We start from the raw sequence: 69680 nt of genomic DNA on the forward strand, positions 1-69680 counted from the left end.
CCGCTGCGAGAGATTGGGGGAGGGGGGGCAGTGCAAGGAAGGCCTCTCCCTTGCTCCCCTGTTGGATCCTCACAACATATCTGGTGATCCCTAAGGGAATTTGTTGGGAGCTGTCAACGTGTGGTCAGCTCACATTCTGTGTTTTGTGGCTCTGCTTCACTTGTTGTTCTTGCGTGCAGCCCTGCTGGAAGGATAATGTATGGTTGCTGCTAAGTGGGGGCTTCCAAAAGCACTCGATGACTCCCAGTCTGCAGCACCCGCATGTATTTTAACCATTAACAGCCCAACATCCTTGTTTGCATTCCTGATTTCTCTCAGGAACAGTGTGTGTTATGTATCTAACATTGTGCTTGGAACACACCTGAGTAAGGATTAGGTTAGGATTTAGTTGCTGGGACCCATAAAGAATACAGACAGGGGCACTTCTGGGAAAGTGGGCTACTTTTATCTTTCTCCCTCTCTTACTTCCTGTTTCACATGTCTATGACACTCCCACTCCACCCCCACCTTACTTACAGTACCAATCACAATGAGTGCATTGATCCATAATGTCAAGATTAAAAATCCCCACTAAATCAACTACTACTGCATTCAGTGGCAATGATTACTCATGAAATCAATAAGGAATGAATATTAAGCAGAGTGTCTTTATTGGTAGATATAAGCAACTGCCGAAGATCTGAATCAAAGATATCAAAGTTAAAGTTCTTTGTCCCCTGGAGTGATGCGTCACACACAGTCATTTAATGGTGCTTGCCTTTAAAATGCAAAATGGACTTTTGAATGAAGTCTCATTTTAAATTCAGCCATTATTAACATGGAGTCTGTTACAATGTCCTCAATTTGTACACATTTTAAAATGAGATGGTCTGATTTTCCAAAACAAAATGTTTTTTTCCTTTCCCCGCATGACTTGGCAAGGGGGGTGAGGGGTCGGTTGTGGCGCATCCAGACAATGCTGATTCTCCCAGTCGTTTCTCCACAAACATCATCCTCATCCTGCCCAGAAATCTGTGTAACCTGTGTAATCTTTGCAAACAAAAAAATTAAATGAATATCTCTCTCTTTCTCTCTCTCTCTCACACACACACGCACGCACGCACGCGCACGCACGCACACACACACACACACACACGCACACGCACACACACACACAGAGTGGAGCGTCTGTGGATCTCATGAGGCGTCGTCTGTCTTTATATTAAATGTTTCTCCTCTTTGATTCCAGCCTGATGCATTACTGGGCTCCACAAATGAATAAGTTGTTCATTTTCTCCAAAGTACATAAAATGTGTTTTTTATCGAAACATCGAATTTAGCAGTAATAAGTATTTATGGTGTTATTGTAGTAGGGAGAGGTGCATGGAAACCCCCAGAAATCAGCTGAGGTACCCTTGAGCATAGTATCAACCCCCAAAATAGGGGGTGTGTTGTGGTTCTTGAACACAACTCATTTCTTCCCTCCTCCCTTCACCTGCAGGAGCGACTGCCAGGGGCGGGCCGATCCCTGTGGAGCGCTGAGCCGCTGACGCACCTGCAGCTCATTGCGTTAATTCGGCAGCTACTTAAACTCACCTCTCGTTGCCTCCTGTGCTGGATTGTTGTTTCGCCTCTGCATCTAGCTCCCATCCGTTGTGATTTCTAGTTTTCGCCTCCTGTTTTCCGTGGTTTCTTCTAGCCTGTGAGTTTGTTCCAGTGCCTCGTTACTGCGTTTTCATTTGTACCTTTTCTTGACGGGTTTTTCTTTATGGTGACGTTAGTTCGTAGATTTTCTGTTGTTACTTTGCTAGAATTGACTTTCGTTGCTATTTTGATTGACTCCTTGTTTTGCACCTTTTGTTATTAATAAAGAGCCATATCCTCTACTCTGCATCTGGGTCCAGGCCTCCTTGGCTTCCCATAACAGAACAATCCGGCCACTATGGACCCAGCACAGTCAGACCTGCTGAAGCAGACGCTTTCCGCGCAAGCAGCGCGGGTCCACCAGGTAGAGTCGGCTCTGCGCCAAATGTCAGAGCACATGCAACGCATCACGGCCGGTGTCTCTCAACTCAGCGGTCAGCTGGCGGCCTTGGACGAACGGCTTCCTCGCGCACAGCACACCGCAGCGTCGGTCCCGGTTGACAGCCCGCCGACCAACCCTGCTACACAACCACGTGAGCCCTATATCCCTATCCCAGGAAGATATTCAGGAGACTTGGGGACATGCTCGCAGTTTTTGCACCAGTGCCAGTTGGTTTTTACCCAGCAACCCCTCACCTATTCCACCCCGCAAGCCAAGACTGCCTTCATCATGAGTTTGCTCACCGGACAAGCCTGGTCCGTAGCTGTCGCCACACAGCGACCAGAGTTGATATATGATTACGCCGGGTTCATGGAGGAGATGAAGCGGGTGTTCGATCACCCGGTGACAGGAAGACAGGCGGTGAGCCAACTGCTGGACCTCCGACAGGGTAACTCCTCCGCTTCTGAGTACGCGGTAAACTTTAGCATCCTAGCGGCAGAGAGTGGGTGGGGGGATTCAGTCTTGCAAGCCATATTCCTCAAGGGGCTAGCAGGAGAGCTGAAGGACGAATTAGCTGTTCGTGATGAGTGCCACTCCCTTATTGATTTAACCATCCGCATTGACAATAGGATCAGGGAGAGAGCCAGGGAGCAGCAGGTGACGCAGAGGGGACGGTTCCGCACCTACTCTGTTTTACTCACCTGATTCCTTCCCAAGATCTCCTGCAGCCTCCCACTACGCCCAGGAGCAACCACCGCAGCCCGCAGAGGAGCCCATGCAGTTAGGAAGGACACGCCTCACGGCAACCGAGAGACAACGCCGCATGCAGCACCAGCTCTGCCTCTACTGCGCGCAGCAGGGACACTATATTTCCCGATGTCCTGAGGTGCCAAGGGGACGGGGTTCACCTAGAAGCCAAGGGACCGAGCTGAGTCGTATCTCTTCCTCCTCCTCGTCAAGGATCCAAATCCAAGGTACGATCCATCTCCCTGAACACTCCGTCCCTACTCAAGTGTTAGTGGATTCCGGTGCAGATGAAAGCTTCATTGACTTAGACTTTGTTAACACTCATGGCATCCCCACTTACGACTTGTCGGTCCCGAAAGAGGTGCACTCAGTAGATGGTAAACTTCTAACGTTAGTAACGCGCAAAACGCAACCTCTGAAATTGATTCTCTCCAGCAACCACCACGAGTTCATAGAGATGTTTGTTATCTGCACTCCTCTGAATTCCATCATCCTGGGCATCCCCTGGCTGAAGCTCCACAACCCCCACATTGATTGGTCTACTGCCACCATCCGCAACTGGAGTAACCATTGCCACGCCCACTGCCTTAAATCCGCTCTGCCAACCAGGCCCACGAACCCATCTCCAGCACCCGAGGAGATCAACTTAACCAATGTTCCTTCCGACTACCACGACCTGCAGCAGGTTTTCAGCACAGCATCTGCCTCCTCGTTACCCCCCCCATAGACCTTACGAATGCGCCATAGACTTGCTCCCCGGCGCCACTCTTCCCACCAAGAGACTTTTTCACCTTGCCAAGCCAGAGCGGGAGGCAATGGAGAAGTACATTACGGAGTCAGTGGCAGCCAGTCTCATTCGTCCCTCCTCGTCTCCCGTGGGGGTGGGGTTCTTCATAGAAAAGAAAGATAAATCCTTACGCCCCTGTATTGACTACACCGGACTAAATGACATCACTGTGAAGAACAAGTACCCTCGCCCTCTGATTGACTCAGCTTTCAGCCCCCTAAACAGCACTACGGTGTTTACTAAATTAGATTTGAGAAACGCTTATCACCTCATCAGAATCCGGGAGGGGGACGAGTGGAAAACGGCTTTCAACACCCCGCTAGGCCACTTCGAATACTTGGTGATGCCCTTTGGACTCACTAATGCCCCTGCCGTGTTCCAATGTCTAGTCAACGACGTGCTGCGGGATCTGCTGAATAAGTTGGTGTTCGTTTACCTGGATGACATACTGATCTTTTCCAGGTCATTGGAGGAGCATGTTGGGCACGTGCGGGAAGTGTTGAAGAGACTTTTGGAAAATAAGCTGTACACCAAAGCAGAAAAGTGAATTCCATACATCCTCTGTAAGTTTCCTAGGCTTTGTGATTGAGAAGGGACAGCTTCGCACAGATCCCTCCAAGGTGGCAGCAGTCAAGAACTGGCCCGTGCCCACTACCCGCAAGCAGCTTCAGCGTTTCTTAGGCTTTGCCATTTTCTATCGACATTTCATACGGAACTACAGCCGCCTGGCAGCACCACTCGCACGTCTCACGTCCCCCAAGCTCACTTTCGTCTGGTCTCTAGTTGAACAGCAGGCCTTCAAAAAACTAAAAAACATATTAATACCCCTGTCCTTACGCACCCAGATCTGGAGCGACAGTTCGTGGTTGAAGTTGATGCCTCGGACTCCGGGGTAGGGGCCGTCCTCTCTCAGCGCCAGGCCACAGATAATAAGCTTCACCCCTGCACCTTTTTCTCACGCCGTCTCTCCCCAGCAGAAGCCAATTATGATGTAGGTAACTGGGAACTCCTGGCAGTGGTCCTGGCTCTGCAGGAGTGGAGGCACTGGCTGGAGGGAGGGACACAGCCTTTCATCGTGTAGAGGGACCACAAAAATCTTGCCTACCTGCTCGCCGCCTGAACTCACGACAGGCCCGCTGGGCCTTATTCCTCGGCAGGTTCCGCTTCATGATCACGTATCGCCCTGGCTCGCGGAACACAAAGCCGGATGCACTCTCCCTTGTTTTCCTTGGAGGAGAGGGAGCCCTCCAGGGAGACCGTCCTGGACCCGGAGTATGTGCTGGGCGAGGTCCACTGGCCAGTCGAGGCGGAGGTGCGGGAAGCGCTCCAGGGACAGTTGGTCCCAGACGGATGCCCGCCAGACCGGCTGTTCGTCCCACCGTCTGCCCGGTCATCGGTACTCTCATGGGGACACACCTCCCGAATAGCCTGCCACCCAGGAGTTCATCGCACCTTAGCCCTCATCCGACAGCGCTTCTGGTGGCCATCCATGGAGGCGGATATCCGGACCTCTGTTGCTGCGTGCACTGTGTGTATGCGCAGCAAATCTTCACACAGGGCCCCCGCAGGGCTTCTGCAGCCGCTACCTATTCCCCCTCGTCCCTGGTCCCACATCACTGTGGACTTCGTTACCGGACTGCCCCCCCTCGGAAGGTAACACTACTATCTTAACAGTGGTCGATCGTTTCTCCAAGGCGGTACATTTTGTTCCCCTTCCTAAACTCCCCACCGCCTTGGAGACAGCAAACCTCCTGATTCAACATGTTTTTAGACTCCATGGAGTTCCGCAAGACATTGTTTCAGACCGTGGACCCCAATTCACCTCCCAGGTGTGGAAGGCGTTCTGCCGGGCCCTGGGAACCACCTCCACTTACCACCCCCAGTCCAACGGACAGACGGAACGAGCCAACCAGAGTTTGGAGGCATCCCTGCGTTGTGTGGTCTCCCGCCTCCCGTCCTCCTGGGCCTCACATCTACGCTGGGTGGAGTATGCCCAAAACTCTCTTGTCAGTGCAGCAACCACTCTGTCTCCCTTCATGGTCAACCACAGCTACCAACCTCCTCTGTTCCCCAGCCAAGAGTCTGGCGCGGCAGTACCCTCGGTCTGAGCCCAGTTCCACCGGATCAGACGGGTGTGGCGGGAGACTCAAGCCGCACTGGACAGGACAGCGGAGCGTAACATCTGTTGTGATTTTTAGTTTTCGCCTCCTGTTTTCCGTGGTTTCTTCTAGCCTGTGAGTTTGTTCCAGTGCCTCGTTACTGCGTTTTCATTTGTACCTTTTCGTGACGGGTTTTTCTTTATGGTGACGTTAGTTCGTAGATTTTCTGTTGTTACTTTGCTAGAATTGACTTTCGTTGCTACTTTGACTCCTTGTTTTGCACCTTTTTGTTATTAATAAAGAGCCATATCCTCTACTCTGCATCTGGGTCCAGGCCTCCTTGACTTCCCATAACAGGGTGACTTATATATGAATGTATGCTGCCTTCACCCATATGCAGTTGTGGTAGGCTCCTTCACCCCACATGACCCCAGGGGTAAAAAAAAAAAATAAGATTTTAATGTTCTAATTAAGAGTTGGATCGTTGTTGGCTTGTTAGGATTATATTGAAAAGTTGTATGAAAAAGAGCGATATCTACCAGATCGACAATGTGAAACCTGTGGCAGCACCAGGCCGGGCTTCATAATATGACAAATTAGCATAGCAGCACTAAGATGTTGTGAGTGTCAGGCTTCAGGTAAAGCCAAACGATTTCAAAAGATTATTATTCTTTGCTACTATAAATGAAATGTCCCTTTTTAAACAGTTGTTCAGGTTTTTTTTTTTGTTTTTTTTTTTTATTTTATTTTTTTTAGTCAGGATCATTCCTACATACCTGTTGGTAAACACACAGCTGAAGGCACAAAAAATTAATAGAAAATAAATGAATTTTTGTCATTTTTAAGCAAAAGTATGAAAATTAAATTAAAAAAAAAAAAAACTTCATATCTTGCACTTCTGCAATAAGCAGGATAAATAGAAATAGAAATAATAAAACTTTAAATCATTCTGCTGTCACTTTAAGGTGAAGCAGCGCTCTACTCTGGTGGCTTGCCTTTGTCTCAGTGTGCTGAGGCCTTAGTCAAGGCCGTTTAGTCCAAATAACTTCTGTCAGCCGGAGTCAGAGGTCAGTGTAAGGGGTCAGCGCTCTGCCCTGATGCGTTTTTTTTGTAAAAGCTGTTGGACAAAGGTGTTGACAGATGGAATCCTGAAACACCTGCGACAGACTGATGCACCTTATTAAGAACCGAGTTGGACTTTTTACATGTACAATAGAAATCTCCCTTTCTTTTTTTTAACTTTCTCATTGTTTCACTGGCCTAAAACCCATCCCAGAGTTTAGAGCGAGAACAGAGTGCAGATAAATTATCAACTTTAATGGATAGTTTCATAATGTAATGTTTTGGTCTGGTTTTACATACAAGAGGGTCCTGGCAGGCACATACACATCTATTGTATCTGTTCTTGTGAAAAAAAAACCTAGATATTCTGTGGATTTATTTGTCTCTGACAGGCCAAAAAGAACATTACTGGCGCCGTCCGATCCGTTCCACTTTACCAGACTATCAACAAACTCCAAGAGCATGGAAATAGAAACGTTCCTATGGAGTGAGCGTGTTCTGATGAAGCACTGCCGCATCAATGCAGGACAGACATCTGTGAAATATGAGATTCTCGTCTTCTGCACCATGGATTTTTTTTGTGTGTGTGAGGAATGAAGCACAATGTGCTGATGTGGGACAGCTGCTTAAAGATTCAAGATGAGATCAAGCAGGGAAGGAAGAAAACAATGGATGAGAACAGATGGGTTGATGAACAGCGTAATGGTTAACACACAAAAAGCATCTCATGTAGACTAAACATCTTTTATCTCTTGCATGCCTAAATTTCTTCTAATTTATACCATAAGAACAATCTCCCCCAATATTTTGAAATGCACATTAGCGATAGTTTACATAATAATGTGTTCTAAAATGTGGTCAGATGATTTTGGACACTAAATGCTGCATTTGCTGAAAATTCCACCATTTTATGAAATGATCTACCCACATTCAAAGGTTTGTTTTCAGCTTTGAAAAGATTACCTGAAGCTGAAAATTCAGAAATTCCACCTGGAACTTTTCCAGCCTTTCTTCTAAGCCCACATTCCTTTCATTTCTTTCCACTGTGCCTTCACAGCGACTGTTACATTCGTGTCCCCTTGTACACTTCAGTCAGTTAAAAACTTCCCCTTTTCAGCATCTTTTCCCACTCTCCGTCCCCTCACATCCTCCCTCACATCTCTGGGCTCCCGAGGGTTTTGAACTTAGGTAGGTGTGCTGCATTCCTGCACGTGACCTGCAGAAGGGAGGTCAGCAAAAGAAAGTAACGAAAAAAAGAATTGTTTCTATAGCAACACTGAGCTCTGGGCTTCCACTGTGGGGTCAATGTGACTGGGAAGCCCCGCAGTAAGTCCTGGTTGACTTCAAAGCTCTCTCTAAATTGGACTTGACACTAAATAATTTAATTGTGCCTCCACTCTCATGCAGATTTATGCAAGGAAGTGTTTGTACGTAAACTTGATATATCAGGCCTGAGGTGTTTGTCTGGGGCTCTGAAGTTGAGTTTAGTCTGCAAGTGGTGTTTTTTTTTTTGGTTTTTCAGCAGAAAAATAAATGAAAGAGCAGTGTTTCTTTATTGTCTTTGGTGGGCTTTAGGGCTGAACTTCACAAGCCCATCTGGGCATTATTTCAGAGGTTTCAATTCCCCATCACTTGTTGCAACTAAACAGCAGTCACCTTGACTCTGGAGAATTTGATTTGTTGGCCTACAAAAGAAATCTAAATGTTGGAAGTTATTCTTTCTGCTAAATACAAGGATCCATTTCTCTGCACGTTTCTATTCAAGCTCGGAGTGTGTTAATGCAACATCAAGATTTTACCAGTAGAGAACGCCGTTGTCACATTCTTACTCTTTCAGGAGTCTTGATAGAAGCTGAATGCAAACCCATTGAACACAAAGTACAGTACTTGAAAATTTTACTTAAACGTTCAAAATGTCAAACATTTTAGTGCACAGATAATGGCCAAACAATAGGGAACCTAAAGTATCAATACCCTAACCCTCCTGTGTATTATTAATTTCTAAAACAAGGCTTATTCATAAGTAATTATATGAAAATATGTGCATAGACTGACCCACAAGCCTGATGAATGTGCTATTTTCTTGAAGGACAACTCTAAATGAGGGAACATAATCTCTTAAAATTTCACCACAAACGTTTTTATTCAAACTGATTTTTCTTAATAACTCTTGCTCACTGATGTATACTTGTTAGCTGCTGATTGATATGGTAAACGCCCATTATTTTATTTATTTCAGCTCTATATCCAGCATAAAGCTCCTCGGCACGCTAAGCTACTTGACAATAAATGCATGTGCTGCTTCTAATCTAAAAAACCTGAACCAAATTTGCAAGAGCGATTGGTTTTCATTACACATTCAGTGTTTTTGCTGTATGCATAGGGCCTGTGGATGTAAAAGTGCAAAATCCCATTGATGATATCATTTTGGCTTCATTTAAAGATAGATTTTTATGAATGGAGGCAAAATACATCAGTGAGGACTGAAGATGTAAACCTGAGTCCTTCCATGAAGAAAACCGAATTAGCAAACTCAGGCGAATCCTCATAAACCCATCAACTCTGATCTTCGAAGAACTGACCATTACAGTAAAAAAGGTATAAATAACATAACAAAATAACAAAATCATCATATTAATACTCTATTCTGTAAGAGATAACAAGAGATTTGAGAACAAATTAATCAGGCATTTTCACAGATATTAGCCCTGTGACCGACTTGGAACACTTGATCTTTCATAAATGGCCATCCAGCAGATCTGAAGTAATGCCTTTTGTCCCTTACAGCCAAATCCATAGACCTGGTATACGCAGGCCTTACTCAGAGGCACTTTCTGGCATGCCTACATTCTGAATGCCAAAATCCCCACTATTAGTATTGCCTCCAGACAATTGGGCTGATGTTTTAGAGTTCTGCATGAAAACAGGCAATAACCTCAATAATGTTGTGAGGCTCAATTGTCTGATGATGTTTTTTTGGCTGCACGATAGAGAAATATTTCAGTTTGTCCTGCAGGTAGCCATGAATAATTTGACATCATTGAAATAAGAATGAAAGAAATAAAGTTCACAGTTTTCTGGATGTGATTGTGCTGCAGGAACAAGGTATGGGTTTATTCATAAGAACATTTTTGTATTACTAATTACTACACAGAAAGGATTTAAACTGCTCCAATGAAAGTACCGCTCATATAAAATCACACTGGTTGATAGACAGGTTGTTTAATAAAACAGAGTCACTCTCGTTTAATTCTATTAACACTCCACTGATATACAAAAAAACTGACCAATGCAAAGATCAGGGCATTTATTTTAACACAACACAGTGGGGGAAGGTTAAAAGTCAAATAAAAGAGTACATCTCTGTCAGGATGTGTGAAACCAACTGTCTGTTGTAATGAGCGTTTTCCGCCTTCAAAATCCATATTTACAAAACTTTCTGTTGTCACAACTTTATTGTCATGTGTTTTCACCTCAGTCAGCATCATGTAGAACACGCTGCATGTTGCGTGGATAAATGTCACCAGTCACAGAATGGATAGTCATCGGGGAGGAAATTTGATTTAGAGGAGAACGAAACAATCTTTGAAAAGAGATCAGCCATGAAATTAACACTATCATAAAATACTGTTAGAGAATCTTTACGTCGCTGCTCTGAATATAAAAAGCTAAGCTCCATCGGGATGGAGAAAAATTTATGATTAACTGAAGACCTGTGTTGCGTTGAAATCTCATCTCACTTGAAGAGCAAGACTGAAGCTGACAGTGTTCAATCACCTTCATTTCAGGACATTGAAGAATAGATCCTGGAAAATGAATGCCTTAACCTTGACTTGTCTAATTTTACATGTTTTTTTTCCTACACCCCAGTTTACATCTCAAACATTTTTCTTCTCTGTTTGATTTTGTCTTTCTGACAGTTCCCATAACTGTGGTTGACAGTTTACATTTTACACCTTTATATGAAAAGGAGGACCGCCAGCGCCCGTGAACGCCAACATCAGCTTCTGTAGCATGAGGCATGGGTCATTTCACGAGAATTAAGTTAAGGTAATGGTGTCAGCTATAGATCATCTGTTGAACATGTGTGGCAGACAATAAGTTTAATCATCACTGTGAACTTGTCTATAAAAGTTGCAATAAGAGCAGATTTGAGATGCATTCATTTATTTGATATGTCGCTGAGCAAACGTGGATTTATATGAGTTCCGAATGTGAAAATATACAAATTTAAATTCATGATGGATGCCTACTAATTCTGCTGTGTCTGTCCTCTTCAGTTGATCTCCAAGTTTTGTGTATGTCATTCAACATTTGGGTCTTCGAGCCAATACTTCATTAATCTGCCTTTGGCTGAGATCAGAGTTGTGACTATATACAATCAGGCTTATCACATTGGCACACTGCATTTTTGCTGCATTCTTCATTGGCAAACCCGACCAAGCACAACATTTATCTTGTTTGAGTGTTATTTTGTCCACATGCTTCAGGTCAGTGTCTTGCAGGAAAAATAGATTTTCACCCACATCATAGTTGTTTTGCATCATGAATAAATCATGTTGTCCTCCAGGATTTTTCTCTATTTTGTTACACTGGATTTACAGAATTCCCAGAGCCTGCTACAGAAAAATATCAACATGTTTGATGTCCGTTAAACATTCTGTCTATTCAGTGGCCCCCTTAAAACCTTCACGTGAACCTGTGGAGATTTACTTTTCTTCGTCTCTGTCCCACAAACACTGATAACTGTGATTAATCACTTTGATGGAGGACAATGTGAATATAATCACTAAATTATATTCTTAATGATTTAGTGAAGACTGGGCTGCTAAAAGAAAATTCGATTAATAATAATTCAATGTATAAAAGCAGGAAGTAACTTTTATTTATTTTCCTGACCTTTATAAATACCTACATTTGTAGTAACTTAAATAACTTAAGAATCCAAGAACCTAGCCTGGACAAAGTAGGTCAGTCAACCAAACACCCCAAATATTCAGTAGAACTCAAATCATTTTTTAATGTGGAACTCTGAGGCCTTGTTTCTAACCAGAACTCGGAGTTCTGCTGTGTTCCATCTCTTTTAAGGCAGCTATCTCATCAGTAACTTCCTCTCTGATAAGCAATCAAAATGTCTTTAGCTCTGATGTAAACTGTTTTTTGCAATCATTTTTCACCTGACCCACTCAACCTGCCTTTCTCGTGGCTCCAGGTGTCCTCAGCAACATCCCACACACAGAACAGAAGATATAGATTCTTAGGAAAAGTGCAGTTGTGCAGGTGCAGCTGTCACTTTCCAGCTGTAACATTGGTCTGAGTGTTACGGTACGTGGGTTTTAACAGAACCCAAGAGCAGTCCAGGACACAGTGGTAAGAGAGTCAAAAGGTTTTATTTACGGGTGGGGGGGGACAACACAAGGAAGACAAAGGCAGTCCCGGAAGACTGCAGAGAACTCAGGAACAGAGGCAGTCCTACAGGACTGCAGAGGGAACTCGATAACAGAGGCAGTCCTACAGGACTGCAGAGGGAACTCAGTAACAGAGGCAGTCCTACAGGACTGCAGAGGGAACTCGGGAACAGAGGCAGTCCTCCAGGACTGCAGAGGGAACTCGGGAACAGAGGCAGTCCTCCAGGACTGCAGCGAGAACTCGGGAACAGAGGCAGTCCTCCAGGACTGCAGAGCACTCGGGAACTAAAGCAGCCCTCCGGGACTGCAGAGCACACAAAACAAGAAGCAGTCCTCCAGGACTGCAGAGAATTCAAAGCCAGAGGCAAACCCACCACACTCTGGCAACGGAAACCAAACCAATACACAAACAGGCAAAACTGAACCACACCAACACCCTGGCACTGATGGGCAGAAGCACCTACCTTAAGTAGGCGGCAAGATGTAAATTGCCTACAAGTGCGCCTGCCTGCAGTGCCAGCTGCTGCCAATTGTGCTCAATACTGCCCTGCAGGACACTGAGAACAAAGGTGAAAATTAAATTCCAGCATGATCACCGGCTCCAGGTCATCTTATATCCAAGAGTTAATTTATTTATTATTAATGAATATATTTATTACAGCTGTGTTTATATATGATGACTTTTTTTGCTTTTAACTCTCCGCACTTTATGTCTGTAAAATACAAAACATGAATGCAAACATGAATGCTTGCATCTCAAATAATCCCCTTTAAAAATTGCTATTTTATTACATCTAGATAATTGCTTAGGAAGTCGGAAAGATAGAGCAACAGCATAATAGGTATGGTAATTAATCTGATCCGCCTGTTGATCTCCTGCTCCATTCTTCCCTCACTCGTGAAGAAGACCCCGAGGTACTTGAACTCCTTCACTTGGGGCAGGATCTCCTCCCTGACCCGAAGAAGGCACTCCACCTTTTTCCGGTTGAGAACCATGGCCTCGGATTTGGAGGTGCTGATTTTCATCCCAGCCGCTTCACATGCGGCGGCGAACCGATCCAGTGATAGTTGGAGGTCACGGGCCGATGACGCCAACAGGACCACATCATCTGTAAAAAGCAGAGACCCGATCCTGAGGTCACCAAACCGGACCCCCTCAACACCATGACTGCACCTAGAAATTCTGTCCATAAAATTATGAACAGAATCGGTGACAAAGGGCAGCCCTGGCGGACACCAACCCTCACCAGAAACGAGTTCGACTTGCGGATCAAACTCTGACACCGATCGTACAGGGAGCGGACGGCCCGTATCAGCAGGCCCGACACCCCATACTCTCGGAGGACCCCGTACAGGACCCCCTGAGGGACATGGTCGAATGCCTTCTCCAAGTCCACAAAACACATGTGGACTGGTTGGGCAAACTCCCATGCACCCTCGAGGACCCTCCTGAGGGTGTAGAGCTGGTCCACTGTTCCACGCCCAGGACGAAAACCACATTGCTCCTCCTGAATCCGAGGTTCGACTATCCGGCGGACCCTCCTCTCCAGTACCCCTGAATAGACCTTACCAGGGAGGCTGAGGAGTGTGATCCCCCTATAGTTGGAACACACCCTCTGGTCCCCTTCTTAAAAAGAGGGACTACCACCCCGGTCTGCCAATCCAGCGGCACTGCCCCCGATGTCCACGCGATGTTGCAGAGTCGAGTCAACCACGACAGCCCTACAACATCCAGAGCCTTAAGGAACTCTGGGCGGGCAATGTTTCTTTTACTATGTAAAGTTGCTTTAACACCCCAGCTGTTGAAGTCAAATCAACACCATTGTTGTGGTGACAGCTCTTCAGGCTTGGGCTGGTTTGATAACCAGACAGCTACTGCATGGCACATTTGTCACATCAACAAGGATTTGGACTTGTAATTAAAACAGCTAAAGATTCAACATGCCAGACAGACAATCTTGACAGAACACATGCTCCCAGTTAATGGAAAAAATACAAGGACAAGAGAGAACAAAGCAGAGTCTGGATTACAGTTTCTATAAAAACATGGTTTGAAGGCATTTTAAAGTTAAATCTGCCCAAAAAAGACCATGACAGAGCCAAAGTATCCAAAGGTTCGCTAAGTGACCTTGTGACTAGAAAGCTACCCTTTTCCCCCACTCACATCTCTACTACAGGCCTTTGAACAAGGCTATTTATTCCGCAATATCCCCAGAGACCCACTGCTTGTTAAAAATGGTTTAAATTCAGAGAACTATAGGTTTATATGCCAATAAAGAAAAGAGTAATTCTGGATGTACATCCCTTTTTTTTTTAGCTCCAAAGCAAACCATTTTGAAAACACAAGTCAACAGAATTTGGGTCTGTTAGGATCACAAAAAAAACAACACATTTTGTCTCTAGAAAATCTTTGTTAACCGTGGTAAACCCTTTTATTCAAGACATGTAGGACATGTGAAGTTTAGCAGTGTGTGTGTCTTTCTATCTCTCTCTGTAACCCCCCCCCCCCCCCCAACACACACACACACACACACACACACACACAATGGAAGGAATAAAAGGCATACCTCCAAAGATTCTGTGTAGTGACCATAAAAGCTGTATAATATCCTTACATAATGGCCGCCTACATGACAGACTGTTAGAGTGCAGACTGCTTAGATTGTATATCATATTTTTTGTGTGTGTTTCTGTGCTCTGTGCTCTGTGCCTCTCCCTCTCCTCTCCTCTCTCTCCTCTCCTCTCCTCTCTCTCCTCTCCTCTCCTCTCCCCCTCCTTCTCCTTTTCCTCTCCCTCTCCTCTCCCTTCCTCTCTTCTTTTCCCTCCTCCTCCTTCTCCTTCTCCTCTCCTCTACCTCCCCTTCACTCTACTTCTCCTCTCCTCTACCCCTCCCCTCTCCTCTCCTCTCCTCTCCTCTCCTACCTATCCTATCTTCTACCTGTCCTCCCCCTTCTCCTCTCTCTTTACCCAGCCGGCCATCAGCAGGAGGGTCCCCCTACATGAGCCTGGTCCTGCTCAAGGTTTCTTCCTGTTAAAGGGGAGTTTTTCCTTGCCACTGTTGCTTGTCTGGGGTCAGGCCCTGGGATTCTGGAAAGCGCCTTGAAACAATTTTGATTGTATAAGACGCTATATAAATAAAGATTGATTTGATTTGATTTGATTAGAGTTGTTAATGGAAGCTCTAATGCACATCGGTCATTGCGGTTGACCAAATGTAATTATCAGGAAACGTGGGTAGAGACTTTAAAGCCAAAACATTGGTAATAATCCAGGAGCATCCAGGAGTGTGAGACTGTCTTTGAGTCTTCCTTGCTGCGGTCAGCAGCTTCTCAGAGCAGCTGTCTGCTCTGCTGCTCTTTCCTTTTAATTAATTATTCATACTTGGATGAAAATATGACATCCATAATGTTACTTATTAAAGCTTGGGTCAGATGCCAGTTGTCTGTATCTGTTGTGCAGCAAAACCTGCAGCTAAGGAATGAGTAGTGTGTAGCGTTCACTTGTATCTCGTGGTTCTCTACAGCTGTTCATGTACTCAAATATCATAATTCACCATAATTGTTCATATCTGTTCCATTGCCATAGTCCTATTGAGCATTTTGCCATGTATGAGTTCCTCACTCGCTCGCACTATTTGCCGACAACTAAGTCGGGTAATTTGGCATGGTCCCTTTAACGGACCATGGGAGTTTAATGGCAGAGGGGTGTGGTTTTCCCGCTCTTACTTGTTTCTTTTTCTACCTGTTGTCGATATAATAAAAGGCACACACGATTGTGTGTCAACAGTAATTTAAGTTGTATTGCCTTTACTTTGCAAACGCAACAAGTGCATTAAAGATGATGTTTGCCACTGTGGTTTAAATATATTTAAAGCATTCTATTAGCTTTGAAGTTTGGGAACTCTGACTCTACGGAATGCCTTAAGACCTTTTAAACGTGCCTTTAGATGCTTTGTATATTTTGACATCTACTGAGCAGTGTTAATGCTTAGTTATTCACTCTTGCCTTATACATAAACCCTTCTGTCCCTGTTTACTTCACTGCTCTTTGAAATAGTTGGACACTGGATGGTGACTCACTGTACCCGCCATTAAGGCTATAAGGTCATTGCTATTGCACCACCAGCTTGTTAGTAAAAATTATCTTAAACTACAGCACGTGTGGATTACATAATATGGTAAGTTCCCATTTTTCTGGGGGGTTTTCTGAAAATTTGTTTGGGCGGGGGGTTCATTCATGGACAAAAAAATTTGCTTTTTGATGCTCTGAATGTTGAATTCTACATCCCTGACGGCTGCTCTAAAAACAATTAAAGATTTATAGGTATTGGTGATGAATTATAAATCTATGGTGGGGATGACTGAAAAGGGTAGTCTGGTGGTATAGATGGAGATGAGGGACTATTGAATAATGCAGATATGCTGGTGAGGGCTGATGCAGCGGGCAGCCACTAAGGTAAATGTTTCCAGAGGGCAATGCATTTCTCCTGTGTGATTTTATTTATTAGTCTGTCCTCTGTTCTGTATGGATTGTTCAGAAATTCTAAACGCAATGCTGCATGATAGTTAACAAATTACTCAGTCTTTTGTCCTTATTCATTTTTAAGGCTTAATTTGAGTTGGTTGGTTTGCTGCAGCTTTTGTGAAAAAATTCCAAGTTTGCAAAAAACATTGCTGATGAAACTCACTGTTTTGAAAAATCAGTCACACTCAGTAAGTTTGTGATGCAATCTCGCTGACATCTACATTTAAATATTTAACTGGTTGTGAGTTACTGGGCCAGTTTTGTGCATTATGATGTCATTATTTTAAGAAATTGTCACTTGTATGTCACTTGTTTAATTTGTTTTGGTGGAACAAGTGAAAATATTAGCGCAATAGCAATATAAGCAATATATTACATTACTGGAGTAAAAGGTGATGTTGCAAAACCAATAAATGTATCCTTTGATTTTACTACCAGAAGCAGGTCACTTTAATCTTGATTTATATAGCGTCTTTTACAATCAAAATTGTTTCAAGGCGCTTTCCAGAGTCCCAGGTCCTAACCCCAGACAAGCAACAGTGGCAAGGAAAAACTCCCCTTTAACAGGAAGAAACCTTGAGCAGGACCAGGCTCATGTAGGGGGACCCTCCTGCTGATGGCCGGCTGGGTAGAGAGAAAGAGGAGAGGAGAGGAGAGGAGAGGAGAGGAGAAGAGAAGAGAAGAGAAGAGAGAGAAGAGAAGAGAAGAAGAGAAGAGAAGAGAAGAGAAGAGAAGAGAAGAGAAGAGAGGAGAGGAGAGGAGAGGAGAGGAGAGGAGAGGAGAGGAGGAGAGGAGAGGAGGAGAGGAGAGGAGAGGAGAGGAGAGGAGAGGAGAGGAGAGGAGAGGAGAGGAGAGGAGAGGACCAACACAGAGCACAGAAACACATACAAAAATAAACTATTTATACAGCAGGTCAGCGGGGCCGGAGGTCATCATGCAGCTCCGAAGGCGGCGATACCTGTAAATGAATACGGGGGGGCAGAAAAACTACACAAGAATCAGCATAACTAGTCTGCTTGATGAGGAGGAGGAAAGGAGAGGAAAGGAAACCATGACCCAGTGGGGTGACAGAGGCCTGTCAGGTGATCATGTTTCCGGACCCCAGCAGCCTTGGCCTATAACAGCATAGCTAAGATGTTAACCTAATGATTAGACGACCCCCTAAGTATGATAATTTGTCTGTCTATAATAGTAACTGGAACTACAGAATTAGTAACATTAAGCTTTTTCAAAGAGGTAGGTTTTAAGCCTAATCTTAAAAGTAGCGATGGAGTCAGCCTCCCGTACCTGGACAGGGAGCTGGTTCCATAGCAGGGGGGCCTGGTAGCTAAATGCTCGGCCCCCCATTCTACTCCTAGATACTCTGGGAACCACAAGTAGACCAGCATTCTGAGAGCGGAGCGGTCTATTGGGCTGGTATGGTATCACTAGCTCCTCCAGGTAGAATGGAGCTAGGCCTCGCATGGACTAACTTTTCAGCATCATGCCGCGTCAGTAGCTTCCTTTGTGATGTTTCTCAAGTGAAAAAAGGCACTTCTAGAGACTGTTTTAATGTGTGAGTTGAAGGCGAGGTTTTGGTCAAAAGTTACTCCTAGATTCTTCACAGAGAGACTAGATGTTAATGAGACATCATCTAGAGCAGGGGTGGGCAAACATTTTGATTCGTGGGCCACAATGGGTTCTAACATTTGACAAAGGGGCCGGACCAGAAGCAGATGGATGGATGGAGTGCTTTGGTAACCTCACCTCATTGGAGAAAAAATACACATCTTGGGATATGGAGAAAACATGTGCTTTAATTTCAAATGAAAATGAAGAGAAGCATTACAACAAAATATCTGACTTTGGAATGAGTCTTAAAACACTTAAAATCAAATGAATAAAATGTGCCTTTTTAAAAAAAATTAATAACCATTTCTATTTTAAAGCACTGAAAGTTCTGTTATCCTTCAGGATATCACCATCACATGATCATGTGATCTAATTTATCCCTGAGAGGTTCAGGACCAAACACCATGACCTCAGTTTTTCATGAGTTAAGGAGGAGGAAATTTGAAGACATCCAGGACTTTATGTCTTTAAGACAGGTCTGAAGCTTCACTAACTTCTCTTTTTCCTCTGGTTTCATGGATAAATAGAGCTGAGTGTCATCAGCATAACAATGAAAATGTATCCCATCCTGCCGAATAATATTCCCTAAGGGAAGCATGTACAATGTGAAGAGGATTGGTCCAAGTACAGATCCTCACTAATAACTGATGCCATTAACCCAGTGAATGCATGGTCTCCATGATATGAAAACCTCTTCTTGATATAAATTGACATCCTTGTCAGTTTAATTTAACAGATGAGTTGTCATCAGAAGATCATCCTGTGCTCTCTCTGAGCTCCATTGTCAGATTACTACTCAAAGAAGATGCACAATTAGTGATTAAAGGACATCATTTTAGATGTAATTGAGGTAAGTGCTCATTTGTATGCAAGCTAACAAATGTAACACAATTCTAAAAAAAAAATGTAAATTGTAAAAAAAAAAAGTTGACATCATCATAAAGAGGGATGGAACAATTAGCAGTCATCAAGACGGGAGTCAGAGACCTCATAAAAGAGGTTAAAGAAGGATTCAGAATGGAGCAAAGAGGACTTAAAAAGTTGAAATTAAAACCAATATGTATTCATTCTTTGTAGCTAGTCAGCTGGAGCCCGGGCGGTCTGACATTTCTGTCCACAACAAGTCTGATTTATGAACAAAAACAGAGAAAAGTGAGACAGGTTCTCTGAATACTGATGATGTGTCATACTCTCAGATGCTAGCCGGCAGCGCGGGGTTTGTCACTTGATTGCGCAATGAGTCGCAGTCATTAAGAGCACTGTGGTGGTTAATCACACAAGTTAGACTGCATGCACCAACTGCCCAGTGTTCAATCTGGACTAAAACCCAGCTTTGTGATTAGTGGCAGTACAAACTACAAAATCACTATTTAATACTTCTCTGTAATCTGTGTCCAGTCTTGCCACACAGGAACACATACGTCAAATCACACATGCACAGTTAATATGCAGTTTAATCAAATTTTAATCAAGGCACAGGCATGGAAGAAAGAGGGTTTCCACTTCAGTTGGTTGAAGATTGCATCATTGCTGTTTGTGGATGATGTGGTCGTGTTAGCGTCATCAGTCTGTGGCCTTCAGCGCTCACTGTTTTGGTTGGAGGCTCCAGGATGAAGCTCAGCACCTTAAATGGTGCCTGGAGGACCTGGTTTCCAGTTTGTAAAACTATGGACTGTGAACATGGGACCGTTTCAGAACAAATACAAAGCTTTACTGTATTTCAACTAGGGGTGGAAGTTTATAGAACAGCTGCAGTAAGGAAAAGAAAACATGTGACACTTGAATTAAAGAAAATATTAGAAATACATATTGTTGTATCGGACTTTTGTCAAGATTACATGAAAATATATTGTTCTATCAGTCATTCACAATTATCCTTCCTTGTGCTCTTTTTTCCCCTCTTTCTTGTTTTCCTTGTATGAGAAAGAGCAAAGTGTGAAGAGTATTATTACTGGTTTTTAAGTCTCACCAACTGAAAGAAGATGCTTCTGGCTTCCTCTTCCCTCTTTAAATGTGTTCATTTTCCTACTACCAACTGATCAACTTTTATTTGCTCAAGTTGTTTGCATGTCCTCCTTTTTTTATTTATTTTTATTGTAAAAAACCCCCCAAAAGACCAAAAGAACAGAAACAGAAACTGTTGTAATGGACAAATGGAAAAAAATTCTCTGATACTCGACATGCTAGTAAATACAAGGCTGTATTTGGAGATGTGCCACAACTTTGTGTCATCTTTAGAGCTTAACTGGTGTCTGATGGGTTCACTAGGTCAACCAAGGATGTTGGTGTTGCACAGTTAGTTTCTGTCTTTAAAAAAGTGAAAGTAAGTTTGTTGTTAAAATATTGAGGTTGTTTAAAACTGGCCCTTCACTCCATCTAAAATAGGGCTTGGTCATTCAGCATTTAAGATTCAGCAACACTTAAAAAGCACATTACAGCATGCGTGCATGCCCCCACACACAGTTCATATCTTTGCATCTCCATAGCTTGGAGACATCCTTTTATCCACTTCTGCATCCTTGAAAAAAGTTTGCTGAGTGTGAATTATTTTGCTGGATAGAGTGTGAATAGCAGCAACAGAAAACGAGGGTCTTCCGGAGAATCCTGGCAACCATAACTGAATTTATGCAAATGCATTCAAACTCAGCCGACGCAGAGGAAATAATTTTGACTCTTTTTTTTACATAGGTAATGTTGCATCAGACTTCATAATCTTTCCCTCGAGCTGCTTTTGGTGGGGGTCATCCTTCTGGATGCTGTGTGAAAAATGAAGCAAAAAGTTTTCCCTTGAGGGCAACAGCTCTGCTCACTTGATGGGAACACACAGAAGCTAAATTATTTCCTTGCATTGCTCTCTCCCAGCCGCATCCTGTTCCCTGCTCTTCACCTCTGCCTCAGCGCTTTAGCCTGACTCTCTGTGGCACAGTCCCAGAAAGCACAGGTGTGTGTGGGGGCTTACCCAGATGGCGATGGTAATGCTGGGGGGACGAGATGGAGCCAACTTGAAGACAGCGGGCAAGTCATCCACAGGTCACACTAAAGCCTCTCTAATACTAGAACAGAAAGTTAATCAGCAATGCTTCCATGACTTTGTGGGAGCTGAAACAAAACATTGCTGCTGATTGGGAACATCGTGTCCTCAAGTCTGGAATTGATATAGACAGCAAAATAGCTACTAAAGTGCCATTCCAGCTGTTCACTTACACTTCAACTTTCTCCCTGCATACTAAAAAATATAACTGCAATCGGTGTTAGAAATTAGGGCAGTGATAACTCAGTCAGTTGGGAACTGGCATTATGGCTGCCTAACATGGGCCACAGCCACACTGGCCGATAAAAATAAGAAAATACCAAACCGCAGTGATCAAAATAGTCCTTTATTTCTCATTGGACAAAACCCTGGATTAGTTGTCACAACAGTTTAACAAAAAAGATCTGAAGGGCCAGTCAAAGAAGATAGATAAAGTAGAGGGAGGGTCACCGGGCCAACCGTGCTGTGGGCCGTCTGACCCAGAGAAACCCCACAAACCCGCAGAAGCTACCACAAGACCAGACGCCCTCAGATCAGCTCGTAGGAGTTTTAGAATCACCACAGCTGTTACCTCCATTGCTGTCATCTGGAGAAAAGAAAGACGCCAACCCTCCTCTCCCTTTATACTGCAGCTGCCACTCAGGTTGCACCTGAGCACCAAAGGAAATGGGAAGAAGGGTGTATGTAACAACTGGGCTGCGAAGCGGAGGGTTCTTGGTTCGACCCCAGTGCAGACAAAATATTGAAGGTGTTCTGACAGTAGGGGAAGGTGCCAGGACACCTTCAGAGCACTGCTGAGGTACCCTTGAGTAGGTACCAAACCCACAAATGCTCATATGGGGTGGACCCTGCTTTCGCCCATTGTGTACCCTCCCCACGACCCCAAAGGGGATAAAGTGATTAAGAAGATGAGACGACAGTGTTAGAAGTCCCACAGTATGATACCAGAGTGTTAACAGACAAGCGTTATCAGAACACATTTTAAACTTGCTTAATTCAAAGTTGAATCTTCAGTCATATTCAGCCAGTGTTTCTTAAGATGGGTGGGACATCCGTGTGTGTTTGGCAGCGTGCATCTTAAATCCGAGTGAACATATTCCAACTGACTGTGAAGCTTTTTTCACTTCATTATTTCTTTGTTCAGCCGCAGCTGTTATTTAGAAATAAGTGCATCAACCATTGCAAGAGAGCTCCAATTATACTGCAACGTAATAACCCATACCTTTATATATGCTTATCTATACAACAGTCTGTTGTGTGTAATTCCTTTGAATGACTATCTAATTCTTACTCATCATCTCCTTTAGTGTGACATGGAATTGAGCCTATGACAACATGCACATTAAAATCTTTGTCTGATACTTAAGGATTGACTGATACTGACACTTTCCTCCCATGTACAGGTTGTCCAGCAGAACCTGCTATCGGCAGTGCATTTTATAAAGGGTGAGCTCTCGGGTTGAACCTCTCGCAGCACATAAATCAGTGGATGTCTCCTGAGTGTAGAATATTCTTCTTTTAAACTTGTCTGTTGTGTGACGATCATTACAGCACCAGAGCAACCAGACAGCTCCTCCGCTCTTTGACTGTTATACATATGCATCCGCCAAGCATATTCACCATAGTCCTCCTCCACACTCTCCTGCAGCAGAGAAGTTTTACTTTCTTTTGCAGACAAATGTTGGAGTCATTGCATGACCTCACGGATTTCTCTGCTTGCTCCTCTTCTCCGTTCCACTGAGCTTCTGAAGACTTCATTTTCATTCCTTTTTATTTTCTAGCTCTCACTTTTTGGGCTTTCATCAAATATATATAAAATAGGTGGGCAGCAATTTTTATACATGAAGAGTTATTTTCTACATCTTAAAATAGATATTGTTTTTATCCAGTTGGGGAGTTAAACCCAGAACCTGCTTTCTGTGGGGGCGTTGTACTAAACAATTCATTAAATTGCCCCCACAAATGTGTTTTCTTCCTTGTGCTGCCTGGAAGGCATTTAATTAAACTGACACTCTTGTAATCAGCCCTATGTTTTGGGAAAAACTCCTGATAGATACAGCTCTCATCCCGGTGCTGCACCAGTCTGGTAATATTTGTAAATCCCACACGATTTTGCTCTTTTCTTTGAATCTCCATTCCTCTAAAGACAGCAAGACTCCTTGAAGACTCGTTCAGATGATTAAATTCCACATCTGCAGTCTGGGGCATGATTTTCCATTCAAGCTGGAGGGATGCACGCCATGTTGGTAATCGAATCTCCGATTTATCAAAACTCCTGTGTTGCTCAATCTCGCTGATTCAAACTGCAAGGAGCAGGAAGGTATCTCCCAGCTCTGACAGAAGTTTGAGAACACTTCAAATTACACAGAGAAAAGATTAACTACAGTAACATTTAAACCTTATGACAGTTTGATTTAGTAAACAATGAAACAACTGCAGCCTGCTTTTATTGCCCCTGCTGCTGATATTACAACACTCTCATAAATAGAAGTGAGTACAGCTAAAATTAAGTCCTAATATATTCCATTTCCTGATTTACATGTTTGTTGGGGTTTTCAGTTATAAATGAGCTCATTTCCTCTGTGTGATGTTTTTTGATTTAATTATGATACAGCAAGCAAAACAGCTAATGACAAAATATGGCTCGCTTTATGTACATTCCATGATAACATAGGCTCAATCATGAATGTAAGTGTAAAATGGCGCTATCTCAGGCGGCAGCCAGTAGTAGCAGCTCCCAAAACTTAATTGTTCTCTTTTAAATTTTCGTAGTGTTTTCTATACTTGTTTACATTCTTTCCTATTTGGATTTACTTTCTTTCTTTCCATTTTCAACTGGAGTATTCAGACACCATGTTCTGGAGGCTCGAATACTTTTTTCTCTGTTTTGCGGTGCTTGGGTTATTCGCGGCCCCCATCAGCTGTGCAGAGAAGCGGATCGGTATTGTCTACACGCGAGACCAGCTGATGGCTCTAAGACCACCATCTTTCGTGGTCGGAGAGAAGCCCCAAATCCCGAAGGAGCTGAGGAGGAAACGATGAGGGACTAAGGCTGGAGTTAAACAGAGGATGAAGAGGCGACGTTTTAAACCCTGCGCCCCCGCGGTCATAACTGAGGACCTTGTAGGTCAAAAGCAGGGTTTTAAAAATTATGGCTGCAGCATTTTGGATCAGCTGGAGGCTTCTTAAAGAGTTGTTTGGACACCCTGATAATAAATAATTACAATAGTCCAGCCTGGAAGTAACAAATGCATGGATTAACTTTTCAGCATCATGCCGCGTCAGTAGTTTCCTGATCTTTGCGATGTTTCTTAGGTGAAAAAAGGCACTTCTAGAGACTAATTTAATGTGTGAGTTGAAGGAGAGATTTTGGTCAAAGGTTATCGTATTTTCACGACTATAAGGTGCACCTAAAAGCCTAGAATTTTCTAAAAAATATACGGTGCGCCTTTTAACCCGGTGCGCCTTTTGTATGGATTACGGTAATATTGGTTAATCGCAGCTACCGTAGTCAGTAGGCGTGGCCGAAGTAACAGCAGTAAGAGCGATAAATAGGAATTCTAGTTCAGTCCCAAACCATTTCTGTCTGTAAAGACCCCAAAATGGCTCCTTGCAAGAGACACGCTTACGATGCAAAGTTCAAACTGAAGGCTATCAGTCGAACACGGAAATAGAGCAGCGGCAAGAGAATTTAATGTGAAAGAATCAATGGTGCGGAAGTGGAGGAAGCAACAAGACGACCTGCGCCAGTTAAAGAAGACTCAACGGAGCTTCCGAGGAAACAAAGCAAGAAGTGGATTAACAAAGGAACTCCAGGCGCTAGATATTAGTGTCAACAGGGCATTCAAAGCTAGACTGTGAACTGCGTGGGAGCGGTGGATGACGGAAGGCGAACACACGTTTACTAAGACGGGGAGACAGCGCCGAGCAGCATACGCCACTATCTGCCAGTGGATCGTAAATGCCTGGGCTGATATATCAGTCTTGACCGTGGTCTGAGCTTTCAGGAAGGCAGGGATTGTCACTGAAATGCCAGACAACACCAGCGACACTGACCCTGATGATGACTTTGACGAGACGGAGCCGGCCATGTTTGACGCCGTATTCGCACAACTGTTCAATTCGGACACCGAAGAAGAAGAATTCGAGGGATTCCTGGATGAGGAATGAACTGATAAAGTGAGCTTTACGTGTTTCTTTTGTGTGTTAACAACTTAACAAGGCTGGTCATACTGTGAATATGGACATTACCGTTTGAACAACGTTGTTATATTGCTATTGTTATATTGCTATTGCTATTGCTTTGCACTACTTCGAGAGTTCGAGTTACCGTATATTGTGTTTGCACTAACGTTTGATTTAGCGCAACGGTACTATGTGATAAAAATGTTGCACTAAATCGAAGATTTATTAAACTCCACTATCCACTTGTGATAAAAATGTTGCACTGCCTGTTATAACTCGCTGTTATTAAACGAACTGTGTTACGCGAAAACACTACGTCACTCGGGAAAAATAATAAAACAGCTGTTTATTCATTTTGGGAGTGAATGGAGTTGTGAGAACGCCGGTTTGTATAATTCTATTAATAAAGTTTGACTGACTTATCTGACTGTTTTATTGACATTTCTTTTAGCGCAGCTTGATCTAGTGAATGCGTCATGAAACCACAGGCACTACGCAGTTTCTATGCTATGCGCCTTATAACACGGTGCGCCCTGTATATGAAAATATTTCTAAAATAGGCCGTTAATTGAAGGTGCGCCCTATGATACGGTGCGCCTTATGGTTGTGAAAATACGGTACTCTTAGATTCCTCACAGAGAGACTAGATGCTAATGAGATAATATCTAGAGTGATCATGTGATCTAATTTATCTTTGAGAGGTTCAGGACCAAACACCATGACCTCAGTTTTTCCTGAGTCAAGGAGGAGGAAATTTAAAGACATCCAGGACTTTATGTCTTTAAGACAGGTCTGAAGCTTCACTAACTTCTCTGTCTCCTCTGGTTTCATGGCTAAATAAAGCTGGGTGTCATCGGCATAACAATGAAAATTTATCCCATGCTGCCAAACAATGTTCCCTAAGGGAAGCATGTACAAGGTGAAAAGGATTGGTCCAAATACAGACCCTTGAGGAACTCCATGGCTAACCCCAATGTATGAAGAGGGAACGCCGTGGACATGAGCAAACTGGTATCTATCAGATAAATATGATCTAAACCAGTCTCGTGCTGTCCCTTTAATCCCAATCACATGTTCCAGTCTCTGTAACAAGATGCTGTGATCAACTGTATCAAAAGCAGCACTGAGGTCCAGCAGAACCAGCATAGAGTCCATGATCTGAAGCTATAAGAAGATCATTAGTAACTTTAAGAAGTGCTGTTTCTGTGCTGTGATGAGCTCTAAAGCCTGACTGAAACATCTCAAACAGGCTGTTTCTCTGCAGGTGCTCCAGTAACTGAGTCACCACCACCTTCTCAAGAACTTTAGATATAAAATAAAGGTTGGATATCGGCCTGTAATTTGCTGACACATCAGGATCCAGTGATGGTTTTTTAAGCAACGGCTTAATCACTGCCACCTTGTAGGACCGGGGTACATAACCTGACACTAAAGAACCATTGATCTGGTCCAGGATAGAACCGCCTATCAATGGTAAAACATCCTTCAACAGGTGTGTTGGGATGGGATCTAAAAGACATGTGGTGGTCTTGGATTTCTGAATTAGCGATGACGCCTCAGAAAAATATATAGGGCTGAAGGAGTTTAAGGGCTCGTTAGAGAACCTGTATGTTCCCACAGTCAGCACATCTGGTGATGGTCCAGCTGTAGTGATGGCCTGGTTAGCTTTTTCTCTGATAGCTAGAACTTTATCAGTGAAGAAGCTCATGAAGTCTTCACCACTAAGGGAAGAAGGGATATGTGGATCTAAAACACTGTGACTCTTGGTTAATTTGGCCACAGTGCTGAAAAGAAACCTGGGGTTGTTCTTATTTTCTTCAATTAAAGAAGAAAAATAAGATGTTCTAGCCTTGCGGAGGGCCTTTTTGTAAACTAATAGACTGTCTTTCCAGGCTACATGATAGCTGTCTATTTTACAAGAATGCCACTTCCTTTCTAGTCTTTGCACTTTCTGCTTGAGGGTCCTGATGTGAATCATACTCAGGGGCACACCTCCTCTGATTTACTATTTTCTTTTTCAGGGGGGCAACAGAATCAAGCGTGATTCTCAGTGAGGTTGCTGCACCTTCAGCAATAGAGTCAACCTCAGCAGGGCTAAAATTATGATGATTGATCCCTGGGGAAACACACAGTGGTCCTGGGATTAGCACAGGGGTCGCTTCCTTAAACTTAGCTACAGCATTATCTGAAAGACATCTGTTATAGTAAGACTGTGCTCTGAGCATAGAAGAATCCTTAATCATAAATGTAAAAGTGATCAAAGAATGGTCTGACAGGAGTGGGTTCTGAGGGAACACTGACACATGTTCTACCTCAACACCATAAGTCAGAACTCGATCTAGGGTGTGGTTGAAGTTATGAGTTGGTTGGTTTATCTGCTGGAGGAAACCAACTGACTCAAGTAATGAAATGAAGCCATTTCTAAAGCTGTAATTTACAATGTCTACATGGATATTAAAGTCTCCAATGATAATGACTTTGTCCGTTCTAAGGACCAAGTCAGATAAGAAATCAGATAACTCAGAAAGGAACTCTGAATGTGGCCCAGGAGGGGGCTGATATACAACTACAAACAAAAGTGGCTTTTCTGTCTTCCAGCTCAGATGGGTGATGCCAAGAGTCAGGCTTTCAAATGACCCGGAACCATGTTTTGGTCTAGGATTAATTAATAACTTGGAGTGATAGATTGCTGCCACTCCCCCTCTTCGACCAGTAACACAAGGAATGTGATAATTAAGATGGGTAGGAGGAGTAGATTCATTTAAGCTAACATACTCCTCCTCCTGAAGCCAGGTCTCAGTAAGACAAAATAAATCAGTGATGATCCGCTATCAGGTCGTGCACTAAAGAAATCTAATATTTAACAGTCCAATTGTGATAAAAACAGTTTTAATTGTGATATTAGTTTCTCCAACTTGTGCTTTGGTATTAATTTTAATAAGATTATGGTGATTGACCACTCCCCTGCTCTGTGCTTGGTGAACTTTTAACCGTGGAACAGAGACTACCTCTATAGTGTTAAATATATTATTGTTGGTAGATGAGGGTTCTATGGAAGCAGCAGAGAGGTGTGTAAGACTACAACTTTGCATCCTGGTCTGGACCCTGGGTTGTCAGGTCACTTTGGGTCTAATAAAATTAGACAAGTTACTAGAAATGAGAGAGGCACCATGACAACCAGCAACGAAGCGACGACATGCGGCTAAACATTTCATCGCTGGGCAGATTGGGGAGGGGACCAGAGTCCCCTATGGAGTCCGACATCGTTTTTGCGCAGCTGCACACTGGCTAATTTTGGTGACCCCCGACTGACGTTGCCGGGTGTCGTTGGCTCCGACATGAATAATAACTTTACCAAATTTACGTTTACGTCTCACCAGCAGCTTTAAATTGGCTTCTATGTTGCCCGCTCTGGCCCCCGACATGCACTTGACTATGGTCGCTGGAGTCGGCTTTACGTAGTGCACAACAGAGTTGCCAATTACCAGGGTCGGTTTCTCAGCGGGTGTGTTGCCGAGTGGGGAAAAACGGTTAGCCACGGGAAGCGGTTGGTGGTGCATCGTGGGCCTTTGGTTTGGGCTACGCTTCCTGCGAACCGTCACCCAGCCGCCCTGGATAGCCGGTTGCTCGGCTGCTGCCGGGGGACCGCTAGCTGTAGCTACGCTAGGCGGATCCGCAGCAGCTAGGTTCTCCTGGCTACCTGACGCAGCTCCAGCTAACTCCAAGCTGCGGAACCTCGTCTCAGGCTCACTAATTTTCGCCTCCATAGCCGTAAATAAACTACATTTTCTGCACCTAGTCCCTTCACTAAAGGAGGCACAGGAGTAACTAAACATTTCACTCGCTGAACAGACAAAGACACCGGGTGAAACAGATGGTGAGGCCATGCTAACAATGATAATCGGCGAAGCCCTGTGTTTGTTTAATATGGGTGATTTCTCACTGTTATCAGGTGACTAGAATGCCCAAGTGTTCAATTTTAAGTAAAGTGAATACAACACACCAAGTGTTCAATTTTAAGTAAAGTGAATACAACACACCCTGCACAGTGCAACCAACGAACGATTGAGAAGACAGGAAGTGACGCAATACGGTACAGCACAGTTCCGGAGGAAAAAATGAAAATGAGACCACAAGTGTGTGTGTGATTTGTGATTTGGTCCAATATCCATTTGCAGACCTTTCCTTTGTAGACCCTATCTATTTCCAGACTTCTTGTTTCATTATTTTGCTACATGTTTGTTTTGATTACATTTTTACGATCTTTTTTTCCCTTTTACATTTTTAGGCCCAATCTAAACTAATCTTCATCTTCTTGGATATAATCTGGTCGTTGCAAATAAAATGGTCCGCCTTTTAGCAAAAACCTTGAAGTACACTGTAGTGTTCTTGGTGTGCTGAAATCTTATGATTCTTTTTCTTCAAGAACTGGGTTTTTCATCATACCTTTAGTTTTCCTCTCTGTTTTAGGACTTTATACATGGCTAACAATGTTCAGTCATTGCTTGCCCCCACTTTTACTTACCAACTGCAACAGCTACGCATTAGCATTACGTTCTATTTGTGCAGCCCTCAACTACAGTCTCAAAGCGCTTTACAACACCCACATTATGGGAACAATGAATACATGAAGCAACCCCTTCAACCTTTTCTCTCTCAATGAACAAGAAAAACTCCCACTAAAACCTTACTTTTTCTGCTGTAAGTAGGTGTGCAGTTTGTCTGCAGAAATGCTCTACAGATTTTAATTTTGTTGCCAAGGGGATGTTTAAGCAGATGTCTACATGAGTTATAGGCAATGTGGTGATTTTCTAAATAATGACTTATAGTTGAGAAAAATAAAGGATAAAGTAAGATACTTCATTTTTGCATAAAAAACTGGACATCAACAGAAGGCCAGTAGAATTCTCTTAAATCAAGATTCTCTTTGACCTGGATGAATGAGAGCATTCATTGACTACTTTGCTGTACCCGCAACCTTAAGCTTCCTTCCCAACCTCAGTATTGTGAATAAAACATAGACCTTCCCGGGTTGTTGATGCATCCTGCTCATTAACCCATCCCAGATCCTGCTAATCAAACAAACAGAACTCTCTCTCCAAGCACCTTCATTCTCTAACTGGATTATAGTCCATAATCTGCAGCCTCGACCAACAATCCTTCTGTTGAGGCTTATTCTCAAACAATATCAAACTTCTGAAATGCATCAAAGAAATGCCATTTGTAACAAAACTTGCTATTGCAAAAGCAAGCAAAACAAATATCAAGGAACCATATCCTGAGAGGACCTTCAGATTATATTATTATTAAATTAATAACCGCACTGAAATCTGACTGAGCAAGAGAGGTTAATGCATGCATCTTTGCAGGCTTCCTGGGTGCTTTCTAAATATAACTAGCCTTTTTTTTTTTTTTTTTTTTTTTTTTACTAACTAACTAAGACTTTTAAAGAGTGTATGTTTACCATTCTGGAGGAACTTGCCCCCATCAAATCCATGGACAGAATTATTGCAACTGACAAACAAATACAGTGGGACCTCTACTTACGAAATTAATTGGTTCCGGAAGTTGTTTCGTAACCTGAAAATTACACAAGTAGAGATGCGTTTTCCATGTAAATGCCCTAATCCGTTCCAAGCCCCCAAAAATTCGGACATAATTTTTTTTATAAATCATAAAAATGCATCAAAACATGTAACAAATACATGTTACAATTACCGCACAATAAATGTAGGAATTCAGTGCAAGGCTTCTCCAGGAACAAAATGAACTTTATTACAGGCTAATCTTACATTAGCCGTCATTACTAGCAACGAACGTTAACACTTGTGGTAACACCGCCATCTAATGGACAAACATACAAACACCCACAATAAATCCCGAAGACGACGAAGAAGACGCTGGGATACACACAAACTTGTACATATTGACGTCCCTCCTAGCCAATGGGATTACAGGAAGATGTTAAACTACGTGAGCTGTGAGTAGCAGCGGTATTTTAGCCTTTCGTATCTTGAAATGTCTTTCGTAACAAGAGGAAATATTTTCCTGTTGAGACGTTTCGTAACTTGAAAATTTCACATGTTCGTAAGTAGAGGGCCCACTGTACCTCTCTCTGCTTCAACTGCAGCATGTCTTGTCCAGCAACTTGTCACTGACGGGAAGCCTTTACATTTTGCTGGCTAATGATGAGACCATGGTCAACACTGATATTTCAGAGCTGTGAGCTTTTGTCAGATACTTTGATGACAAAGATTCCCAAGAGGAGCTGCTGATGTTGCTTCCACATGAAGGCAACTGAACCGCTGATATTATCTTTGGAACTGCAGGAAAAATCATAGATTGGCCTCAACCTGATAGTGACAGATGGTACATCTGTCATGAGTGGCAAAAACATGGGTCTGTTAATCAGAACAAGGAATGTTGCTTCTAAAACTAACACTTGACGGTATTATCCAACAAAGTGTGCTATACACAAAGTTCAGTGGGGAGCTCAAAGAGGTGATGGATAAAATTATTAAAAAAAATTCACCATATCAGAGTAAATTTAAGTATACAGCATCACCTGTTCTGCAACTTGATGCACAAATGCCAGGCTTCTCATAATGATCAGTAGTAACTGATCATTATGAGAAGCCTGGCAGGCTGAACACCTGAGCACCTTTATGAGTGACTTGTCCCAAGGACTATGGCACATTAAAGATGCTGGCTATATATCTGCTCGCCATGTTTGGTTTAACCTGCACCTGCGAGGCCGCGTTCTCCAAAATTAACTTGATAAAAATGCACAAAAGGAACCAAATTTTTCCTTGAAAGACTCTCTGACAGATGCCAAAAATTATGTCAAAAATTTGGTGTCAAAGAATGTAAGCAGTGTGAGTGGCCTATTTCTACCTTGTGAATTGAAATCACTATAGCTAACATCTTATTTTATCTTCTGAAGATTATTTTTGATCTGAGTTTTATTTTGATATCAGGTTGGTGTTTACCAAGTATTTTAAGCTGTTCCAGTTGGTTTTTCATCTTTATTGTACTGAGAATTTGAAATTAAAACCAAATGGTGAGCAAAGGCACAGGCAAAAGTTATGTAGAAAAAAGAGCAGTATGTTAAATAGTAGAGACAGATTTTTTAAGCAAGTTAATTTTGGTATGTAAATAGAGTAATAAGTGTAGGGACTTACTAATCATTATTTAAATCTCAGTTGTTTTTTCAAATGATTGAATACTATTTCTTTGATTTTCATGATATTGGCTTAAGGATGACAATTCAGCAGGCCGGATTTGGCCAGCGGGCTGCCAGGTAAAGACCACTGCTCTACAGAATATCTACAAACTTGGTTTAAGAAAAAAAGATGTAAAATTTACAGTTTTTCTGCAGAAGTACAATCAGTTTTAACTACATTTCTAGATTTTAAACTAAATTAGAAAGTGAACTATTTTTCTTTCCACGCAGCTATCTAAACATTTGCTTTCCACACAGCACAACACATTAACTGATTTAAGGAACCTACAAATTGCTGATACAATGGTTTCAAATGCCACCAGCTTTTTAACTATTGAGGAAGCATATAGATAATAACCCTAATCTGTGTAATCCATTTCATCTAATCATTCAACATTGATCCATCTTGCACAGATTTATATCCCCGAAGACATATGTTCCCACATATACATTGCTCTGATTACATATGGCCACTAGACACCAAACTACATAAACTGATAGGTCTTAAATAACTTTAGTTCTGAGATGGGAAGGAAATGCAAAAAAAGAAAAGAAAAACAGTAAAACAACTGGATAAAGTAGATTTTGCAATGTTTGCTTTTAATCCTAACTGTAATCTAGATTATATGCACATCTGGCAAATTCAAACATGCCTCTCAGTCCTCATTGAACCTCCTTGATGTGGCCTGACAACAAGGTGATGTAAGAATAGGGCTGCAATTGTTGTTTTCAGAAAATATCACATGTGTTTGTTTGTGGGTGTGCATGTGTGCGCATTTGGTTTGGACATCTGAGCGTCCAGGTCAAGGATTAGGAGATTAGAACATCAATAAGAAGAAAATAAAAATCCTCTACAGACCAGAAAATGGATTTCGCTCAGATTACAAGAGCTTTTTATTTGGAGCATCTCAAATACATGTCATGGTTGTTAGAGACTGTCCTCACTCACCCTATCCCCTAAACACAATAAATCCTCCTCTTCATTATTTAGTTTAAGCAATAGAATGTCTGTAACTCCACAGAGAAACCTTCACCTCATTGAGTCTAAGCATACAAGAGAGATGAATATATACTGCCCAAAGAGTTTCTTTATATTTTTATGCTTTTTTCTTAGAATATGGCTTCAAGCATTTAAGAAATAATTTCCCCATGAGCACTTTGAATTAATGACAAAAGGTTTGATTATACAATATAAGACAAATGTCAAATTATACTGTATAGGCAACAGATCTGTATGCCTAGTCCATGTGCACCTGGGTGAAAATATGCAAAAGGCAGCAAATATACTATTTACACCCAGTAACTTCAAACATGATATCACAGCACTCATTGATGAGGTGGCAGTATGACTTTTCCCTGGAGGATTTGGGCATGAAACCTGTGCAGAACAGATGATACATATATTTTTATTGCTTAAGGTCATGTATTTTGTGATGCAGTCAACTGAGTCCCCTGCAGTTGAGATTGTTATGCAGTTGCTTAAAGTAACCCATATGCTCTCAGTTTGCAGTTGCTGATTTGTTTGATTGAGCAAGCAAATCTGCTTTCCACACATGACTGAACTGTGTACATCCAGGCATTACACCGAACCTCAAAGTGTTTGCAATGGGCTAACGCTGGCTTCAGGACTGTGTGTGAGCTCTGTGCAGACTACTTTCCTGCAATTTAGGCTGCATCTCATGATATAAAACAAGGTACTGCAGATTTGCTCTGCAATACTCCCGCAGACCTGCACTAACCAAACAATACTTACAATACTTATAGTTTTTTTTTAGAAAGAGCTATTTTCTACTTATTCTAATTGGTCTATGGGTAGCAGGACAAAGGTATGGGAAGGTGCTTATGTACTTTAGAGTTACAAGATAGATTAAACTGGCTGGCAGCTTGCAGCCTTTTTCAAACATGCCTTTACCTAAAAGCTGGCTCTCCATCAGTATCAATGCTGTTTTGGATACCTCTGTGCTAAAACCTTCTGTCACATGTTTATGATAGCCTAAATGGTCATCCTGACTGCATGAAGCATAGCACTGTTTATGGATACCTGGGTGCAATTAGCATCTGCCTTAAAACAAGACAAAATAATAAAACAAAAAGTTGCAGCAGGGCTTCTAAATATTTTCACAGTGGGAGGAAAAGCAACTTTGGATTGAATATTGCATGGAAGCAGCCACTTAATAATATTGGCTTTGTGGTCAGATGAGCTTGACCATTTAATTTAAAGGGTTTTTCAGTCTGTCAGTTTTGCTGAAGTCCTCACATCTTTGCACAACTAACTGTAACAGCCGAGCAAAACTGTGATCAAAAGAGTTTGTGCATTCACACAAGGAATAAGCCCATCATCGGACATGGTCTTTGGAGTTTGTGATGGAGTCAGTCTATATGAACATTGCTCAGAATGCTGCTGCTGGCAGGTCATGGTTGTTATTTCCTACAGATTCACTGCTTTTTCCTAACAAGGCGAGAGACTCCAGAGAGTGCACACTACCCTTATCCAGATGAAACCCCAGCCCAGGATTGCTTGAATCCACGAGGAGTCCATCACTTCCCACCTCTTGTAGCTCCCCAGAGGCGGCAGCCGCCGCAGCCGCAGCACACTCTTCTTTGAACAATCGATCATGCTCCATCTTGAGCTCTTGGTAGGATCGGGAGAACATGTGGAAGATGGAGGTGGCAGGGAAGGCCATAATAAGAATTCCACTAAGGATGCTGCTTAGTGCTACAACCTGTCCCGGAATGGATCGTGGCACCATGTCACCATAGCCTACAGTTGTCATGGAAATGATGGCCCACCAGTAGGAGGCAGGGATGCTGCTGAAGTCGTGGGTCCCTGTGAGTTCACTTTCAGCCAAATGGACCAGGGGAGAGAAGAGAGTGACGGCCACACAGAGGAAGAGCAGAAGAAGGCCAAACTCCCGGGTGCTGCGGCGGACCGTCAGTCCCAGTGTCTGCAGGCCAAGAGAGTGGCGAGCCAGTCGCATCACGTACAGGATCCGCAGCGCCCGCATAATCCTTAACACCAGGCCAAGTTTGTCCAGGTAACCCTTGCTTCCTCCTGGCCGATCATGTTCCATTGATGGGTCCTCCTCTGTCACCACCAGAGAAACATAGTAGGGAAGGATTGCCAAGGCATCGATGATATTGAGTGGCCCGCGCAGGAAGTCCAGCTTGCTGCGGGCTTGAATGAAGCGCAGGAAGAACTCCAGGGAGAACCAGGCCACACATACTGTCTCTATGATGAACATGTTGTAGCACTTGGAGGAACACTCACCCTGTGACAGAAAGATAGAAGGTACATAGTGAGACAAATAATTAAAGAAATTGAGAAGAAATATGTCAAGATGGAGGGAATAGAGCAAAAAATACAAGACAGGGGAGACAGATACAGTAATACGCTCAGTAACTGTTGATCAAGCAGCAGCTATCATTCATGAACCCACATTACAATACATCATCAAAAAATCACTAAATATTTTAATATAAAAATGGTGAACTGCTGCTATATTAAAATGAAAACATTATGTTGATTCAGTGGTGATTTTTCATCCAATACATTGCCACAAAGAAAACCAGAATCTTTTAATTTGCCACTTTGAAGGATCAATGCATGAAGCAATCAGCTCTACTAATGAGAGAGATGTGCACGTGCTTGTTTGAGACTGTAATATTGCATATTTCCTCTTCTGGAAACATTTATGAGCAACACATGTCTCCAGAACAGGAATTATACATTCATACAATCGCAGTTCTAAAAAAGAAAGCTTGTGAGTTGAGCCGGGGACATAGGACTGGAAACAACATTGGGCCAGATTCATGAAACGTTCTTACGAACAAATTTGTTCTTAAGTCCCACTTACGAACATTTTACGAAGATTGTGGCATTCACCAATTTCTTCTTATCCTGGATTTATGCGTAGGTAAGAACAAATCCTACGAACACTCAGGAGTACTCTTGCGCACATTTCAGTGCCGACATGTTGGCATGGTTGTGTTTTCTTCTCTTGTGCAGTTCAATAAAATTCAATATTACAATGATAATTCTGTCATATTTATTTATTTATTTGTTTATTTCCTATTTTTGGTGATTTACGGAGAATTTTAAAATTACGTAAATGTGCCAATGACTTAACATTAATCAACCAAATTGGAAACCATGCCAAAACTGTCTTTTTATTTGATTTTATCTTGATTTATTTTATTAGGGGATCGAGGATATGCCCTGGTTGTTGACACCACTGACCAACCCTCAGACTCCACAGGAAATTTTATTCAATCAGATGCATGCACGCAGTCGCTCCACCATTGAACGCACCATCGGCATGTTAAAGGGGCACCGGATGTGTTTGGACACAGAGCCACAACCCTGTGAGGATGTGCGTCCTGACGCAATGATGGGGCCAGACTGCAGGCACGCGGTTCACGTTCGAGCGCGATTAATTGCCCGTTTGTGAATAAAATGCATTATTGTCACAATTTCAGTCTAACAGTCTTGATTCACTTCAAAAAGAAAAAATAAGAGAGACCGGTTTCAGAGCACAGCTTTTACACGTTTATTTTTTTTACATTCTCGTTGATTTCTTTAAGCGTGTTGGCTATAGTCATCAGGGTTGAGGCAATTTTATCAAGCGTGTTAGCCATCCTTTCTTGATTGTTCAACACGGCAGCAGAAATCAGGCGTGGAGAGGCATCGCTCTGTCTACAGGGTCCTGCTGCAGTTCCTTTTATGGGCATTAGTGGGTGGTTACTTATGCTAATCGTATGTTAATTAGACTCACCTGGCACGCGCTTTCAATTTACGAACAGATGGTATTCATCAATCTAAGAACACAGCTGCGAACAATTCTGGGGCTTACGAACGCGTTGATGAATCCGACGTAGGGTTTTCTTAAGAAACTTCTTAAGAACAACTTAAGAAAGGATCTAAGAAGATTCTTAAGAACATATTGGTGAATCTGGCCCATTGTCCCTGAGTGGACCAAAGATTTGTCTCATCCAAACAGCATGTCCACCTCCTCTTTGTAGCTTTTCATCATTGCACTACACTACACTACACTACACTACACTACTAGATAGATAGATAGATAGATAGATAGATAGATAGATAGATAGATAGATAGATATTTTCTCCTCTCTTTCTTTCGGCATAATGTCTCTGCTGCTGTTTCACCTCGGTCTCCCCCTCCTCTCATTCCTCTGCCTCTCTTCAACTCTCCTTCTCCTGCCCATCTTCACTTTCTCATTGCTCATTCTGTTTCGTCCTCCATCACACTCTCCCCTCCTTTTCCCCCTCTCATCCTTCATCCTCTGGTGGCCTCTGCACTCGTCTGTGTTCCTTCATTCATTCATTGTTCCTGGAAGTGAAACACAACTCCCTCCACTGTTTCTCCATGCATGGTGCATCATTCTCACACGTATGCCGTTCCTCCAGCTCTCATTCATCACTCCTGTCCTCTCTGCGTTTCTTGCTTACTCTCCTCCCACAGTGATACTCATGTTTTCACTGTATTTGAATCTATCTTGGTAATATGAGTGCTATCCGGTACATGAGGTGTTATTATTCAGTCAGAAATTTCATCTGGATCATTTCCCTTCAGGCATCTTGTATGGAATCTTTCTCTATTTTACACTGTATTGAGCAAAAGCTCTGGCCCTGACATTACATACAGTATAATCTGATACTTTTTTGATTATGTTGGCCATTTTTTATTGCTCAGGGACCAGCAGCTTACCACTTGGGGAGATATAAATGTCTTGATTTTTGATTTGATTACAGTCAAACACGGCCTCTGCACATGCCTGAGATCAACTGCAGCTAATTTCCCATTCCATATATATCATAAAACAGACATTATAAAATAAAAGAAAGAAAATAAAAAGGGCAAACAATATAAATTTATGACAGTCTCAATGTCTAAATATGATGAACTGCTCTGCTAGTTTTCAAAAGGGAATAGGTAGAGCTCCATAAATGCGTACATATAAGTGTAATTTCTTACCAGAATTTCTGAAAAGTCATTCAATATTTAAGATCACTTGATGGAGCACAATCACCACCCTGCCTGCTTAAAGAAAAACTTCCAGTTTGGGGAAAAACAAACCAGACACACCTATTAGGAAATTCCGCAAACATAACACAGTGAGCGTTAGCATTCTTGTGAGGTTTCCAGCCTGTTCCTGACAAGATAAGTCCAATATTTACAGCTTCTGTTCACTTGTTATTACAGGCCAGTAAATTTAGTTTATTAAGGCCTTTTTTCATGGAACATCTGTTGTTGAAGGTGTGGATGCTGCAGAGACATAAGCTGTCCTAGCATTCACCATTATGCTTGATAACTACTGGGTTTGAGGCTGAGACTGACACATTTGCTCAAATAAATGACTCTAGAATGTCAGCTCAGCTTGCACCCACATTAAAAAGTGCAAACTCAATTTATAGTTTCTGTAAATCTGCAGTAATCTCTGAATAGGTCCTATCTTTGCAGAGTTGATTCTACATTATGCTTAGCTGGTACCTGGTAACAACATGGGACTGTTGCTGTAGTGATAGTAACAAGTATAATGGTTTCTGTGGATATTGTAAGATTGTCACTTAATTAACACACACACACACACACACACACACACTGTGACGGCTCTGTCGTGCCTCACTGTTGTCGGGGCTGGCTGGAGGGGCAATTCCCTGGCTGACCTGCAGGGGGAGTGCCAAGCGTTTCCAGTCGACCCAGCATGTTCACCTGCTCACCTGTGGCCCATCTGCTGGGATTGGCTGCCTGACGGGTTCAGGTATAAAAACCTATCTGGAGAGCATCGAGGGGCCCTCTCATCCTATCTGGTGTGCTGGAGTGGAGTTCGTCAGCTGAGCCCTGAGCTTGTCACGTTCCGTAGCCTGACGGCCGCAGGAGTTTGGAGTTTCCCTCTTTGTGACTACTTGGACTTTTCTGTTTTATATTCCACTGGGTTCTTGAATAAATATTATGTTGGGTTGAAAATCCTCATCTTTGGTCTCCCCATTTTTATGTCATGGCTACCTTGAGCCAAGTATTCGTGACATATGGGGGCTCGTCTGAACCTGTGAAGTTGGATCGTAGATCGCGCATGTGGTGGGTACCCGTTAATTGAGTACGGGGTGCATAATACGTTTGGGTAGCTGATAAGTTATCAGCTGTTTTGTTTTGGGGAAGACCGATTTTGAGATTATTGGCAAAAGTCCTTGGTTGAGGGGGTATAAAAGCAAGTGAAAGCTCTTGATTTGAAAGCTGACTAGGTTGAGATTACGAGTTGTTTAAAAAGTAGCGATCTCACTGGAGAGTTCCCTGTGGTAGGCTGTAGTGCGCTTTTGCGCTGTTTGTTATTTTAGTTTGTTGTTTTTGCACTGTGGCCTGGGTGGAAGACACAATCGTGGTATAAGGTTTCCCGCAGTCTAGGAGGCCTGATTCCATTGGTGCGCGTGTTTAAAAATCTCTGCTCTGGGGCTGAGTGCAAAGACTAGGGTTGAGTTTAGAGGGGGACGTGTTAGATACGGGGATCTCTCCGTAGCGCATCTGTAATCTCTTATTGATAGCCTGTGGTTGAATTCTTTGTTTCAGTAGTTTTGTGAACGTATACATAGGCTAAACAATGAATGACTATGATACTTTTATTTCTGCTCCATCAGAAAGGTTATTGAGAGCGCTTACGAGAAACCAACTGTTTGACGTAGTAAACCATTATGGTATTGATTTGTCTATTCCCAAAAGTTCTAAGGAGGAGCTGTGTGAATTTATTTTACAAGCTTTAATGGAGAGACAAATTTTGCAGGAGACAACCCAACAGGAGGCTGTAGCTCCTAAGATGGGATGGGGGATGGCTCCCATTTAACATTTGAGCAACGCAAAGAGTTGTTGTTACTGCAGAGAGAGCAGATGGTTTTGGAACACAAACAGCAAATGCGAAAACAGAAATTGTACGACGAGTACGAACGTTTAAAATGTCAGGAAAGAAGCAGAGAACAGTATAGCCTGTTTCAGATGGTCAAGTTCCTTCCTAATTTCAACGAGCGTGACCCTGATGTGTTTTTTTCTCTTTTCGAACATGTTCTCGCTGATCGAGGCTGGACGGATGCTGATCAAGTGCTGCTGCTCCAAAAGGTTCTGGTAGGTAAAGGGCAGGAGGCATTCGTGGCGTTGTCTCCATCTGAGAAGCTGTCCTACCAGTGCGTAAAAGCAGCGGTACTAAAAGCGTATGAGCTGATACCAGAGCACTACCGTCAGAGATTTTGAACATGGAAAACGGAGAAACAAACGCATGTTGATGTGGCAAGAGAACTTATCAGTTTATGTAATCGATGGTGTACAGCTGTGGGCGTAAAAACATTCCAGGAGCTTTTTGATCTGGTCGTTCTGGAACAGTTTAAAAACATTGTGCCTGAGCGAATCGCAACGTACATAAATGAACATCAAATTAAAATTGCAGCGCAAGCGGCTGTATTAGCTGATGAGTTTATCTTGGCCCACAAGTCTTTTAGGGATACGTCACAGCGCGATTATGTGCGTCGAGAGCGCACTGAGAATGAGTTTGGTAGGTTTGATCGATCATCTCTGGTAAAATCCGACTTTAAAAATACATCACGGCAAGTGGCTGAAACAGACAATAAGTGTCGTTATTGCTATGAAGTCGGACATTGGAAAAGGGATTATCCTGTCCTTAACTCTCGCATTCGGAATTCCAATAGGCCTTGTTTTTCCTAAGCCTGTGGGGTGCACTGGTTCTCTCCAAAGCAAGCGCGCTGCCAAGGCAGTGTTGCCCTCTATTCTCCATTCAACACGCAAGGCATCGTGTCTTTAGTTGGCGATACCAAAAAAGTTAAGGTGAACATTTTGAGGGACACAGGCTCTGCAACAACCCTCATTCGGGAGGATGTGTTAAATTTTTCTGATGTGTCTGATACTTGTGCAAGAGTCTTAATTCGTGGCATTGACTTGCAACCATTTTCTGCTCCATTGCACAAAATAGAATTAACGTCGGGCTTGGTCAATGGAACGGTGGTGATGGCGGTGCATAAAGATCTGCCGGTGGAGGGGGTGGATATTTTGTTGGGGAATAATTTGGCAGGCAGAAGAGTTTGCCCTGAGTCTCCACCACCTCCCGTTGTTAATGTGACTCCGAGTTCTTCCCTTGAATTTGATGAGTGCGCGAAAGAATTTCCTTCAGTTTTTACGAGCTGTGCGCTGACGTGCGCAAAGGTTAAAATAGAAGCGGAGCGCAAACCGCCTCGAAAGGAGCCCATCGCTTTTGTGCCAGTCCTTCCGCCATCTCTACATCGTGATGACGTAGTTGCCGCGCAAAAAGAGGATGCTAGCCTCTCCGAATTGTGGGCGAGCGTTACAGGTGAAGGGAGCAGTGAGAGTGCTTAGAGTCCAGAATGGCCTATTGCTGCGTGAGTGGTCGCCACCTGCACACTGTGATCTGGCAGGTCCGGTAATGCAGGTGGTGGTTCCAAAAAAGCTACGTGATTTGGTCTTGAAAACAGCACATGGTGATGTGGCAGGTCACTTTGGCGTAAATAAAACATATTTGCGTATTCTGGAGCATTTTTACTGGCCAAAAATTAAGCGCGATGTGTCTGCATTTATTAAGTCCTGTCACATTTGTCAGATTGCAGGTAAACAAAATGAGAAAATTAAACCTGCACCCCTTCAGCCTATTCAACCGGTTGAGGCACCATTTCATTATTTAGTTATTGACTGTGTTGGCCCTTTGCCTCCGTCCAAATCAGGCAATGCCTATTTGTTCACTGTAATGTGCCAAACGACACGCTATCCTGCAGCATATCCAATGAGGTCTATCACTACAAAATCCATTTTTAAAGCTTTGTCTCATTTTATTTCATATTTTGGTATACCCAAAATAGTCCAGAGTGACAGAGGTTCCAATTTTATGTCGAAGGCCTTTTCTGAGGCATTGAAAAAGTTACAGGTTAAGCATAATATAAGCAGTGCTTATCACCCCCAAAGCCAAGGCGTATTGGAGTGCTGTCATGCGTCTCTCAAATCACTATTAAAAGCCTATAGCCTTGAGTTAAAGGGAGGTTGGGAAGAGGGACTCCCTTGGTTAATGCTGGCGGCGAGGGGAGTGGTCCAGGAAAGCACAGGGTTTAGTCCTAACGAACTTGTATTTGGACATAAAGTGCGTGACCAAATGTCAGTTTTGATGGGTGATTTGGATCCATCGGAACAACCAGGCGATGTGGCGGATTATGTTTCTGGGTTTCGGAGGAAATTGTTCCTAGCATGGAAGATGGCTATTAGTAATCTCACGGCAGCGCAAAAGAAAATGAAACACAGGTTTGACAGCAAGGCTGAGATGCGTGTGTTCAGTCCTGGGGATCGAGTGCTTGCTTTGCTGCCTATTCCTGGCGCACCGTTTGAGGCGCAATTTTCAGGCCCGAACACAATTAAGCGCAAAGCGTCTGACACGGATTACCTTTTGGCTACTCCGGACCGCAGGCGGTCCACGTAACTGTGTCACGTGAACCTTCTCAAGCCCTACTATGACAGAGGTTGTGAGAGGGCAGTGGCATTAGCTGCTAAAGGGGTCCCGTCTCTTCAGGTGGCAGATGAAGAGGACGTGGTTGCCCCAGATGAGGCTGTGTTATTGGGAAGGTTAGATAATTCAAGGCAACTCGCTGAATTAGACAAATCTTTGAGTCATTTGGGCAGTGAGCGTAGTGAGGAAATAAAATCTATAATTTTCTTCTTTATTCACTTACAAATTGTCCTGTACTGGTCTGTTGGAACACGACATTGACGTTGGAGACACACGCCCAATCCGACAGCGTTTCTATCGGGTTTCACCGGAGAAAAATAAAATACTAGAAGAAAGTCTACAGTATTTGCTCTCCAATGGCTTAGCCGAGCCTTCATTTTCCAGTTGGGCATCACCATGTCTACTTGTTCGAAAGCCCGATCTTTCTTATCGCTTCTGTACGGACTACAGAAAGGTAAATGCGGTCACTAAACCTGACTCGTTCCCCCTCCCGAGAATAGATGACTGTGTAGACCAGGTGGGGGCGGCCAGGTACGTGAGCAAATTTGATTTGATCAAGGGCTATTACCACGCGCCCAAGAAATTTCCGCATTCATAACGCCATCGGGATTATTCTCATATAAAGTAATGGCCTTCGGACTCCGTAATGGGCCTGCGACGTTCCAGAGGCTAATGAATCGTGTGGTGGCGGGGTTAAGTGGATGTGCGGTGTATCTCGACGACATAGTAGTCTTCAGCGATACGTGGGCTGAGCATCTGGTGCGCTTACGCGTGCTCTTTCAGAAGCTGGTAATGGCGAAGCTCACGATTAATTTAGCCAAGTGCGAATTCGCCCGAGCTACGGTGACATATCTTGGTAAAGTGGTGGGGCGGGGAAAGGTGCGTCCTGTTAGTGCCAAAGTCCAAGCCATCGACACTTTCCCCTCTCCAACCACCAAAAAAGAATTGATGCGTTTTTTGGGTATGGTGGAGTACTACAGGAATTTTTGCATCAATTTTTCCACTGTAGTCTCTCCTCTTACGGATTTGCTGAAAGGCAATAGTAAATTTCACTGGTCTGAGGGTTGCCAGCGTGCGTTCGACAACGCGAAACTGCTATTGAGCTCTGCACCTGTTCTGGCTGCGCCTAGACTTGGTGAGCCTTTCCAACTGCAGGTAGACGCGAGCCAGGTGCAGTGCTCATGCAAAAGGATGAGCAAACGATTGAACGTCCGGTTTGTTTCTTTTCGCGCAAATTCAACAAGCACCAGATCAATTATTCGGTTATCGAAAAAGAGGCTATTGCGCTCATTTGGGCTTTAAATCATTTCGACGTTTATGTGGGTGGGGGTGCTCTGGTAGTTGTTTATTCGGACCACAACCCCCTCACTTTTTTGAGCTCACTTCAGAATGCCAACCAATGCCTGATACGCATCAGGGCTCTGTTTTTGCGGCCGTATAATATTGAAATTAAGCACGTACGGGGTGTCCATAATGTTATGGCGGATGCCTTGTCCCGGGCTCCGTGTGACCCTTAATGTGATCTCTCCCCTCCCTGTCTATCAGTCTGTCTCTCCTTAAATTGCTTTCCAGGCGCCGGAATTGCTGGATGGCAGTCTGTGGTGACTTGGGTTAGGTCTGGTCTGTTCTGGGGTACAACATCTCCAGGGTCACGGTACTGTTTGACGCGTGCGTGCTACGTTTGAACGTATGAATGTTTTGATGTGTGCGTGTGTGATGGCTGTGCGGCCTTCATCTCTCTATTATGGATTTTTGGTCCTGTGCAGTCTACTGTTTTGAGTTTTCCTGTTTTCCAGAGTCCCATGGATGTGGGCCTCTGTCTTTTGGGGGGGAGGTGTGACGGCTCTGTCGTGCGTCACTGTTGTCGGGGCTGGCTGGAGGGGCAATTCCCTGGCTGACCTGCAGGGGGAGTGCCAAGCGTTTCCAGTCGACCCAGCATGTTCACCTGCTCACCTGTGGCCCATCTGCTGGGATTGGCTGCCTGACGGGTTCAGGTATAAAAACCTGTCTGGAGAGCGTCGAGGGGCCCTCTCGTCCTATCTGGTGTGCTGGAGTGGAGTTCGTCAGCTGAGCCCTGAGCTTGTCACGTTCCGTAGCCTGACGGCCGCAGGAGTTTGGAGTTTCCCTCTTTGTGACTACTTGGACTTTTCTGTTTTATATTCCATTGGGTTCTTTAATAAATATTATTCTTTAATAAATATTATGAAAATCCTCATCTTTGGTCTCCCCATTTTTATGTCATGGCTACCTTGAGCTAAGTATTCCACACACACACACACACACACACACAACACACACACACACACACACACACACACACACACACACACACACACACACACTTAAAAGCAAACTAAGCTCTTCCTTTCATAACATGTCAGAACTAATGCAACACTAGATTTAATAAAATTTTAATCACTTCTTGCTGTAAATAATCCATCACATATTTGTGTTTGAAGCAGCAGTTGTTCGTGTCAACACAGTGTGATTTTCTGTCTGTGTTTGTCCTTGAGGAGACCAAGCAGCAGATATTTGGCACATCGAGTTTATAACTTAAAAGGTCACATCCCGGGAACTGCCAGCTCTATAAATCTTTAATTAACCTTTACATTTCTTCTTAACATGGCTACATTACCATGTTTTCTCTATCTGATGCACAGTCCTGCTGGCTGCACTTCAGCACTTTCTCCACACAGCTCAGACAGTACATTGGATCTACCATGCCCACACCCCTCCTTTCATTTAGTCCCTTCTTTACTGCATCTTTTCTCTATCCTGCTGACATTAGGTCCACTAGGTCTTTGTGCCACCATTCTCACCCTCTGCATGATAACCCATTTGTTACAGCTAGAAGCTCTTCCTCATCTGTAATTTTCTGTCACAACTCCCTCTGCAGCTAATGTAAGTGACAGCTCATTCCAATGGTCACAAAGTTCACCCCAACAGCTGTCACACACAGTGTTTCTTATGCTTGTCCCTATTAAGGCATCTCAATGTTAAACAAAGACAAAAACCACAATGAGACTGGGTTGAACACAATAGGCACTTTGGGAAATCTCAGAGCTGCAACATCATTTTCCTTTTTACCCTCCAAATGTCTCCTACTAATATTATTGCCCTTCCAATGGAAGGACTGAGCCCCTACTACTGAAGCTCTTTAAATGGGGTAACAAAAAAGACCAGGAATGACAAAACTAAAAAGAACAACCTCAAACAACGATAACACGTAACAGTTTAAAGCGCACTTAAGAGTAAGAAGGAACAAACAATTGTAATATTCAATTACCAAAATCGACACAAAAATGGATGCAACTGGCTTAAGTACAAGTAGCCACCTGACAAAAAATATACCCAATGAGGATAAACCCTCAGCTCTTATATTAAGCGCATAATGCATAATGACAATCTGGAGTTTATAATAGCCTGCTAGCTCATTAGCATGCACAAATGTCAGCTGATACTTTTCATGGAGATAAAGGCACACATCTGTTCCTATAATAACTTCAACTGTGAGGAGTAGTTAAGCTCCAGGACAAATGAAATCAACTTTGCTGATTCAGTTCCACATGGAGAGAATGCAAAACAAACCACTGAAGGTCTAATGCAGGGAACACTAGAGCAAAATATACCTATTTAGAGGGTCTGATTGGTTGGAGGACACTGAGATGCCTGCATCCCTCTGTCTTCCATCTTTAGAATTGACCCTACACTAATGTTTCAACATGAAGCCACTCTGCGTACCTTGTCTCTTTCTTATTGGACAAGAGAAAGCTTCTCAAGCTGTGAATTATACATGTTTTTTAACTTAAAAGCCCTGTATTCCAGCTCAGTATTTATGACAACTGATCTTGCAGTATCCACAACTGTTTTTGTCGTGAATGTTGGAGCAATATGCTAATTTGTGTACTAAATATTAGGTTTATTGTCCTCATAGTTGTTTTTTTATCCAGCATTTGATTTAATTTTCCCTCGTCTTTATTGTTTTAAAATGACACTGTATCAGAATCATATATTTGAGCCAAAGTGAAAGGTAAAAAAGAGTTTTTGCCCTTCAGCAGGCTTCAATTTAACTTTGTGAGAGCTTAAATACACTTTGCACTGCTGAAATATTCTGTGTTTCAGTTATGGCTTACATTCACCGGTATAAAGCTTCTTGTTAAGTGCTAAAAGCAGAAAAATTGGCGCAGTAAGGCAGATTGGTCAACTGAATGTGACAATGTTGGCCTCAACCTGTTGTCCATCAAGCCATGAGTTCATCATCATGGGTTTTTACAGGGTCCGTATTGAGTGGCACCTGGATATATCACCAGGCTGCAAGTGCTCCACACACAGTAACACACTTAATGTCTCTTGTTTTTACTTCCATTAAAATGCAAGACCCCTTTATATGTATGAGGGGGAAAGATGAAATAAGAACCAACCAAGACCAATCCAAGACTCATCATGGAGACAGCCAAGTACATGCTGCTACACATCCAAGACCTATGGCTTATTCATCCGCAAACCTCTTAATGGATGAATATGAAAATGTTTGGAGGATAGGTAGATGAACAAAGGAAAACGTAGGTGCAGGGAGAATAGGTAAAAACGTGTAGTAGACAAATGCACATGCACCCAGAGACCGAGGTTGTTTGACTCTATTTTCATGAAAAGTTGACATCTACATTAAAGTATAGACTGATGAAAACTCGCAAAGCAGCATTGTCACATTAGTACAAACTGAATGAGGGCCTGCACTGAATTCAAGAGGTTGTAATCCCTTACAAATGTGACACACACGCACGCTTGTGCACACACTCACACATAGAGAAGGGGAGAGAGAGAGAGGGGCACACTTTCATTGCAACACCATGCAAGCAGTAAATTACATATTTTTATTTTGCACAAAACAACCCACCTTTACGCAGTAAGCATATGCGACACACATATCCACTCGCACGCACGCACGCACGCACACAGACACAGACACAGACACACACATCTCCTCCACATCAAGATGAGGCAGTTGGGGTGGTTCAGGCACTAAGATGCTTCTTGGGCATCTCTCTGGGAGGTGTCTTGAGTATGTGCATCCAAAAGGAGATCCTCAGGCAGACCCGGCACATGCTGGAGGCACAATAGCTCCTGTCTGGCCTTCTAATACCATGGAGCATGGTGTTCCCCAGAAGGAGCTGGAGGAAGTCGTTGAGGATGGTCTGGGTGTACCTCCTTAAATTGTTGCCCATTCATCAGAAATGAATGATTGCAGCAAAGTGGACAATGAGATAGAACTGCTCAGTCACTAGGGAAGCACAAAAATCCAATGAGTCATTAAACATGATGTCTCAGAGTTGCCTCGGGTAGAGTTTTGTTTTATGACTGTGGTGTGGTGCAGTAGCAAGGGAGGACAGAGAGACACAGGTGAACAGCAGATGTTCACTTTTTATTGCTGATAATGATCCCTCACTGGTGTCATAATTCAACACATATTTTAGACACTTCCACTGCAATACCACAGCAGGAAAACCTGGGTGGCAGAACCTTTCTGTAGCCTTTAATAAAAGGGCATTTTATATATTTTAGCCTTTATTCTCATATGATCCACTGGATCAGCACTTTAGTGTTCTGCTGTGTGATACGACTATTAATAGATATATGTTAGAACTAATCAGGACGGAGTTGTTTTATTTTTCTGAAATGTCTCTAGACCAAATTTAGTTTGATTTGTTGAGCTATTACTGCTAAACCCCTCTTGTTTTTTAGGTTTAGTCTTTAAATAAGCAAAATTTAATAATCTCAAATGTTGGTATTTTCTGTTTTAAAGGTTATATTTTAAAATAAATCCCAAATCCTCCTCCCTTGTGCAGCTATTTCCACTGAATTTAGGTGTTTTTTAGAAGTTAAAATCTGACTATTGACATTCATCTTGATTAAATGGCGATTACTTTAGATTGATTTTTGCTGTAATTTTGCAATAGGAGAAACTGCTTGTGAATGCTAGTTAATGCTGCATCTGAATTCAAAACACATCAATGTCATCAACTCACTGATTGCGGATTTGCATGGTGGACAGAAATAGCCCCTCACATTTATAAACCAGCTTTAACTGAGTGAACTTTGTGTGGCACACATTGACTTTTATATTATCTGTTCCAATGAGGTCATTCCTCTTCTTTCCTGCTTCATGCTTGGGTTTCCTTTTCTCTCCTCTCCCTTATGCACAGTTTGCACCCGGCAGCATTATTTTTTTTACTCTCCTCTGTGAATGCCAACCTCACTCTCTCTGCTGAGCCAGTTCAGATACACAGACCTCTGTTTGTGGCAGACATGCATTTATTCAATAGAGGTAAGTTAAGGGAAAAAAAAGATACAGCACTTTTAAAATGTGCCCATAATGAAACAAACTCAAATTAGGCTGCTAATTGATGATAGCTGAATACCAAATTAAACTCACATGGGGGCTGTAGTCAAACATAAAATATAGCTCTGCAAAGTTCTAAAGATGAAACCAGAGCATCTTTTATCACAGCTAAGCCTCTGAGCACATAAATTAAACTCAAAGCAGAGAAACATCTCTGGGAACATCAATAGGAAAGCAAGTTCTTGCTGGTTGTGTTTAGAAAATAACAAAATAGCAAAGGTACTTTCAATTTTCCTACATTTTTCTTAGCTTACTGTCTATTTTCTAGGCAAAGGTTTGGTTGATTTTTTTCTTGAAAGCAAAAAGGTTTTCAAATCTACAAGAAGTTATATTTGAAGTGTTGCAGTCCGCTCACCAATTACAAAATTCTTGCATAACCATTTGGTCTTGAATAGCTGGTGTTTGGAATTTGGACGGCTTCAAGGATCCAGGAATATTTCAAAATGGAATATTTTGGGGTATTGACTTTTGCATTAGGGAACTGACTGCTAAATTTTTCAAGACACAATTCTAATAATATTTTAATGTTTACTCTATAAATGTATTTCACAAACACCCTAATGAGATGAAATGGAACAGATAACCACTTATCAAGGTTTGGTAAGGTTTGGTTTGGTTATTAAGCTTTGGAGGTGCTGGCCACAGACCATTTCCCTATTCGCTTCTTTCAGGCTGATTCATAGCTAATTTTTCCATTTTTGCTGAGCCTTCATGATAAATGGTAGCATTTCAAAATGTTTGCAGCCTGTAAAACTGGCTCAGGGAGTGCAGCTTCTCCTGGATGGTATATCCGTTTGTGTCATTTCCAGACATTTGTGTCCCAGCAGTGTGGAATGTGTAGAAGATACTGTACCAGGAAACAGGCTGGTACAACAAAAGTGGTGATGGGGCTGTGCTGGAGCCCAACCAGAATTCTTTAGCAGCCCATACATGTGTATGTTTCTGCTCCTTGCAGGTGGTGTGAGGGCCCTCAAATGGTGAATGTTCTCACATCCCAGCACTGTGCAGCCCATCTTAAATTTGCCTAACATAGAACACAAGAATATGCAGATTCACCATTGATGTCAATTTATCTTGTGGTAGATGAGGAAAAAGTCTGGGGATGCTATGGAAAATGTCCTACTTCCTGGAACAACCCCCAGCAGTTGGATCAACCTGTGAACTTATTCATTCAGTTTGATTTATAGCGGGAGTCTTTGATTAGTAATTTGAGTTTTCTTTCATCCTTGAATTCGGTTCTCGGCACTTTGTCATTCTTTCAGAATTTTCAACTGGAAACAATTTTATTCGTTGAGATTTGTGTTGGGTGGTTTAAGTGTTTTTCTCCCATAAAAACAAATCTTGGCCAGTTTTAAGATAAGTGAATAAGCTGTCACTGTCAGCATACTTTGGACAAATATTATTAAGGTGGAAGGATTTTTAGTCTCTAGAAAGGTCTATGAATATTTCTACTGCATCCATTGTGAGTGTGTTTTGTTCAAGTGCAAATGGTGATGGTCCCATTCTACTGATTCTCCATTCTTTCCCTATCTTTCACACCATCTCCTGACACTAACTGTTCTGTTCATAAAAAGTTACTTATCTTCCTTTCTGGCATCACATTACCCACAATTCACTCTATCTCTGTCTTTCTCATGAGAGAAAATAAAATCATGTATGCCTCTGCCTTCACTCTAATTACCTATGCAGACAGATTTGAGGGTTCATTAAGATTATTGACACATCTCTACATACTCTTGTTGAGTGTAGTCAGTGTGTAATCATTCCCAAACTCACCTTCTGAAGTTTGGACAACTTGGATCTCAACTGTCTATCTTTGTCACACTCTTTCCAAAAACTTTAAATGAAAGCCCGGAGCTTCAATTATCTAACAGCCAATCCCACTTCAATATATTGCATTAAAGACATTAAACATACACTTCAATTAGGCTCGTGACAACTGAGAGAAAGGAGAGCAAAGTGAAGAGACCAAGCTGTCTGAAAATACTTCCTCACCTGGCAGCAACTTTGAGAGATGAATTTGAGCACCAGTTGTGCAATAGATTGAAGAGGGAAACAATTTTTAACACTGTTGAGCTCCTGCCAGGGAATAACTGTCAGAATTTTATGTAAAAACATCAACTAGGATTTGTTTTTGTTTTTTTAAAAATGATCACCTGCATGATCCCCTGTATGTATTAAAGCCAGAACTACATCAGCTGGATGAAAAACACTTGGACTATTTTTTAAATCAATATTTCATGCAGCCATTTGCATTTCTAAAACACAGCAGGGATGTTGCACTGCATGTCAGAATAGTGCAATGGTCCGCAATCTACAGAAACATGAGCCGTCCTAGAGAAGTTTTTAGATAAGCAGCAGAGCACTTATGTTAGAGAGATACAAGGACAGCAAGGTTGGAGGATTGGTGGAGTGCATATTATCGGTGAGACTGAAACTGAGCTATTTAATCGAAGCCCCTCTCAGATCACTCTGTTCCTCTTGATACACTGCTTGATAATAGAGTTTAACTGAGGACAGGCAGGAATATTGTTCAGATGGTAGAGGAAGAGAGACAAAGGGGAATAGGATGGGGAGGGGGGGAAATTAAGCACGGTTTATCTCTGGCTTTATTCCTGGTTGAATCTCATTTTTCTCCTTTTCCTTTTTAATTCCTTCTTCTGAAGTGTATTATTCTTTCCATTTTCCACTTTTTCAGAGCTACTTAAACCTTATTGTAAGTTAGGGTTTCTTTTAATAACCCTACAATGAACTCTGCAATGAATGTTCGTTGTTTCGGCTGTCATGTAGGACCTGTAGACAGGTTTTAGATTAATCTAATTTACATTATTTTCTGTATCGAGTGAACTGTTGTTTCAAATGCAGTTTGAGGAGTTTGGGAAGATGTCATCTGAGTAACCTATAGTGAAGGAAGTTCATTTCCTCGCAGGGCTCACCATTGTCTCTTCACCACTGCTCCTGAGATTAATAGAACTGCAACCATGACACATATAAAGAAAATACAATCTCCAGTGACATTTGACCTGTCCTTTGCATCTGCTAGAGTAAATGGGAGCTTGGGAATCTGGCCGCAGTCTGTCATCTAGAAACCTAACAATATACAGAAGCATTCAATTTCCCCAGTGGGTGAGTCTTTCAGATTTTTTATAGTCTTTAAAGGCTTCATATCAAAGATGTCATGCAGCAATCAAATCTCATCACTTTGCATAAAAAGTGCAAAGAAGTTCTTCAGTCTGGCTGACTGTGACCGACTACTGGACTTGGCTTGGCTTTAGGCTCATGTACAAATCACTACAGTGCTTTTGCTGCTGGTGAAAGGACTTTAACACAAACTGGGAACTGCGATTAACAATAAAATCTTTTCAAAACAAATTTTTACACTATGTTAAACCACAGCAGTTAAATGGAGCAGTGAAAGGCTCTGTACCGTAATTGTTCTGGTGGTCAAATATGCTGCTCTAAACGCCACCAACCAAACCGTGTAGAGCACCTTCAAGATTGTTGAAGTGTACATCAATTTTCAACTGCACTGTCGCATGTGCTCAGCAGACTCATAAAAATTGGATCTACTATCATTACAAGGTTATTCAATGCTAATATGCATATGCGTGTGTGTGTTTGCATGTCCAATGTGTTTTGACATGTACAGTGGTAATGTCCATCCATCCATCCATCCTCTACCGCTTATCCGGGGTCGGGTCGCGGGGGCAGCAGCCTAAGGAGAGAAGCCCAGACTTCCCTCTCCCCAGTTACCTCCTCCAGCTCATCCGGAGGAATCCCCAGGTGTTCCCAGGCCAGTCGAGAGACATAGTCTCTCCAACGTGTCCTGGGAAGCTCATTTTGGCCGCTTGTACCCGTGATCTTGTTCTTTCGGTCATGACCCAAAGCTCATGACCATAGGTGAGGGTAGGAACGAAGATCGACTGGTAAATCGCAAGCTTCGCCTTTCGGCTCAGGTCTCTCTTCACCACTACGGACCGGTGCAGAGTCTGCATTACTGCGGATGCCGCACCGATCCGCCTGTCGATCTCCCGCTCCATTCTTCCCTCACTCGTGAACAAGACCCCGAGGTACTTGAACTCCTCCACTTGGGGCAGGATCTCCTCCTTGACCCGGAGAAGACACTCCACCTTTTTACGGTTGAGAACCATGGCCTCGGATTTGGAGGTGCTGATTTTCATCCCAGCCGCTTCACATGCGGCGGCGAACCGATCCAGTGATAGTTGGAGGTCACGGGCCGATGACGCCAACAGGACCACATCATCCGCAAAAAGCAGAAACCCGATCCTGAGGTCACCAAACCGGATCCCCTCAACACCATGACTGCACCTAGAAATTCTGTCCATAAAAATTATGAACAGAATCGGTGACAAAGGGCAGCCCTGGCGGAGACCAACCCTCACCGGAAACGAGTTCGACTTACTGCCAGCAATTCGGACCAAACTCTGGCACCGATCGTACAGGGAGCGGACGGCCCGTATCAGCGGGCCCGACACCCCATACTCTCGGCGAACCCCCAACAGGACCCCCCGAGGGACACGGTCGAATGCCTTCTCCAAGTCCACAAAACACATGTGGACTGGTTGGGCAAACCCATGCACCCTCGAAGACCCTGCTGAGGGTGTAGAACTGGTCTACTGTTCCACGCCCAGGACAAAAACCACATTGCTCCTCCTGAATCCGAGGTTCGACTATCTGGCGGACCCTCCTCTCCAGTACCCCTGAATAGACCTTACCAGGGAGGCTGAGGAGTGTGATCCCCCTATAGTTGGAACACACCCTCCGGTCCCCCTTCTTAAAAAGAGGGACTACCACCCCGGTCTGCCAATCCAGCGGCACTGCCCCCGATGTCCACGCGATGTTGCAGAGTCGAGTCAACCACAACAGCCCTGCAACATCCAGAGCCTTAAGGAACTCTGGGCAGATCTCATCCAACCCCGGGGCCTTGCCACCGAGGAGTTTTTTGACTACCTAGGTTACTTCAGCCCCGGAGATATCTCCCCGGAGAGAGCCCATCTCCAGGTCCCCAGGCCCTACTTCCTCACTGGAAGGCGTGTTGGTGGGATTGAGGAGGTCCTCGAAGTATTCCTTCCACCGATCCACAACATCCCGAGTTGAGGTCAGCAGCACACCATCACCACTATACACAGTGTTGACAGTGCACTGCTTCCCCTTCCTCAGACACCGGATGGTGGTCCAGAACCTTTTCGAGGCCGTCCGAAAGTCGTTCTCCATGGCCTCACCGAACTCTTCCCATGCCCGGGTCTTTGCCTCGGCAACAAGCTCTCCCGGAGGCGTGAGTTGAAGCTCCTTCTGACAGGGGACTCTGCCAGGCCTTCCCAGCAGACTCTCACAACACCTTTGGGCCTGCCAGGTCTGTCCGGCATCCTTCCCCACCATCGGAGCCAACTCACCACCAGGTGGTGATCAGTTGACAGCTCCGCCCCTCTCTTCACCCGAGTGTCCAGAACATGCGGCCGCAAATCCGATGACACAACCACAAAGTCGATCATCGATCTGCGGCCTAAGGCGTCCTGGTGCCAAGTGCACATGTGGACGCCTTTATGTCTGAACAAGGTGTTCGTTATGGACAACCTGAGACGAGCACAGAAGTCCAAGAGAAGTCCAAGTCCGTGAGCATTGAAGTCACCCAGGAGGACGAGGGAGCCCCCAGAAGGAGCACTCTCCAGCACTCCCTCTAAGGACTCCAAAAAGGGTGGATACGCTGAACTGCTGTTTGGACAGTAGGCACAAACAAGTCAGGATCCATCCCCCCACCCGAAGGCGAAGGGAGGCTACCCTCTCATCCACCGGGGTAAACTCCAATATACAGGCACTGAGCTGGGGAGCAACCAGAATTGCCACCCCTGCTCGTCGCCTCTCACCATCGGCAACTCCAGAGTGGTAGAGAGTCCAACCCCTCTCGAGAAGACTGGTTCCAGAGCCCTTGCTGTGCGTCGAGGTGAGGCCAACTATATCTAGTCAGAACTTCTCAACCTCGTGCACCAACTCAGGCTCCTTTCACAGTGGTAATGTAAGCATTAATTAATTGGCACATTTTGTGTCCATTTCAGTTTTCTACACTGTTTACTCTGTCTCTCTCATATTCACATACTCACGCACACGGGACACACATCAACAAACACCACTACAGTCAAATGAGATAAACATGTAACACACAGGAGCATCCTCCTGGGAAATTTAAGATTAAATGCTGACACAATCGTACGTTCCCAAATCAAGTCAGGCTACAAAGCCTCAGTCATTCATACACTCTACACACACCTGTCTTGTGTCTAAGAATTTACAGAAATATGTAGAAGGCAGGCAGAATTCTAGCAGTTACAGAGAATAGTCAGCATCTATACTGACCCGTGAAGTTATATTTAATTGGCAACATTTTGCTGTCCTCGCTCATTTACCGTTTTCTCTGTTGCAGAAGAAAACCAGACATGTAAAGCCAGTGAGAGGATTAGACATGTTTTAATTTCTGGTGTAAGTTCACTCACCCTGTCTTCTTCCTCTCTGAGGTCCGGCATGGTGCTGATGCACAAGCTGACCACTGTGACTGCCACCATGATCACTGATAAACAGGCGAAGATCTTCCCCGGCAGACCGGAATGTGGATTTTCCACCATATCTCTCAGCCAGTTCATGACCTTACGGTACCTTGTCTCCTCCACTGGCACTCGCTGCATGGCGTTTCGCTGTCTCCGCTCTTCCTCACGCCTCTCCATATCATGCACCTCCTCAATGCGTGTGTACATTTTTCTCTTACAGCAGCGCTCCATATACGCCATCTCCACCCCCCAGTAATTTAACTCATCGTGCAGGGACAAGACACACATTTCGCGCAGCAAGCGCAGTTTTCCCGCAGCCAGAAAGTTGAGGATGACCCTGAAGGCAGATGGTGAACGGTCAAAGAAGAACTCCTTACGGGTTTCATCATAGTCGTCACATATGTTGGCTATGTCCTCGAGAGAGCGGCAGCCACACAGGCGACCCAGGCGGGTTAGGGGGAACTGCTCCAGCGTGCTCCAGGGGAAGGTGTAGCGGTTCCCCCCGACATTGATCACTGCTAGAAGGGCATGGTCAACAGACACAAGGTCCTCAGGTCGACGGATGAACTGAGCCCTCTGGTAGTGCACACCCTGGAAGGTAAACAGTGAAAGCCTTCAAAACACAACAGCCACACAATTTAAAGCTACTTGCAGTCATACCTTGATGGTCTCAGTCTCAGGGATCTCTGTGAAGATTCGATCAAGGCTACTGTCATCGCTGACTGACAGATTACTGAAGTCATGGTTGGCATTGCTGATGATAGGCATGGCAGCATCTGGAAATCACGCTGCTCCAGACTGGGCAGCTCAGACTAGGTAATCTAGACCAAAATAATGACCACAAAGAAAACCTGCTCTGTACACCACTGTCCAACATTTCATATAAATGCCTTCCTACTATAGCCTGGGTCTGCCGTGGTACAGAACAACTGTGAACAGTTCAACATTGTTGGGCTCGGAAATTCTTGTGTTTAAATAAAGAGAGGAAAAAACTACACAAGTTAGGTGAATGAGAAGTGTCTAAAGGCCTATGATGGCATTTGAAGGTTTGTTTTGCCAAGCTCTATAACAGATGGCAGATCAGGATTCAACATCTGATCAGCGGGTTATCCCGGTGTGAAGGGAACCCTGGCAAAGTAAAGCATAAACTGAGATAATGGTTAGAATTGATCGGTTTCTGACAGTCACAGAGTGTGGATGAGTCAAGGAGAAAAATATGCAGCAATGTGACGCCAAGGGATTGTGGAGGATCTCTGGTGTCGGTACAGCAGGATTATGGTGATCGTAGACATGCAGTGGCAAGCAAGCAGGTACTGGCAGAGTACCTGAGGGAGAGAAATGTCAGTGAAAGATAAAAAAGGATTAGGCCACCTGAAAGTACAAAGAACAGAAAGTGATGGTATGAAGAAAGAGCAGATGTGACTGAGGCTGTAGTGCAGCTAGGTTAGGGTTTGGGCTTGCTTGTTTTTACATGAAAACACACTTTTACTGTTTTTACGCCTAAACTCAAGTGTCAAAAAGTGTGAAATCTTTACTGGATGGACAGTGGACAAGGAATGTTCAGGTATACACTATTAGTCACACTCAGATTTAGTGATTGGCCAATGCAGATGGGCAGAAATCCCGGCAGCAGACACTCTAACACGGGCCCCAAATGTTTTTCTTACCAATAGTGAAACTTTTTTTTCGCACAGTTAGCTGTATCAAAGCCTTAAATAGTTATGGCTATTTTGTTTTATACTCCAGACGCCACAAGCAGCCTGCCAAAACCTTCCCCCAAAAAACAAATAAACAAAAACAAAAAACAAGGGAATGGGCTCTTGTTTACATGCCAGAGCAAGAAACTATCAGGTGCTTTAATGATTACACGCACGCACGTGCGCACGCACGCACACACGCACACACACACACACACACACACACACACACACACACACACACACCATTCATTAATAAGATTATCAAGATTGGGGATTCCAAAATGGGACTGACCAACTATTTGGGTAGCTGTTCTGCATTTCTCTCCAGCTAGCTTTGATGGATATTCTACATATCGCACAGCCATTGAGGAGGAACTACAGTAGAGTCTTGGGAGCATTACCAGACCTTTTCCAGTCATCTCTAAACACACCTGTGCACTCCAACAACACACAGCTCTCACCTCATGTTATACAGCAGCACTGTGAGTGTGTCAGAGGTACAGGATGCAGGCAGACAGTTTGAGGCACGGGGGACTGCTCTTACATGCGTGATTGATTCAGATTTAAAATCCTTTACAGAAAGAAGCAATAAATCACTTCTGCCATGACTCTGGTGTTTCATTTCCACAGTGAGAGCAGAGCACGATAAACTATTTATTAATCGATTTGGATTCCTCGCAGATGCGGCTGATTTGTCCTGTGGCAGACGGTTAATTGAAAGAGGTGCTTTTAACGCTATGCTGGCTTTATCTTTTTTGCTTGACCTCCTTTGGTTGTTCACTGGACAGTGAACACAGATGACAAGCTAGAGAGGAGAGATCCCTGAGGTCAACTTTTTTTCTCTCCGTTCGAGCATGCAATTACATGAATAGGTTGATGTAATTGCAATGAAACACTTTAAACAGACAGTCACCCTTTAAAATAACAGGCTAATTTTTCCACTTTTCAAACTTATTTTTGTTTGTAGCTCTTATGTGTGATGGTTGTAGGCTACTCTTTACATATACAGTCTCAGAGCTGAAATTACATTCATGGCCAAGTCAACAGTGACTGCATTTGCCAGGGGCAAAGTAGAGACCTTGTCTCATATGGATCTCGCTCTCTCTCTCTCTCTGGGATACTGGAACTATTCTGCACCCTTGCACAAAACTACAAAGACTATTAAATGCATGATTGAGTCAGATTTAAAAAAGCTAACAGAATGATTGAAACAAACAGGGTTGAAATAGAATGTTACAGGCTATAAATCAATTAGGCTAATAGGATTTTAAAATGGTTTTGGATGACTGCTATAGCCTACAGCAGTTCTGTCAGCGCTTTCTGAGTACATGCTGTAATGTCGACGGACATAATACGATTTTAAATGAGGACACATATTTTGAAAAATACTGATTTAACTTATGGAGTGCGGCTTACCACCCAGCGCCCTCGCGCTCATATCCAGACAGCTACACGGGCGCTGCGATCAAGCCTCTGTCGCTCGCAGTGCTCCCACGATTATTCAACACCAAATCAGGGTGTCAGCGACCATCTCCAGCCGCCGCAAGTCAGAACAAAGGTGCGTCCCTCTCTCCCCGTAAGCATCGCTCCAGCCGGCGGAAGACACGGACGGACTCCGGCTGCACATGTCAGTGGAGAAGGTCTGGTGCGCTCAAAGTGTCCCATTACAGCTCAGTTAGTGCTTGCTGCAGGAGGAGGAGGAGCAGGAGGGGAGGAGCGGGGGCTGGTGGGGTAGTGAGTCGTGGTGCGCAACAGAGACAAGTTCAAGTTCAAACGTTGAGGAGAAAAACGCTGTGGCGGGGGTGGGCGGTGTTGGTGCTCCTCCATTATGACAGCTGTTCTAAATAATGTGGCGATATTTCGCTTTTCCTTTGGACACTTAATGTGAATTTGAAGGACGACCGGGAGATGTCCCGTTTGCTTCGATGGTTCCGGGGGCCGCAGTACGCTCCCTCTTTGCTGACTGCACGGTGAAGTAGAAAAGAATATAAACGTGAGATCAATATAAAAGAAAAAAGAAAACCCAAAACAAAGTCAGAAATGTACATTGTTGCATCTAGTATGTAGAACATTGTGCCACCCGAGTTAACGTGATGGAAGCAGGGAACTGTATCTCCTGAGCTGTTTATGGAGGGTTGTATTCCAAAGATGTGAACAGGTGACAGATCCGTGGGTGTTCCAGGCTAGTCTGATGCACTAATTACTTAAACTAAAAAAGTGTGTTCTGCCTAAACATCATCATCTGGTACTGGTCAAATCTGACTCAGACGCATCTTGGACATCTGTCTACGTACATCATTGGATAAATCCTTTATATTTAGTTGTTTAACAAATCTTTGAACAACCTTTTACACTGGTTGATTCTGGGACACAGCTGGATGATTCAATTTGAATATAAGTTATATGAAGATGTATGAGAGGGGCATAAAAACTGTTAAAATAACTTTCTACATTCGACTTGAAGGCAGCCTGCACTATTAGGAATCTCTAAGAATTTTTTCCATGTAAAAATATTTAGTTTTATGCTCTACAAAAGGCACAAAACATCCATTTCCAGATGTGTGTGTGTGTGTGTGTGTGTGTGTGTGTGTGTGTGTGTGTGTGTGTGGTGTGTGTGTGTGTGTGTGTACGGAATCCACATCAGCTCAATGTAGTTTAAACCTTGCAAATTTGCACAAGGTCAAAGTTTGCTCCTCATTTCCGTTGTATCCTCTGTGCTCCCTGGTGCCAAACACCGACTTTGTCCTTGAGAATCTGCTCATTAAGTTCCCGAAGGGGAAGTGCAGAAACATGCAAATACGTACTTTGTCCAGGACCTTATGGCTGCTCGCATTGCAGACAACACATTAGCAAGGGTAGTAATGGAAACCACAGAGGTGGGGGCTTGTAAGTGTGAGAAGAGACATGCCCAGCCTCTCCATCACTATTCATTAACTGAGCATATGCCCAGGGCTAGTTAGTGTGTGCACCAGGAGGCTGATTACAAATGTTGGCCTTCACAAAGTAGATGAATGTATGGGCTTCCCATTGTTCCACAGCAACACACTGTGCATTCATAAATATAACTTCCTTTGGCTTTATCACATGTACACACATTTATGCATACAACTGATAGCAATGAGACAATTCCTTTGGATTGTGTACTGGTAGTTGAAAGGGAACACCATAAACTTTCCATTACACTGACCTTAGAATGCTCTCTGAAATCCATCCCCATTGTTTTATGTTAATCACACACACATACTAACACACAAACCTATACAGAAACTGCTGACAGCCCCTTCCACACACACACTCATGAAATGCATCTGAATGCAGACACACACACACACACACACACACACACACACACACACTCACACTCACACAGCAGGAAACATCATGATAACTCAGGGCCAATAGCGAGCCCCAGTCTGCCGGATTAAGAATTTAATCCTTCACAGGCAAGAGGGACCAAGATGTGATTGTAGCAGTTTGTGAGCTGTGGTCTGATGACCAGTGAGGCACTAACAGCAGAAGAGAAATTAATCACTCAGCTATTTAAAAACTACCTAAATAAGCTTCTTTTCACCCCAGTGGTCATTTGAAGGTTCTGGCTTCCAGATTTTCCAGTGTCCTGTCACTACAGCCCTCCCAGAGCTTGAATTTGTTTGATCTCAGCACCAGGAACTTTAGATGAGGTTAATTGCTCTCTCAGCAGCCATTGTGAAAAGCCAGATTAATGCTCAGCAGCCAGGATGGAATAAAAAGCACATGGAGCAGCACAAAAGGGGCAGAAAATGGTTCAAATCAGCATAATGGGAAAAAGTAGGTGAGGAGGATTAACCATCTCATGGACAAAAGAATCTTGATGAATGGGTGCATTCGGAGGGCAACAAAAATGATGGAGGGGCAGAAGAAGAGTGGTAGAGGACAGGGTGATGAAACGCCAGACTGATACAGAGAGACAGCATCTACATCAGGTCTGCTTCAATTAGTGTCTCAGACAACAAGGTTCTCATGATCTAAAGGCATGTTTTGGGCCTCCTTTTTCATGAATTAAACATGCATCCATGTTTAGGGTTTCCATGGAACTGTCACCGTACAACCATTTGACTTCACACCTCTTGCACACAGTGATGCAAAATGACAAATGCATAATAAACACATTTTCTGAGACTGGACAAATGAGAACTTGCTGTATACCAACAATGACAAATCAACACAACATAGTGTCCATGACCTTGACAAAGAGCTAGTAGATGTCGCGGTCTTGATAAACTGAAGAAACAGGCAGAGCAATAGTGACAGTTGCAAATGTCGCTGCGATCAGGACAAATATGCTGTAAGAGGCACAGAACTCATTTTGTCTTTAATATTAAACATAATGGGCTTCTGAGTAGCACTTAACCAACAATAGAACACTGAAACTCTTCCCCAAAAATAGTTCTGTCTTCACCTCTTTTATGTCCTGATAGATCATGAAATCAATACCAAAGTAGAGGAATGGAAGCTTTTGTGAATGGACAGAAGCAGTGCAACATTGTCCACCTTCACTTGATGTTAATGGGAGTTCAAGGTGATGTCAGCATATTTAACGACAGCATGTGACCAAACTACAAGACTGATGTTCAGTGCACAGCTTTTATTTCATTCTCCTTTTTTGATAGCATCCATCCATCCATCCATCCATTCTCTACCGCTTATCCGGGTCGGGTCGCGGGGGCAGCAGCCTAAGGAGAGAAGCCCAGACTTCCCTCTCCCCAGCTACCTCCTCCAGCTCATCCGGAGGGATCCCCAGGCGTTCCCAGGCCAGCCGAGAGACATAGTCTCTCCAACGTGTCCTGGGTCTCCCCGGGGGTCTCCTACCGGAGGGACATGCCCTGAACACCTCACCAGGGAGGCGTCCAGGGGGCATCCTGACTAGATGCCCGAGCCACCCCATCTGGCTCCTCTCAACGCGGAGGAGCAGCGACTCTACTCCGAGCTCCTCCCGGATGGCAGAGCTTCTCACCCTATCTCTAAGGGAGAGCCCAGCCACCCTACGGAGGAAGCTCATTTCAGCCGCTTGTACCCGTGATCTTGTTCTTTCGGTCATTACCCAAAGCTCATGACCATAGGTGAGGGTAGGAACGAAGATCGACCGGTAAATCGAGAGCTTCGCCTTTCGGCTCAGCTCTCTCTTCACCACAACGGACCGGTGCAGAGTCCGCATTACTGTGGACGCCGCACCGATCCGCCTGTCGATCTCCCGCTCCATTCTTCCCTCACTCGTGAACAAGACCCCGAGGTACTTAAACTCCTCCACTTGGGGCAGGATCTCCTCCTTTACCCGGAGAAGGCACTCCACCTTTTTCCGGTCGAGAACCATGGCCTCGGATTTGGAGGTGCTGATTCTCATCCCAGCCGCTTCACATGCGGCGGCGAACCGATCCAGTGATAGTTGGAGGTCACAGGCCGATGAAGCCAACAGGACCACATCATCCGCAAAAAGCAGAGACGCGATCCTGAGGTCACCAAACCGGATCCCCTCAACACCATGACTGCACCTAGAAATTCTGTCCATAAAAATTATGAACAGAATCGGTGACAAAGGGCAGCCCTGGCGGAGGCCAACCCTCACCGGAAACGAGTTCGACTTACTGCCAGCAATTCGGACCAAACTCTGGCACCGATCGTACAGGGAGCGGACAGCCCGTATCAGCGGGCCCGACACCCCATACTCTCGGAGGACCCCCCACAGGACCCCCCGAGGGACAAGGTCGAATGCCTTCTCCAAGTCCACAAAACATATGTGGACTGGTTGGGCAAACTCCCATGCACCCTCGAAGACCCTGCGGAGGGTGTAGAGCTGGTCCACTGTTCCACGCCCAGGACGAAAACCACATTGCTCCTCCTGAATCCGAGGTTCGACTATCCGGCGGACCCTCCTCTCCAGTACCCCTGAATAGACCTTACCAGGGAGGCTGAGGAGTGTGATCCCCCTATAGTTGGAACACACCCTCCGGTCCCCCTTCTTAAAAAGAGGGACTACCACCCCGGTCTGCCAATCCAGCGGCACTGCCCCCGATGTCCACGCGATGTTGCAGAGTCGAGTCAACCACGACAGCCCTACAACATCCAGAGCCTTAAGGAACTCCGGGCGGATCTCATCCACCCCCGGGGCCTTGCCACCGAGGAGTTTTTTAACTACCTCGGCAACTTCAGCCCCAGAGATACGAGAGCCCATCTCCAGGTCCCCAGGCCCTACTTCCTCACTGGAAGGCGTGTTGGTGGGATTGAGGAGGTCCTCGAAGTATTCCTTCCACCGATCCACAACATCCCGAGTTGAGGTCAGCAGCACACCATCACCACTATACACAGTGTTGACAGTGCACTGCTTCCCCCTCCTCAGACGCCGGATGGTGGTCCAGAACCTTTTCGAGGCCGTCCGAAAGTCGTTCTCCATGGCCTCACCGAACTCTTCCCATGCCCGAGTCTTTGCCTCGGCAACCGCCGTAGCTGCACTCCGCTTGGCACGCCGGTACCCATCTGCTGCCTCAGGAGTCCCACAGGCCAGTAAGGCCCGATACGACTCCTTCTTCAGCTTGACGGCATCCCTCACCGCTGGTGTCCACCAGCGGGTTCGGGCATTGCCGCCACGACAGGCACCAACCACCTTGCGGCCACAGCACCGGTCAGCTGCCTCAACAATGGAGGCACGGAACACGGTCCACTCGGACTCAATGTCCCTCGCCTCCCCCGGGACATGGTCAAAGCTCTCCCGGAGGCGTGAGTTGAAGCTCCTTCTGACAGGGGACTCTGCCAGGCGTTCCCAGCAGACCCTCACAACACGTTTGGGCCTGCCAGGTCTGTCCGGCATCCTTCCCCACCATCGGAGCCAACTCACCACCAGGTGGTGATCAGTTGACAGCTCCGCCCCTCTCTTCACCCGAGTGTCCAGAACATGCGGCCGCAAATCCGATGACACAACCACGAAGTCGATCATCGATCTGCGGCCTAAGGCGTCCTGGTGCCAAGTGCACATGTGGACGCCCTTATGTCTGAACAAGGTGTTCGTTATGGACAATCTGAGACGAGCACAGAAGTCCAATAACAAAACACCACTCGGGTTCAGATCAGGGGGCCGTTCTTCCCAATCACACCTCTCCAGGTCACACTGTCATTGCCAACGTGAGCATTGAAGTCACCCAGGAGGACGAGGGAGCCCCCAGAAGGGGCACTCTCCAGCACTCCCTCTAAGGACTCCAAAAAGGGTGGATACGCTGAACTGCTGTTTGGACCATAGGCACAAACAACAGTCAGGATCCGTCCCCCCACCCGAAGGCGAAGGGAGGCTACCCTCTCATCCACCGGGGTAAACTCCAATACACAGGCACTGAGCTGGGGAGCAACCAGAATTGCCACCCCTGCTCGTCGCCTCTCACCATCGGCAACTCCAGAGTGGTAGAGAGTCCAACCCCTCTCAAGAAGACTGGTTCCAGAGCCCTTGCCGTGCGTCGAGGTGAGGCCAACTATATCTAGTCGGAACTTCTCAACCTCGCGCACCAACTCATTCCATGTCCCTAGAGCCAGTTTGTGCAGCCGGGAATCAGACCGCCAAGGTCCCTGCCTCCGGCTGCTACCCAAAACACAATGCACCCGACCCCCTTGGCCCCTCCTGCAGGTGGTGAGCCCACGGGAAGGGGGTCCCATGTTGCCTCTTCGGGCTGCGCCCGGCCGGACTCCATGGGCAGAGGTCCGGCCACCAGGCGCTCGCCAACGTGCCCCACCCCCAGGCCTGGCTCCAGGAGGGGGCCCCGGTGACCCGCATCCGGGCAAGGGAAACTTGGCACCAAAGTTGTTCTGCATCATTAGGGGGCCCTGGGCTACGCTTTGTCTGGTCTCTCACCTAGGACCTGTTTGCCATGGGTGGCCCTACCAGGGGCATATAGCCCCAGACAACGGAGCTCCTGGGATCATTGGGACACGCAAACCCCTCCACCACGATAAGGTGGCAGCCCAGGGAGGGGTTTTTTGATAGCAGCTTCCTTAAACTAATGAGACAGTGTATGAAAAGAGACATTCTAAACCTCTGGGCAGGAAAGCAGAAGGAAAAATAAATACAGACTAACTGTTGATGACAAGCAAACCCTTGTCTCAGTGACATCGACTCTGTGTGAAAAAAGAGCAGCGGTCATTTGTTGTCTGTGTAAAAAGGCCCAGTGACAGTAGGGGAGCATTTGATGTCCCATTTGTCTGAATAAATGGAGGCGGTAAACACTTCGCTTAAGGCGTTGTTTGGCTCATGTGCAAGTCATGACCTTCAGGTTGACTTTGTGTCACTTCTTCATGTGCTTCTCAACTCAAAGCTTCATGGCAGGTAGAATTATGGACAAGTGTAATGATTTCCTTTTATTATCATCCCTCAAATGAACCCTTGATAAATTCATCATACCATTTGAGGGATTTCCTGCCCAACAAACCAAAAGGGGAGAGCTGGAAAAAAAAATCTGTCTTTATTATCTCTTGTGATAAATCACTTGCACAAGCACCTGCAGTTTATAAAACCAGTCAATTCATAAGCTAGTTATCCATAAAATAAAAATAGGTTCATTTTTATTGTTAATATGCTGTTACTGGAATATCTGTGCCACTCCTGCTGTCTTTTTCTTCTTATTCTGTTTTGGTGCTTATTTTGCATCAGTCCATTGAAACAGAAAAACAGTCAACTTCACTGAATCATCATACACTACACTAGTTTGTGATGATTCAGTAATTTGCCCAACCATGGCAGTAAATCCTGTGTGATTTCTGCATAGGAGCAGAGCATAAAAGTGATCAATAACGAGAACCGTCTGCATTACGTCCAGAGTAATCGGATCTGAAAATGGAGTCTTGAATCTCTGCACCAAAAAGCTGATGTCCTAAATACAGCTCCTATAATTCCAGTATACGTCCAACACCCGCACACCATCTCAGACTCACTGAGCTTCTGCCTGAAGATCAGATGATAAATGTCATCCACCTGCTGTAGCTCAATCTGAACAGTTATGCAAACTACACAGGAGCCTTTTCTCTACTCTTTAGTCACATCCATAGTTACCAAATGTAACTAGCAAGTATATAGGACTTTAATCATGAGTCAAATAAACAATTCAGATATCCAATACCCCGATATTATATCATATAATTAAAAAACATTGACTACTACAGATTACTGTAGTTAGATAAAGGACACTGTTTGAACTTGACACTAGAATCCATGCTTGTCTCATCTCGGCTTCCCTTTTGTGTCCTGCTTTTTTCATGCCTTTTCTGTGGAGCTTTTTTGTTCAGCTTTTTTTCTGCAGCTGCGGACTGCAGAAAGTGGGCTTGGCCATAGCCAGATGGTTATTCATCCCTCCAAGCACAGCGACAGTGTATGAAGGGCTCAGATGAGCTGGTGATAAAGTCCAGAGAGCCGAAAAAGCTGTATCATCTCCCCGGAGACTTGATTGCGGTAATGTATTGCGTCACTTTCTGTCTTCGCAATCGTTCATTGGTTGCACTGTGCAAGGTGTGTTGTATTCACTTTATTTAATATTGAACACTTGGTGTGTTGTATTCACTTTACTTAAAATTTGAACACTTCGGACATTCTAGTCACCTGATAATAACAGTGAGAAACAACCCATATTAAACAAATACAGGGCTTCGCTGACTATTAGCATTAGCATGGCCTCACCGTCTGTTTCACCCGGTTGTCTTTGTCTGTTCAGCGTGTGAAATGTTTAGTTACTCCTCTGCCTCCTTTAGTGAAGGGAGTAGGTGGAGAAAGTGTAGTTTATTTACGGCCATGGAGGCGAGACTTAGCGAGCTTGAGACGCGGTTCCGCAGCTTGGAGTTAGCTGGAGTTGCGTCAGGTGGACAGGAGAAGGTAGCTGCTGCGGATCCGCCTAGCGTAGCTTCAGCTAGCGGTCCCCCGGCAGCAGCCGAGCAGCCGGCTAGCCAGGGCGGCTGGGTAACGGTTCGCAGGAAGCGTAATCCAAAACAAAGGACCACGGTGCACCACCAACTGCTTCCCGTGGCTAAACGTTTTTCCCCACTCGGTGACACACCCGCTGAGAAACCGACCCTGGTAAATGGCGATTCTGTTTTGCGCTACATGAAGCTGACTCCAGCGACAATAGTTAAGTGCATTCTGGGGGCCAGAGCGGGTGACATAGAAGCAAATTTATGGCTGCTGGCGAGACGTAAACGTAAATTTGGTAAAGTTATTATTCACGTCGGAGCAAACGACACCCGGCTTCGTCAGTCAGAGGTCACCAAAATTAACACAGAGTCAGTGTGCAGCTACGCTAAAACGATGTCGGACTCCGTAGCATTCTCAGGTCCCCTCCCCAATCTGGCCAGCGATGAGATGTTTAGCCACATGTCAACGCTTCGTCGCTGGCTGTCACGGTGGTGCCCCGAAAACCAGGTGGCCTTTATAGACAATTGGAGCACTTTTTGGGGAAAACCTGGTCTGATTAGGAGAGACGGTGTCCATCCCACACTGGATGGTGCCTCTCTCATTTCTAGTAATTTGGCTAATTTTATTAGACCCAAAGTGACCTGACAATCCAGGGTCCAGACCAGGATGCAGAGTTGTAGTCTTACACACCTCTCTGCTGCTTCCATAGAACCCTCTTCCACCAACAATAATAATAATATATTTAACACTATAGAGGTAGTCTCTGTTCCACGATTAAAAGTTCACCAAGCACTGAGCAGGGGAGCGGTCAATCACCATAATCTTATTAAAATTAATACTAAAGCACAAGTTGGAGAAATTAATATCACAATTAAGTGTGGACTGTTAAATATTAGATCTCTTTTGTGTAAATCCTTGTTAGTACACGACCTGATAGCGGATCATCACATTTATTTATTTTGTCTTACTGAGACCTGGCTTCAGGAAGAGGAGTATGTTAGCTTAAATGAATCTACTCCTCCTACCCATCTTAATTATCATATTCTTCGTGTTACTGGTCGAGGAGGGGGAGTGGCAGCAATCTATCACTCCAAGTTATTAATTAATCCTAGACCAAAATATGGCTCCAGTTCATTTGAAAGCCTGACTCTTGGCATCACACATCTGAACTGGAAGGCAGAAAAGCCAATTCTGTTTGTAGTTGTATATCGGCCCCCTGCTGGGCCACATTCAGAGTTCCTGTCTGAGTTCTCTGATTTCTTATCTGACTTGGTCCTTAGAACGGACAAAGTCATTATCATTGGAGACTTTCATATCCATGTAGACATTGTAAATGACAGCTTTAGAAATGGCTTCATTTCATTACTTGAGTCAGTTGGTTTCCTCCAGCAGATAAACCAACCAACTCATAACTTCAACCACACCCTAGATCTAGTTCTGACTTATGGTGTTGAGGTAGAACATGTGTCAGTGTTCCCTCAGAACCCACTCCTGTCAGACCATTCTTTGATCACTTTTACATTTATGATTAAGGATTCTTCTATGCTCAGAACAAAGTCTTACTATAGCAGATGTCTTTCAGATAATGCTGTAGCTAAGTTTTAGGAAGTGATCCCTGTGCTAATCCCAGGACCACCGTGTGTTTCCCCAGGGATAAATCATTATAATCTTAGCCCTGCTGAGGTTGACTCGATTGCGGAAGGTGCAGCAACCTCACTGAGAATCACGCTTGATTCTGTTGCCCCCCTGAAAAAGAAAATAGTAAATCAGAGGAGGTGTGCCCCCTGGAATAATTCACATATCAGGACCCTCAAGCAGAAGGTGCAAAGACTGGAAAGGAAGTGGCATTCTTGTAAAATAGACAGCTCTCCTGTCAGACCATTCTTTGATCACTTTTACATTTAT

General features: G+C 44.1%; 1 protein-coding gene and 1 long non-coding RNA gene across 3 annotated transcripts in view; one reads left to right on the forward strand and one right to left on the reverse strand.

Moving 5' to 3' along the window:
* The window catches only part of LOC130536652 (uncharacterized), a 17312-nt gene extending 6040 nt beyond the window's left edge, over nucleotides 1–11272 (forward strand). The window contains exon 2 of the long non-coding RNA XR_008953422.1: nucleotides 10621–11272. This is a non-coding gene — a long non-coding RNA (uncharacterized LOC130536652). The remainder of the gene's footprint in view (nucleotides 1–10620) is intronic.
* A 22275-nt stretch (nucleotides 11273–33547) lies between these two features.
* kcng4a (potassium voltage-gated channel, subfamily G, member 4a) lies at nucleotides 33548–60143 on the reverse strand. Of its 2 annotated transcripts, none has more exons than XM_057052738.1 (4): nucleotides 59279–60143; nucleotides 56823–57487; nucleotides 56112–56753; nucleotides 33548–35950 (listed from the first exon to the last, which is right to left on the reverse strand). In XM_057052738.1, the coding sequence occupies exons 2-4, from the start codon at nucleotides 56928–56930 to the stop codon at nucleotides 35072–35074; spliced, it is 1629 nt and encodes a 542-aa protein (XP_056908718.1). In that variant the 5' UTR covers nucleotides 56931–57487; nucleotides 59279–60143; the 3' UTR covers nucleotides 33548–35071. The 2 variants fall into 2 exon arrangements, with proteins under 2 accessions (XP_056908718.1, XP_056908717.1); XM_057052737.1 differs by having other exon boundaries at nucleotides 56823–56983; nucleotides 59279–60140.
* Between the last annotated feature and the right edge of the window lie 9537 nt (nucleotides 60144–69680).

This window comes from Takifugu flavidus, chromosome 13 (assembly GCF_003711565.1).
Source record: "Takifugu flavidus isolate HTHZ2018 chromosome 13, ASM371156v2, whole genome shotgun sequence".
In the NCBI taxonomy this organism is placed as follows: Eukaryota; Metazoa; Chordata; class Actinopteri; order Tetraodontiformes; family Tetraodontidae; genus Takifugu; species Takifugu flavidus.

Coding starts and splice junctions, on each gene's coding strand:
- kcng4a (XM_057052738.1), bottom strand. CDS start 56,930: ATGCCTATCATCAGCAATGCCAACCATGACTTCAGTAATCTGTCAGTC. Junction 56,754..56,822: donor CTGAGACTGAGACCATCAAG/GTATGACTGCAA, acceptor TTTACCTTCCAG/GGTGTGCACTACCAGAGGGC. Junction 35,951..56,111: donor TCAGAGAGGAAGAAGACAGG/GTGAGTGAACTT, acceptor TTTCTGTCACAG/GGTGAGTGTTCCTCCAAGTG.